Genomic DNA, 70,756 nt, shown 5'->3' on the forward strand with positions numbered 1-70,756 from the left:
CTGGCTTTTTCTGTTTGTTTGGTACTGAGGAATTGAAGCCAGGGCTTCATGCATGCTAGGTAAGCACACTACCACTAAGCTACAGGCTTTTCTTATTTCTTATTTCCTCCATCCTGGGAGGAGGAGGGTCCTAATTGTAACCTCATGCTGCTGGGCTGAGGACAACAGGCAGAGGCCATGTGTGGTGTGGCTCAAACCCCTTTCTCCTTGCAGCTACGCTGTTTGCCTTCTGTACAAAAGAGAAGCGCTCATGGACAGGATTTGCTGAGTCAGCAGAGGATGGACTCATCACTAGGTTCTGTCAGATATATAACATTAACTGTTCCTGGGGGTCACAGTGCACAGCTGTCAGATGGGGCCTTGCACCATGGAAAATAAACCTGCCTGGTGCTTGTTTTGCCAGGTAAGATTAGATAAGACTATTTGCTACCTTTTTTGTGTGTAAGTGTACTTTCATTTAAGTTTGTAGTGTTTCAGAGCCAAAGAGCCCTAAGTGCAATTGTCACGTGAGGTTGCTTTAGCCCAGAGAGACATTGTGTGATTATTTTTTATTTTTGTGCCAATACTGGGGCTTGAACTCAGAACCTGGATGCTGTCCCTTATACTTTTTGTTCAAGGTTGGCCCTCTACCACTTCTGGCTTCTTGGTGGTTAATTGGCAACAAGAGTCCCACAGACTTTCCTGCCTGGGCTGGCTTTGAACCATGACCCTCAAATCTCAGCCTCCTGAGTAGGTAGGATTACAGGAATGAGCCACTCATGCATGGTTGGCCATAGTAAATCTGGCAAGAGGTGGAGCTAGTGCTCAGAGCTTTGCCTGCCCCATTTCCCATTTGCTTAATTCGACATAAACCTTGACACATTGCCTGTCTCCTCAGTGTAGATTTTTTTTTCATTTTTAAAATAAAAACTGTATCATACATGTGATATGACCTCATTTAAATCAACTGTCCAGAAAGGAAAATGACTAGAGACAAAGCAAATTCATGGTTCTCAGGGAAGAATTCATGGTTGTGAGGGAACAAGGAGCAAACAGCTTTTGTTTGAAGTGATGAAACATGTCCCAAAATTAGAATGTGATATTTGCTCAACTCTGTGAATATACTAAAAACCACTTAAGTGCACACTTTAAAGAGCGAGTTTATCCTTGCATTTTAATAAATCTCTTATCAGAAAAACTCAATAACATTCAAAGAGGTGACAGATTGTGATTTATCTTTATGCTCAGTTCTAACAAAAGCACTACTCCTTTCAATTTTCTGTGCTCTCTTCCAGACTTTATACATGTATTTAAAGGAGGTTTAGGCAGAGCTGTAGTCATAGTGATTTTTTTTATCCATCCTGTGTTCCTATTCTAAACATTGGTATTCTTAGGATAACAGAATAAAAATCTCCCATTCATCAGGTTGTTGATTCTTTGATATGGAGAAAGCAGATAGGAAATTGGACGGGAAGCTATTGCAGTTGATAAGCCTGAACTAAGGCTGGTGGGAGAGTATGAATGAGAGCTGGTACTAGAAGGACACTTGTCAGCTTTAAGCAGGAAAAGGGAGCCAAGGCCTCCATGAGCACAGAGATCCTAGTGTTGCCATCCAAAGATACCTTTCCTTCTCCTCAGTCATTAAAGCTAGAGGCAATGCTGGACCAATTAGAATAGAGGACACCAGCTGGGGCTGCTCACCTTCATGGTCACTAGCTCCTGATGTTCTTGAGCCCAAAGGGATTAGTGCCTGCCAAGAATGTAATCCCCAAAGTTGAGGTGTTAGAAATTTGACTCCTACCCCCATTGTAGGTGTTATGAGATAGGGCTTTAAAAGCTGAACATTCTAATAGTGGATTAATTTCAATAGTGGATTTGTTATTAAATAAGTGGGAGCCAGACAGGGTAGTATACACCTGTAATCCCAGCACTCAGGAGTTGGAAGCTGAGGATCACCAGCCTAGGCTCTGGCAGCCCCTGTGCCCCTGGGCAGGGCTCCCAGTGCTCCTCATTTATTATGAGCAGCAAGTGATGAGATAGCTCCACAAGACCTTGCTTGTTCACTTGGTTCTTCCCTTAAGGCTGAGCACTTGGGTGCTTTCCAGCTTTGCCTCCTAACAAGTAACAGAGCTTTGGGAATTCATATGCAAATATTTTTCTCCTCAACTCACTTCCTCTAAGGCATGATGCCATAGCAAGAGGTGCTGGCTTCCACACTGTGTGCACACAGGTTTTGGGAGAGCCATTCCCAATGCTGAGGTGGGGACAACCGGGGAAGCATGTTGGCCAGCTCTGAGTGATGTCAGAATGTGATGTTTAGATTATCACTTTATTTAAACAAGATGCCCCATCCTCAAGATTGGCATTGCCTCTGCATTTCGAGTTTGCATGGCAGGTCTGTGAGCCAGAACACAGGCCTTACCTCTCTTACCTCAGGACCACCACCCTGTATGTGTACCCATAGGTCTGGTTTGGGTCTAGGAGGGATACTATAGAGAAGAAGGAAAATATCAAGCCTTAGATTTTCCCTCAGAGAATATACAAAGCCCTTATGGTGGCTTGAACAGAAGCAACAGCCACCCTTGGTAATTGCAAGATGAGGAGATTATTGATCATTTACTCACCATGCCTGCCTGGACCTTTTAGGGGCTGTAAGCTAGAGTATCCGCCTCCTTCTTCCTGCTATATGTAAACATTCCTAGAGCTCCCTAGTAGAACTTGCAGTCTGGGTATGAACTGGTTTCTGGACAGAAAAAAGCTGTTGCTGCAGATCCAGACAGCCCTTCATGCACACAGAGGCCCTCCCTAGACCTGCTGGCTTAGGGTTTTACTAGCCCTAATTAAGCACACAGCATTTACTGAATGTAATAATATTCACATAACTTCTTAGGTTCTCTGCAGCCTATTAAAGTTATTAAAAATAATTTGTCTTCCTTAGCCAAGAATCATCCAGCCCTCAGTTTTAAGGGTATGCAGTAAAAACTGTAGCACGTCTTGGGGAAAGCAATATGTTTTTTGAGCTCTTACAGTGGTCACACCCTTTGACAAGCTAAGGATACTTCTAGAACTGTGAGATGTAGCCAGACTAGTCAAAACTTCTCCTGTCCCTCTCACAATGAATCTCTGGGGCCAACTGAAGCTAGAAATGCAACCATTGCCAACCACTCTTTCACTTGAGCTATCAACCATGTGGGTGAGGTAAGTCTCCGTGTTCTAGTTGAGGAAGGGAGCTACAGTCCCGTGGTCTTAGTGGGGACATATCACAGGTATCTCCCTGTTTTCCATGTATCTGTGCCACCATTTGGAGGGTACCAGAAGGGGAAAAACTGGCTTCATCTGGTACTATTTTCTGTTTCTCCTTTCCATTCCTTTCCTTTGTCTTTCTTTCTATCTATCCTTTCTTTTTGTTTGTTCTTTTTCTTTTTTATGTCAGTCCTGGGGCTTGAACTCTGGGCTTGGGTACTGACCCTGAGTTTTGTGACCCAAGGCTAGTGTTCTACCTCTTGAGCCACAGCTCTGCTTCCAGCTTTTTGGTGGTAAATTGGAGCTTAGAGTCTCACGGGCTTTCTTGTCCAGGTTGACTTCAAACTGTAATCCTCAGAACTCAGCCTCCTGAGTAGCTAAGATTATAAGCATAAGTCATCGGTACCCAGATATTTTCTATGCTTTTGTTTCAACTAAAATCATTCACTTCTTTCCAAGTGTCTAGTTTCTTACTCTCCCCAAATTGATAGACCTTATGCACTAAATAGTAAGACTAGCAAACAAGGCATTTATTACATCTAACCCTTTCCCTTGTTTTTATTGATCTGATGTCAAATTCTCATTCTGTGTAAGAAAACCAGGGATTGTACACTAAATCTGACTCTGGGAACATAAACTCTGCAGTTTAGTCAGGCCAACCTTCCTTCCTTCCACAGTCTTAAGAACTAGGTGCTCATTGTCTTTTTTCCCCTGTCCACTCATTACAAATTCCCTATTGACAAAATCCAGGTGTTGGGCTGGGAAGGTGGCTCAGTGGGAGAGCACTTGCCTTGCATGCCTGAGGCCCTGGGTTCGATTCCTCAGCACCATATAAGCAAATGAAAAAAGCCGGAAGTGGCGCTGTGACTCAAGTGGTAGAGCGCTAGCCTTGAGCTGAAGAGCTGAGGGACAGTGTCCAGGCCCAGAGTTCAGGCCCCACGACCGGACCCAAAAAACAAAAAAACATAAACAAAAAACAAAAACAAAATCCAGGTGTTCAACTGCCTTCTTAAATTCCTTGCTAGCTCAATTGATAATTTAACAAATTTTCATTTTTCCAGAGACTACAGACCCTTTTACCTCACTTCAACCATTTCTTAGCTAACTGCACTCAGCATGCCCTGTTGTTGGTCTGGCCAAGTGATCTAGAATGCACTTCACAGTGGAGCCACCCATTGGCTCCTCTTACCCTGCTATTCCTTCACAGAAGCACTTCCCCAATGAGTTTACTTCTGGCGTCAGAAAGAAAAGTAGGTTACATGGACTCTTGTGTTTGTGGATCCCACCCTCCCCTTGTCCATCTGCTTCCTCCTGGCAGGGTCTGCAGCACAGCCTAAGTCTTCATGCTAGCAGCTCAGAGGAAACACTGACTCTCTGCTTTGTTCTGTGGCATGGACAGCAGTCCTGGGCTTGTGGTCACCTCATTCCCCTAAAGGGGATCATATGAGAATTGGACAAGACTCCAGACTTCTCCCAGAATTGGTATGAAAATGGACTATGTGTGAGAACTCTCCATAAGGCTCCCTGCAGCCTGCAAACCTTTCTCCCTCTTTTTTTTTTTTTTTTTGCTTCTCCCCACCCCCTAAAGCAAGCTGTACCAATGCCCTTGGATCATAAAAGACTGCCTTGGGTTTCTGGAGTACGTAGTTTATTGTGAGATACTCCACCATAACTCTGCCAGGAAATCTACACCACCAGATTTAATCTCTCTGGATGAGGATGTGAAAGGGCTTTTTTTCATTAAGGTCTCTTAATTACCTGGGGGTCACCTCTGGGAACCTGGACAACAGGGTGCTAAGATATATCCCTCTTTTGAGTACCTAGATGGCACTCCAGACTTCCAGTATTCACTATCAGTTAGCATACTGGATATGAGCCTATGGAAAAAGCAGTGGAACCAGTGTCTTAGCTAGACAGGCCTGGTCCTGCATCTATATACTCTTCACACCCCTTGGGACTCCCTTACCCCCTCATGACTAGGGAAGAAGCTAAGGCATGGAGTGGGGTAATGTGACCTAACTGGCATTAGAAGCATGTCCTCTATTTTCCAAATGAAACACATAGGAAATGGGTCATACCAGAAGCCTCACAACTTCCTGGGGCTGTGGGTGGCCAATGTTGGCAGGGAAAGGCCAAACTGCTTAAGGGTAATATTTGGAAAGTTTCCCAGGGTCAGAGTGGAATGACACAATGGTCACCTTTGCAGCCTCTTGGTAGATGTTCAGGCAGGAGGAAGCGGGCAAGTCCTTTGGGCTTAGGTGTTTTCCAGACTCTGGGGAGGGTGGTATGCACACCTTGTCCTGGTCTCCCTCAGGGTACCTGCCCCTCTGCAGAAACCACACTGTGTGTGTACAAGCTTGTGATTGCTTCCCTTTGCTTCTTAAAGCTCACCATGACTTTGGCTACTGTGGCAGCCCCTGATGGCAGCCGGACTCCTGGGCTGTCACGTAACCAGGATGGGCTACTAGTTGCTGAGCTCAACCTCAACCTCTGCCAGCAGATGAATGACATGTGGAACTTTAAGGTGGGTGCCCAAGTCCCCTCCTGCTGCCTGCCTCTCTCTTCTTTTTACATCCTCTTGCCTATTGGGCCAGAAATTGCAGTTGCCTGGTTTGTACTCAGATGACCTGCAGAGGGTGCCCACTCCCACCTGAGACTTCCAGGAGTGCAGAGAGCCAGGCCTGTACTTCCCTCCTGCCTGCAGGGATGAGCCACTGGGCTGAAGGATGCGCCTGCATCAGCCTCAAGTTCTCCTCTCATCTGATTTAGAGTGCAGCGCCTCCACACAAATTAATCCCAATTTCATTTGTCCAGAGACTAGAGTGGATTGGCTTCTGTAATCTTTTTTTTTTTTTTTCCTTTCCAGGCATTTGCACTTGTTGAAAGATAAATGTGTGTGTCTGGTTCTGTCTGTGACCAGGCTCCACAAAGTAGGCCTGGACAATGGTAGGAAATGGATCATGTAGAGTAACTGGATCCAGGTCTGGCTCTGCCCATTCTGATTTCTGTAGTAGTTTTTCTAGTTTACATTCCCACTAATAGTGTATGAGGACTCTTTTTTTCCCCAGCATCCCCAACAGCATTTGTAGTTGTTTGTTTTCTTAGTGATGGCCAATCTAATAGAATCTAAGTGTGGCTTTGTTTTGCCTTATTGTTGATGGTACTAGTGGTGGTAGTGGTGGTGGTGGTGGTGGTGGTGGTGGTGGTGGTGGTGGTGTGTATGTGTATGTGTGTGTGTGTGTGTGTGTGTACATATGCACGTGTACCAGTATTCAAACTCGAATTCAGGGTCTGGGTGTGTGCTGTCCCTTAACTTTTTCTCTCAAGGCTAGTGCTCTACTTCTTGAACTACAGCTCTACTTCTGGCTTTTTGATGGTTAATTGGAAATAAGAATCTCATGGACTTTCCTGCCAGGGCTGACTTTACATCCCAATCCTCAGATCTCAGCCTTCTGAGTACTTAGGATTACAGAGGGTGAGCCACTGATGCCTGGTTGAATCTAAATGTTTTTTTTTTTTCTTTTTCTTTTTTGGTGCCAGGACTAGGGACTATCCCTTAGCTTTTTCTCTCAAGTGCTTTACCACTTAGGCCACAGTTCCATTTCTGGCTTTTTGGGGATAAGTCTTATGGATTTTCCTGCCCAGGTTGGCTTTGCATTCAGATTCTCAGATCTCAGCCTTCTGAGTAGTTAGGTTTACTATTGGGTGCCAGTGGCACCCAGCAGAATCTAAGTGTAGTTTTTGTTTTTTCTTTTTGGCACCAGTACTAGGGCTTTAACTCAGGGACTAGGGGCTGTCCCTTAGTTGTTTTTTCTTTTCCTCTCAAGGTTGGTGCTCTACCATTTGAACCACAGCTTAACTCTGGCTCTTTGCTGGTTAGTTGGAGATAAGGGTCTTACGGACTTTCCTGCCAGCTCTGGCTTCAAACTGTGATCCTCAGATCTGACCCTTCTGTGTAACTAAGAATGTAGACATGAGCCTAAGTAGTTTTGTGGGTTTTTGTTTGTTTGTTTTGGGTTTTTGTTGGGGTTTTTTTTTTGCCAGTCCTGGGGCTTGAACTTGGGGCCTGGGCATTGTCTCTCAGCTCTTCAGCTCAAGGTTAGCGCTCTACCACTTGAGCCACAGCGCCACTTCTGGCTTTTTCTGTTTATGTGGTGCTCAGGAATCGAACCCAGGGCCCATGCATGCAAGGCAAGCACTCTACTACTGAGCCACCTTCCCACCTGCTATATAGTTTTGATTTTCATTTTTTATATGACTAAGGAGGTTGAACATTTTTAATGTATTTATTAGCCATTTGTATTTCTTCTATGGGTAGCTAAAATTAACACAGGATTCTACCTAACTCAAAAGTCACAGCCATGACTGACAACCACTTCTTATTAACAAGTATGTAGCGAAATTGCTATATACATCAACTCAGCCAAAAAACCTGAGTTCGTAATCCCAGCCCTCTTTGCTTCTTGTTGGTAATCTGGAGTAGCCTGTTCCCTTTTCTAGCCTTAGGCTGTCTTCTGAGATTCTTCAGACTACAGGATACCCTGTTTGCCTTGTGCCTGCATCAGAGAATTCCATATCATCTCCTGGAAGGTACTGATTGCAGGTCTCAGCAGGCTGTCCTGGACTGTGAGAGTGAGCTTGGCACTCATAAACTCCGCCTGAATCAGTGCAGAGAGGTCACACTGGAGGTGCTTTTCTATTCCAATCTGGAACTGTTCTGTCAGCCAGCCAAATGAATTCCTGGCCCATGGCTGCCCCCTAGTGGCAAGAGGTGGTGGCAAGTAAGTGACAGACATTTGTAAACAGAAAAGTCCAAATGTTTTGTTTTCAGATGTGAGTTTGCTGAAGATGTCAAACCATACTTACAGCCCCACCATGATGAACAAGTACTTGGTTTCAGCCTCTTCCTGCCAACATGGGGGGAGAGGGGGTGAGCTCCTCTCCCCTCATTGGATGATGAGTTTTACCATGTCCAGAGAGTTTTTTTTTTTGTTTTTGTTTTTGTTTTTATTGGTCATGGGGCTTGAACTCTGGGCTTGGGTGCTGTCCTTGCACTCTTCAGCTCAAGGCCAGCGCTCTACCGCTTGAGCCACAGCTCCACTTCTGGTTTTCTGGTGGTTAATTGGAGATAAGAGTCTCATGGACTTTCCTGTCCCGGCTGGCTTTGAACCACGATCCTCAGATCTCAGCCTCCTGAGTAGCTAGGATTACAGGCGTGAGCCACTGGCACTCAGCTGAGTTTTGGTTTTTTGTTTTGTTTAAATATTTTATTGTAGAGCTGGGAATATGGCTTAGTGGTAGAATGCTTACCTAGCATGCATGAAATCCTTGGTTTGATTCCTCAGTACCGCATAAACAGAAAAAGCCGAAAGTTGCTCTGTGGCTCAGGTGGTAGAGTGCTAGCCTTGAGCAAAAAAAACAGGTCAGGGACAGTGTCTCTGTGTGTGTGTGTGTGTGTGTGTGTGTGTGTGTGTGTGTGTGTGTGTGTGTGTGTGTTGTGTGTGTGATTATAAAGGTGATGTATAAAGGGATTACAGTTATATAAATTAGGTAGTTGGGCACTAGTGGCTTCACACCTGTAATTCTAGCTACTCAGGAGGCTGTGATCTGAGGATTGCAGTTTGAAGCCAGTTCAAGCAGAAAAGTCCATGAGACTCTTACCTTCAAAAAGCTAATCAGAAAAATTCAGAAGTGGTGCTGTGACTCAAGGTGTAGAGCACTGGCATTGAGCACAAAGAGGCTCAAGGACAGCACTTATACCCTGAGTTCAAGCCTTCACAAAAGACAAAAAAATTAGTACATTTCTTTTTGGTCAGTGTCATCCCTTCCCTCATTCTCTCCCAGTTTTCCCGTCCTATCTTTACCACAAGTTGTATAGTTCATTTTCAACACAGTGTCCAGTGAGTGCTACTGCTTCATTTGTTTACCTTTTGTCCCCCAGGAGATTTGTGTGTGTGTGTGTGTGTGTGTGTGTGTGTCCAGTCATGGGCCTGAACTCTGGGCCTGGGCGCTGTCCCTCAGCTCTTCAGCTCAAGGCTAGTGCTCTACCACTTGAGCCACAGTGCCACTTCGGGCTTTTTCTGCTTATGTGGTACTAAGAAATGAAACCCAGGGCCCCATGCATGCAAGGCAAGCACTCTACCACTGAGCCACTTTCCCAGCCCTCCCCCAGGAGATTTTTAAATGCACAGGTAGGGGACAGGTATAATGGAGAGTCACAGAAGAAAAATAATGTGATGACAGAACTGTTTTTGAACTAGATTCAGATGATGGTTACACAAAACGGCACATAATTTAAGTACTGTCAGATTATATACTTTAAAATATTTGGTTTCAGGGCTGGGAAAGTGGCTCAGTGGTAGAGTGCTTGCCTTGCATGCATGAGGCCCTGGGTTTGATTTCTTAGTACCACATAAGCAGAAAAAGCCCGAAGTGGCGCTGTGGCTCAAGTGGTAGAGCACAAGCCTTGAGCTGAAGAGCTGAGAAACAGTACATAGGCCCAGAGTTCAGGCCCTATGACTGACAAAAAGTTTTTTTTTTGTTTTATTATGCATCACGTTGGGAAATATGGGGAAGAAAAACAAAAGGGGTGGCATTAATCAAGAAATATTGTGTTCATAAACTAACCTGCTGAATAGAAACCCTTTGAATAACTACTTTCCTTTGAATAACTACTTTCCTTTGAATAACTACTGTTTCCTTTGAAGTTATAAGAATTACTCCTTAATTTAAAATGGACCAGGTATTGCTTATGTGGTAGATTTGGAATCAGATACATAGAATTCCAAGACACATCAACTTGAGGGTAATTGTGGGAGTCTATGTCCTTGTGGAGAGAGGGTAAGGGCAGGTGCCAAGTCACAAGTGGTGTGAGCAGGGAAACAGTCTTTGCATATGTTGGCCTGGCTTGACTACATCCCCTAGCTATTAATCAAGACATTCATCTCAATATGTAAAAGCTTTTGGGCTTCTTGAAATAATCTCAATACATTCTTAGGCTGGCCTTGTACTCTGAAACTCAAGTAGTGAAATTCATGACTCAGCTTCCCAAGTAGCTGAGACCATAAGCATGAATCACCATGCCCTTCCCTGTATGAAGAAGACATCTTTCCTCAATGTAATTAAGGTCTACCACCAGCTGACTAAGCAAATGAGAATGTCCCATAATGCCTGAGTGAGCCTCACTCAGTCTGAAATGCCTAAAGAGCAGACCTCAGGCTTCCCCGAAGAAGGAGGAATTCTGTGTGCAGAGAGCAGTTCAGGTCATTGGCAAGCATTCTAAGCTGCCAAGCTGACAGCCTGCCCTGAACCTCTCTGGCCAGTCCCCACAATCACTGACTTCATTTCCTTTCAAAGAAGCTTAATGTATATTCTACGGGTTCTGCTTTTGCTTGAGTCTGATGGACACAGGTTGTGGCTACAAGTGCTGTAGATGAACAGAATCATAAAAATGAATTTTTGGCACTGGTTCTGGATTTTCTGTAATTCATCTCTCAGGGAATGGAAAGTAAAAGCATTAGTGACACTTTTCAGTGGAAGTTCCATTCCATGGTATGGTGGCTACCACCATAGAAGTTTACAAGCCTGTGCCTGAAAGTTCTAGCCCATCCTGTGCACCTTGCCCTTAACCCTATAGCCATGTAGAAAGGTCCTTGTTCTAAAGCTCCTGATATCCTTTAACCTCTATCCATTCAATAGTTGTTTGGCTTCAGTAGCTGATCTATGACTTGCACATCAGCTTTCTTTCCTTATGTACAATCTGGACCATGGACTCTTACCTGCTTTGTCCCACGATGTTGTTGAGGGGAAGATTACATGAACTGGGGAGCTCCCTGGCAGTGCATACAGTGTCTGTGTGGGCTTGGTCCCTTACACCAACCATGTGGCAAACATTCAACCTACGGAGCCACAAATAACAATTGAGCAGCATATCTAGGCTAGTGGATGGTGTTCAATAATTTTACCCAGTCAGAGAAGGCAGCCTCATGCATTCACAGACCAGTAGCTGAAGTGCTGGACAGCCCCATGTTAGTGCTGGGATGTTCCTGGACAGCCTGTTGGTTGAGAAAACCTGAGGGAGCTGTCTGACCACAACTGTGTTAACCTTAACCTCTCCGTGTACTGCTGCAGGTCTGGAGCCTTCATTGGACCTTACTTCTTCATGCATTCCAGCCCTATAGATATGATGCTCTTTTCTGTGGGAGTCCTTTCAGCACCCCAAACCTTCATGATTTCCAGAAGAAGCACCGTCAGCCTCATATAGTGGCTTAGATGACAAGTTGGTGCCTTTATGAAGTGAGTGCTAATGTACCAGATATTATTTGATCATCCATAGCTTTATTTGCCTAGAAACAGAACAGCCAGGGGCTGGGAAGGTGGCTCAGTGGTAGAGTGCTTGCCTAGCATGCATGAGGCCCTGGGTTCGATTCCTTAGTACCATATAAACAGAAAAAGCGGCAAGTGGAGCTGTGGCTCAAGTGGTAGAGTGTTAGCCTTGAGCAAAAGAAGCTCAGTGGCCAGACCCTGAATTCAAGTCCCAGGATTGGCAAAAAAAAAAAAAAAAAAAAAAAAGCACAGCCACACCTTTGTTTTCCTAGAAACAGAATAGTGAGACCCTTTCTCAGGTCGGGTCATTTCAGTATTGCTGAATTTGTAGATACTCAGTAAACATCAGTGAATTTGCTTCTAGGCCTCCGCTGATGCCCTAAGGCAGACTCAGTTGAACTGACTTACATTATGCAGTGTCTGTGGCCTACAGGCCTCATTTTTGTCACTATAAGAGGTCGAATGGCAGCTGGCCATGGTTATTCCCCACCTATAATCCCAACTACTTAAGAGGGAGAGATCAGAAGGATTGCAGTTTAAAGCCAGCCCACAGATAAAAGTTAGACCTCATCTCAACAAACAAGCTGGGTATAGTAGTGCTTATCTGTAATCCCATCTACATGGAAGGGATAGATGGGTGGTGGGAGGAGAGAGGGTAGGAGGGTCATGGTTCAGGTCTTGCTTAGGTAAAGAGTATAAGACTAAGCCGAGCGCCAGTGGCTCACACCTGTAATCCCAGCTACTCAGGAGGCTGAGATCTGAGGATCGAGGTTCAAAGCCAGCCCAGGCATGAAAAGGCCGTGAGACTCTTATCTCCAATAAACCACAAAAAAAACCAAAAGTGGGGCTGAGAAGTTGGCTCAGTGGTAGAGAGCTTGCCTTGCATGCATGAGGCCCTGGGTTCAATTCCTCAGCACCACATAAACAAAAAAAAAGAAAAAAGCCAGAAGTGGCGCTGTGGCTCAAGTGGTAGAGCGCTAGCCTTGAGCTGAAGAGCTGAGGGACAGCGCCCAGGCCCAGAGTTCAGGCCCCACGACCGAACCCCCCAAAAAAATAAATAAATAAAAAAATAAAACCAAAAGTGGTGCTGTAGCTCAAGTGGTAGAGTGCTAGCCTTGAGCTGAAGAGCTGAGGGACAGTGCCCAGACTCAGAGTTCAAGCCCCACGACCAACCAAAAAAAAAAAAAAGAGTAAAAGACTGTATCGTTTGTTTTGTTTTGCTTTTTTTGTTTTGTCCGTGGGGCTTAAACTCTGGGCCTGGGCACTATCCCTCAGCTCTTCAGCTCAAGGTGTGCTTTACCACTTGAGCCACAGCGCCACTTCTGGTTTTCTAGTGGTTTTTATTGGAGATAAGAGTCTCATGGACTTTTCTGCCTGGGGTTGGCTTTGAACCACGATCCTCAGATCTCAGCCTCCTGAGTAGCTAGGATTACAGGCGTGAGCCACCGGCACTTGGCCAAGACTATATCTTTAAAAAATAACTAAAGGGGCTGAGTATGTGGCCTAGTGGTAGAGTGCTTGCCTACCATGCAACATAAACAGAAAAAGCTGGAAGAGGTGCTGTCGTTGAAGTGGTAGAGTGCTAGCCTTGAACAAATGAAGCTCAAGAACAGTGCCCAGGCCCTGAGTTCAAGCCCTAGGACTGGCAAAACACACACACACACACACACACACACACACACACACACACACACACACACACACACACACAAAGCAAAAAAGGACTGGAGGCATGATGCAAACACAAAACCCTGGGTTCAAACCCCAGCACTAGACGAAAAACAAAGAGGGCAGGTGGCAGAGGCTCAAAGTCTCAAGGTTCTTTAGAGTTCTTCCACCCAACCCTGATAAACAATCTTGTTGCTAAATCAAGCATTATTTTATTTTGACATTGCAATTTAACCCAATGAGCTGCACATCTTTCACAATAACTTTATTTCTGGCACCTGGGATGGAATTAAGAGGCCAAATTACAGTATACAGAAAATAAAAAAGATAAAGCATTCTCCAGAATATACCATATACTAAACCATAAAACAAGTCTTAATAGGGGCTGGGAAGGTGGCTCAGTGGTAGAGCGCTTGCCTTGCATGCCTGAGGCCCTGGGTTCGATTCCTCAGCACCACATAATCAGAAAAAAAAAAAGCCGGAAGTGGCGCTGTGGCTCAAGTGGTAGAGTGCTAGCCTTGAGCTGATGAGCTGAGGGACAGCACCCATGACCAGAGTTCAAGCCCCAGGACAGGACCCAAAAACAAAACAAAAAACAATTAAAAAAAGACAAGTCTTAATAAATAAAATAACAATAAGATTAAAAATAAAGGAAACCGGGAAAATTGAACATTTTTGATCACCAAGGATTAATAGTTTGTGTGTGTGTGTGTGTGTGTGTGTGTGAGAGAGAGAGAGAGAGAGAGAGAGAGAGAGAGAGAGAAAGGGAGTGGGGGAAGGGAGGGAGGGAGAGCATGTGTGCTCCCTAGTCCTGGGACTTGAATTCAGGACCTGAGTGCAATCCCTGAGCTTTTTTTGCTTAAAGCTAGCACTCTACTACTTAAATCACAGCTCCATTTCCATCTTTCTTGATGATTAATTAGAGATAAGAGTCTTTCAAGAAGACTTCCCATGTTCCTGGATAGGCAGAATTAATATAGTGAAAATGGTCATACTGCCAAAATTGATATACACATTTAATGCAATTCCCATTAAAATCCCAATGACGTACTTTACTCAAATAGAGAAAACAGTCCAAAAATTCATATGGAACAACAAAAGACCTAGAATAGACAAAGCAATTCTAGGCAAAAGAAAGAATGCAGGAGGGATCACAATACCGGATTTCAAGCTCCACTATAGAGCCATAATAACAAAGACAGCTTGGTACTGGCACAAAAAGAGACTCGAAGACCGATGGAACAGATTAGAGGACCCAAAAATAAAACTGCATTCGTACAGTCAGGTGATATTTGACAAAGGAGCCAAAGAACAGTGGAAGACTCATAGCCTCTTCAACTATTGGTGCTGGGAAACTGGGCGGCTACATTCAGAAAACTAAAAGTGGACCCTAGCCTGTCACCAGGCACCAACATCAACTCAAAATGGATTAAAGACTTTCACATCAAACCTGACACTCTGAAAATACTGCAGGACAGAGGAGGAGCGACACCTGAACTTACAGGCACAGGCAGGAACTTCCTGAACAGAGTCACAAGGTCACAACAAATTGGAGAGAGACTCGATAAACAGGACTATCTTAAAATAAAAAGTTTCTGCACATATCAAGAAATAGCAACCAAACTAGAAAGAAAGCCAACTAATTGGGAAAAATAGTTACCATCAAAATATCAGACAAAGGTCTAATATCCATAATATACAGGGAACTCAAGAGACTAACCCCTCACAAATCTAACAAGCCAATCATGAAATGAGCAAGGGAGCTATAAAGAGAGACTTCTCAGAAGAAGAGATAAAAATGGCAAAGAAACACATGAGGACATATTCATCATCCCTGGCTGTAAAAGAAATGCAAATAAAAACACTGAGATACCACCTTACCTCAGTCAGAATGGCTCACATCCTAAAGTCAGCCAAGGACAAATGCTGGAGGGGATGCTGAGAAAAAGGAACCCTACTGCGTTGCTGGTGGGATTGTATACTAATACAAACACTTTGGAAAGCAGTCTGGAGGTACCTCAGAAAGCTAAATATAGACCTCCCCTATGACCCAGCCACACCACTCCTAGGCATCTACCCTGAACAACAGGAACCAGTATACAAGGACACATGCACCTCCATGTTTATTGCAGCAGTGTTCACAATAGCCAAGATATGGAAACAACCCAGATGCCCCACTACTGATGAGTGTGGTACCTATATACGATGGAATATTATGCAGCCATTAGAAAGGACAAAATAATGGCATTTGCAGGGAAATGGATGGAACTAGAGCGAATTATTTTGAGTGAGGTAAGCCAAGAACAAAGACAAATGGCACATGGTCTCCCTGATATGTGGATGCTAAAGCCAAAACGCAAAGTAAACAGGACTCGAGAAACAAAGGACAGCCCCTCATTTTGTCTATCATTGCTAAATGATTCCATATTCTTGAACATAGGTATGGTATACATATATGCACACAATGGAGGGAAGCCAGGAAGAGGACGCAGAATAAGGGGGAAATGGAACAACACACAACAAAGGGGCCCATCAGCTGCACTGGACATAGAAGAAACCCAAAGACAGCGATGGGAAGGGAGGAATGAGCAGGAAAGAGGGAACAGCCTACACTACGCAAAAGGAAAGAAATGTAAACATCACTTGATGTGGAAGAAATAATTGTACTGTCAAAGCTCATAGAATTCACAAACTTTATAGACCATGATAAATACAATTTACCTTGTCTTTGTGACTTTAACTAAGTATCCCTATTCCACAATACTGTGAAATATGTGAAATTTATGTAATACCTAATCTCAATTAAAAAAAGAAAAGAAAAGTGAGAGAAGGGATTGGTTAGGAGCGATGTGTGACAATGTTGTCAGACACCTTGTATTCATATACTGTCTTGTAGAATGGGAACTTCTTTGTACAACTACTTAAAGATAATCATAATAAAAATGTAAAAAAAAAAAAGTCTTTCAAGGCTTTTTTGTCCATGCTGACTTTAAACCAGGATCCTCAGAACTCAGCCTCCCGAGTAGTTAGGATTATAGTCATGAGCTACTAGTGTACAGTAAAGAGGTTAGTTTCTTTTTATAAAGGATCATATTAGGGTTTTGACTGTGGTTAATCCACAGTTTACTATATTTTTGAAATCTTTTATGTCTTAGCCATTTAGGAAAAAACTTTTTTATCATATCAAATCCTAACACACATACTGGTATGTTTATAAAAACTGTGTTACATATTATATTTTTATTATAATTTTGAATAAAAATTGTTTTATGAAACCCTTGTTTTTTGTTATGTCTTTTACAACAATTTTATTATTAGTTTTTTTTTACTTTTTTTTTGGGGGGTCCGGTTGTGGGGCCTGAACTCTGGGCCTGGGCGCTGTCCCTCAGCTCTCCAGCTCAAGGCTAGCGCTCTACCACTTGAGCCACAGTACTACTTCCGGCTTTTTTCTTTTTTTGCTTATGCGGTGCTGAGGAATCGAACCCAGGGCCTCAGGCATGCAAGGCAAGCACTCTACCACTGAGCCATCTTCCCAGCCCTGGTTTTAATTTCCACCAGTTTTTTTTATTATTTTAATTAGCGTTATGTTGCAATTGTTAGTAAAATGTTACCTTTGTTTTTGGAGATACCAAGTAAAGTGTTTGAATTGCTCCCCCTGCTGTTCCAAATCCGCCTCGACCCGCTGGGCTCTTGGGCACCGTCTCGTAGCCCTCCAGCCCCGCCGCACCGGAAAGCGGCGTGGCTTCCCCCGCGACGCAGCTCGGAGGGAGTTGATCATCTACACCCGAGGTCCGCAGAGCCGAGCAGCCCCTGCGGGCCGATGCTGGCCTCCTCCGGCTGGGCGCGCCCGGGCCGCGGCGCTGGTGGGGCTCGGTCCTGGGCAGCGCCAGGAGGTCGAGGGTCGCTCCGAGTCGCTGGTGGGAGAAGCGGCCGCTTTGCCAGGCAGGCTCCAGTGGCGGGTTGGTCCGACGTGGAGTCACCTCGCTCAGGGAGGGCGTCTCTCTGGGTCTCCCGCTGCCCTGGGTTTTAGTCTGGCCCTTTATTTTTGGCTAGGTCTGATTACCAGGGCTATCTTGGTAACAGTTTCGCTTCTGGCCAGGTGTGGTTATTGATGAGGGCCGAGCTGGCTTGTCTCTAGCTGAGTTTGGTTATTGATGAGGGCTGGGTTGTCTTGGTGATGGATCTGCAGGCTCCCTGTGTGTGTTTTTTAGCTACCCATTTTATAGTTTTAGCTTTTAACTCTTACAGCTTAGTATTTTATGTTATTTTACAGCACACATATATTTAATGTTTTGTTCAATAGTTTAATATTCACAGTCATGTCAATATTCAATAACACACTGTGTCAGTGCATACTATGTCAGTATTCTATAAGACACTATGTCAATATTTATTATATTCACCACAAGCAGATAGTGGCCCACTGCTTGCTGGACAGCTTCCAATGTTTTCTATTGTTCTGAGCCCCCTCATACAACACTGATTTGTATAATAAAAGGCATATGTTATTTCCAACATCCAGAGTCTAAAACATACACAGTCTCATTTTCTTTTTCTTTTCTTTTTATCAGTCGTGGGGTTTGAACTCTGGGCCTAGGCGCTGTCCCTCAGCTCTTCAGCTCAAGGCAAGCGCTCTACCACTTGAGCCACAGTGTCACTTCCAGTTTTCTGGTGGTTTATTGGAGATAGTCTCACACACTTTACTGCTGGGGCTGACTTTTAACCATGATCCTCAGATCTCAGCCTCCTGAGTAGCTAGGATTACAGGCGTAAGCCACCCACACCCCACCATGGCCTCATTTTCTAGTGGTGGTAAAAGGGCAGAAGAATCAAGAGGCGAGGCAGTTTTTCCCTGATTGCTGGAAGGATTAGGCGTGATGATTATGCCCACTCATTTCCAAGAAACAGAATTTTGTCAGAGATTATCAGTCATCTCTGCTGGTAGTGGTATCATAATGCTACAGACAGGATATCTGAGGCTGAAGCTTTTATCTTGTTGCCCAACAAGACACCATCTGGGTCATGGAAGTTTTAGATATCAAAATTTAGAAGGATTCACTTAAAACCTGACTTACCCATTTCAGACATATAGGCAGGGTCGTTTATAGTCACAATGGTGTTTGGCTTGGATTTGGTTGGGTAATACTGGGTGGCAATTTAGGGCTTCATGCTTGTTGGAGAGGCATTCAATCACTTGACTCATGCCTCCAGCCTTTTTTGCTCTGGTTAGTTTTGAGACAGAATCTCATTTTTACCCCCAGACTGGAACAACTGGGGTGTGTGTGTGTGTGTGTGTGTGTGTGTGTGTGTGTGTGTGTGTGTGTGTGTGTGTGTGTGTGTGTGTGTGTGTGTGTGTGTGTGTGTGTGTGTGTGTGTGTGTGTGTGTGTGTGTGTGTGTGTGTGTGTGTGTTGTTTTTGTTTTGCCCATCCTGGGGCTTGAACTTGGGAAGGGCCTGGACTCTGTCCCTAATCCTATCTGTGCTCAAGGCTAGAGCTCTACCACTTGAGCCACAGTGCCAACTTCTGGTCTTTTCTGTTTATGTGGCACTGAGGAATCAAACCCAGGGCTTCCTGCATGCTAGGCAAGCTCTCTACCACTAAGCCACATTCCCAAGACCTACAACATGCTTTTTCCTTCTTCTGTTGACAGGTTCTTGCAAATCCTTTTACCCAGGCTAGCCTGGAACCTCTACCCTCCTAATCTCTGCCTCCTGAGTAGCTAGCATTAATCACCGATGTCTAGTCTAAAAATGTTTATTTTGAGACAGGGTTTTGCTATGTAGCCTGGCTGGCCTTGAACTTGTAATCCTCCTGCCTCAGCCTCTCAAGTGTTGGGATTACAAGTCTGCAATTTCTTTTTGTTGTTGTTTCTGTGACAAATACCTGAAAGAATTTATTTTGGCACTTAGTCTCAGAGAGTTTAGTCCCTGGACAGGTGAATGCATCACATTGGGACCAAGGGCAGGATATTATGGCAGCGGGAGTGAATGGCAAAGGATGCCACTTCATGAGAGCCAAAGACATGCTATGGATTTCCAAGGCATCCTCCCCCAATAACCTACTTCCTCTAAAATACCCCTACCTTCCAATAATGCCATCCCTGACCTAATTAGGTCAGAGCCTTCAGGATCAAATCACCACTCAATAGCACCACCAGCTGAGAACAAAACCTTCAATATCTGGTGAGCCTTCTAGGGCAGATGTTTTATATCCAACACCCACACCTGGGTGCCATTCTTTTTGTTTGTTTTGTTTTTTGTCGGTTGTGGGGCTTGAACTCTGGGCCTGGGCGCTGTCCCTCAGCTCTTCAGCTCAAGGCAAGTGCTTTACCGCTTGAACCACAGTGCCACTTCTGGTTTTCTAGTGGTTTATTGGAGATAAAAGTCTCACGGAGTTTCTTGCCCGGGCTGTCTTTGAACCGTGATCCTCAGATCTCAGCCTCCTGAGTAGCTAGGATTATAGGCATCAGCCACTGGTGATGAGTACATTTATATCAAGCATTGTTGCCTCCTCCTTTGTTTCCCCTTCCTATCCCTTCCCATTCCCCGGTCCCTCCCCCTGTGCTAACCTTTTTATGTGAGGATAGGCCTCCAGAAGCCAGCAGCTCCCCAGTATCTGGCTCCAGAATTCAGAGTCCATTTCCTGGTTCTTCTAGCATAGGTCCACCCCATGGTAAACAAGTTTGAGTCTAGCTTGTTGAGTAATGACCTTGGGCAGTTACTGTCCCTCTCTGATCCCCAGTCTCTCCTTTGGACTAGACCTGTACTCACTTGAGGGAGTGTGTGTGTGTATGTGTGTATGTATGGCAGTTCTGGGGCTTCAACTCAGGGTCTGGACACTTGAAACACAGCTCTACTTCCAGCTTTTTTTTGTATGTGGTTAAGTAGAGATAAGAGTCTCATGGACTTTCCTGCCAGGGCTGGCTTTGAACCACTATCCTTAGATCTCAACCTCCTGAGTAGCTAGAATTACGGGTATGAGCCTGGCCTTACTTAAGTTTTTAACATATTTTATGGAAAAACAGTGTTGCATAACAGCACATTTTATGGTCACATAATAATGGATAGCTTCCCCCTGCTATAGGATTATATGGAGCCTTTTCTGCTTACCCAAAATCTCCTAGAGGAAACTGTAGCACAGGGTGCCCCATTGCATATAAATTCTTACCACTGGATATATGGACTTATTTCTTTTTCTTTATTTTTTCCTTAGACAATACTTTCTGATGAATATCCTGTAGATCCCAGCAGTTTTAAAAAAATTTATATGTATATATATATATTTAAATTTTTATCAGTTTAAGTCCAAAAACCCATTAGAAGGAAGTTATTGTGCTGTTATTCCTTGAATAAACATTTCCTTTCTGTTACGGATAGCTGAATTCTGGCCTCTGTATCCCTTCCGCTGCCAGTGGCCACATGCTTGGGGCCTGGTTGTTTCATTTTACTCAGGACAAGGACATACTGGTATTTAGAGCTGAGGCCACTGACCTTTTCTGATGGTAGAGACAAACCCCTGGTTACTGATTCACTTCTAGAATACTGCAGAAGTGTTGGAATGACACTTTGAGCTTAGGGTTACAAAGATTGTGACTCCCATCCTGGGCACCATTGGGCTCATCATCATGACTCAGGTTACTAACTGCCATGACATAAGGACACTTAAGAAACCAGTGGTCAGAATACCCATCAGTGAGCTTGGAGGCAGTTGTTCTATCCCATTCTAGCATTGAGAGCACTGTAGCCCTAACCTACAGCTTGACTGAAACAGTATGAGAAATTCAAAGCCAGGGCTGGGAAGGTGGCTCAGTGGTAGAGCGCTTGCCTTGCATATAAGAGGCCCTGGGTTCGATTCTTCAGCACCACATAAGCAAAAAGAAAAAAGCCGGAAGTGGCGCTGTGGCTCAAGTGGTAGAGTGCTAGCCTTGAGCTGAAGAGCTGAGGGACAGCGCCCAGGCCCAGAGTTCAGGCCCTACAACCGGAACTCCCCCTACCCCCACCCCCCGGCCAAAAAAAGAAAGAAAGAAAGAAAGAAATTCAAAGCCAGAGGTAGCAGCTTAGCTGCATTCTGATTCATTATCCACAGAAGCTGTGAGATGTTGTTGTTTCAAACTGGTTAAGTTTAATATCATCGTTCATGTAGTAATTTACAACTAGTAAAATTCCGCAAAGCCTAATACTATCAATGTATGACTGATCCTATTGGTAAAATTGGTTATATATATAATGGTGGAAATAATCCATTTTGTGACATGTTCTTTGGAACTGAGGGCTCAGTGTGCTCTGGTGGCCCATAGAGATTATAAGGCAACAGAGAATGATGGCCTCATGAGGTGATATGCAGACAGGAGGTTCATACCGGGGAAGGTGGTACTATTGTCTACCAAACACTAGGTAGGACTAAATAGATTAGCATGGTAGAATGGCATGTGTGGCCTCTGACTCCTGAGTACAGGTATTGGTGTAGTCTCTGGGGCCCAAATCTCTGCCCTAGCTTGGCCTCTTAGCTCTTAATGGGGCTTCTAATTTTAGTATACATGCTGCCAAAGCAAGTACAAGTGAAGTTGTTCAGTTGTTGTTGGTGGCACTGAGGTTTGAACTCAAGGCCTTACACTTACCAGGCAGGTGCTCTACCTCTTATGCTACACCTCCAGCACCTGATGGGATTTCTTGCTGACGTGCTTAGTCTATGACCTCACTATCCCTACCCTTTACTGCATCCTGGCCTAACCACCCCATCCTATTTTGTCCTTTCTGCTTTAACACCTGCCTCATTATTTGTCTCCTATAACTGCATTTACTCATTTCTCAAATGCCCATGGCCCACGGTGAACTCATCCAGGATAGGGCCCCTCTTTCTAGGGTGGGAAGAGGGCTCCAGCAGAAGTGAAGGGAAGGTCAAACTCACTACCAACTCTATAAGGGGAGGCAAACAGAGTACCTGTATGCTGCCCAGCACATTCTATCTGGGCACCCCAGATACAGAGAAAATAAGCATGGCCCCTGGACAAGGATGACACACAAGTTCATGAGGCTTTCCATAGGTTTAGAAAGAATGGTATTCAATCATTTGCAAAGAAATGGAAGGACCTAGGAAAAAATCATGTTAAGCAAGTCAAGCTCCGAGAGACAAAGGATGTATGTTTTTTTCATATGAAGAAGCTAGAATTAATCTATAAATAAATATACACTTTGGGGTGTTTCCAAGGGCACACAAGTATATTTACTGAAATATGGTAGATTCAGGGGAAAACTCAAAGGGTGTCATTTGTTAGAAAATCTAACTCACAGTCCAACAAAATTAACATCAGGCCGGGTGCCGGTGGCTCACACCTGTAATCCTAGCTACTCAGGAGGCTGAGATCTGAAGATTGTGGCTCATAGCCAGGCCAGCCAGGAAAGTCTATGATACTCTTATCTCCAGTTAACTACCAGAAAACCAGAAGTGGTGCTGTGGTTCAAGTGATAGAGTGCTAGCCTTGAGCTAAAGAGCTCAGAGACAGTGCCCAGGCCCAGAGTTTCAAGCCCCATGACTGATAAAAAAAAAAAAAAAAAAAGAAAGAAAAAAAAAGTTAGCACAAGGAATCAGGTACTCAGAATGGGGGTGGAGGTGGGGGAAGGTAGATGAATAAAGAGAGGAAGTGAGGGGAGGTGCAACCATAAAATGCAACGTATGTAGGGAACTCTGGGGCAGAGCAGTAAGTCAGGAAAGGGTGAAGAGGTTGGAATGATGACTGCGCATGACTGCGCAGTACTCAAAAGGGTGAGAACCGGATCCTCTGGAAAATTCAAACAGACCTTTATACAAATGTGAAAGTTACTACCCTTGTTTGTTTACATTAGTGGTTTGGACTCTAAAAGCTTGAGACCTTGGAAATAAGACAAATGTTTGTTCTATGGTTAAATGTTTACCACTCCCCTCTGCTTCCTCATGATAAGAAGTCAATTCTCACTATATGAGGTATACAAACTATACCTCATGTTAACGGTCACAACCACAAGATAGATTGATATCCTATGTTCTGCATGTACCTGTAGTGACCTCCCCTGTACTGAACTACAAAAATAAGCTTGTTTATGGGAGCTCCGGGCTCAGAAGCTGGTGAGCACTGGACCCCTTAGTTCCACACTTTCCTGTTCTGTCTTTTCTCATTTCTTCTGCTCCAGTATCCTGTAGTGATGTCCCAGGTTGTGGTTAGCAACAAATGTTTATATCCTGTTTCTTCCTCATTCTTTTTGATCCTCTTCTCCCTTTTAAAGAAATGCTTGCCTTTCTTATTTATTTTAGGTTTTTTTTTTTCCTTTTTAAAAATTTGTGCAGGGGCTGGGAAGGTGGCTCAGTGGTAGAGCGCTGGCCTTGCATGCCTGAGGCCCTGGGTTCGATTCCCCAGCACCACATAAGCAAAAAGAAAAAAGCCGAAAGTGGCACTGTGGCTCAAGTGGTAGAGTGCTAGCCTTAAGCTGAAGAGCTGAGGGACAGCGCCCAGGCCCAGAGTTCAGGCCCCACAACCGGACCCAAAAAAACAAAACAAAACAAAAATTTGTGCAATATGTTTTGAGGTAAAACAGTATTTTTTTGAGATAAATTATTTTATTACCCAGATTTTTTGAATATTTGATAAAGATTAATTCTTTTTTTTTTTTTTTTTTGCCAGTCATGGTGCCTGAACTCTGGACCTGGACACTGTCCCTCAGCTCTTCAGCTCAAGACTAGCGCTCTACCACTTGAGCCATAGCACCACTTCTAGCTTTTTCTGCTTATGTGGTGCTGAGGAATCGAACCCAGGGCCTCATGCATGCAAGGCAAGCACTCACACCACTGAGCCACCTTCCCAGCCCCTAAAGATTAATTCTTTTTTTTTTTTTTGTCGGTCGTGGGGCTTGAACTCTGGGCCTGGGCGCTGTCCTTCAGCTCTTCAGCTCAAGGCGAGTGCTCTACAACTTGAGCTACAGCGCCACTTCCGGTTTTCTGGTGGTTTATTGGAGATAGGAGTCTCACGGTCTCTCCTGCCCGGGCTGGCTTTGAACCGCGATCCTCAGATCTCAGCCTCCTGAGTAGCTAGGATTACAGGCGTGAGCCACCAGCGCCCGGCTTAAAGATTAATTCTTTAAGTTATCACACAGATGTCCCAAATGGCAGTACCTCATTGTTTACTGAACTTTTGTACTTGTATTTTTCAGAGGAAAGAATACTATTGTAAATCGTAAATAGTCAATAAATACCTATTGCATGCAAATCTGTAACTGTTGGCAATGACATCTAGGAAGAAGAGATAAATAAAGTTTATTTCCTGTATAACCTTTAAAAAAAAAAAAAAAAGAAAAAGAAAATTGAAGAACCAGGTACCAGTGGCTCACGCCTTGTAATCTTACTTAAGAGGCTAAAATCTGAAGATCATGGTTCAAAGCCAACCCTGGACAGGAAAGTCTGTTCTGTGAGACTTTTTTTTTTTTTTGTCAGTTGTGGGGCTTGAACTCTGGGCCTGGGCGCTGTCCCTCAGATCTTCAGCTCAAGGCAAGAGCTCTACCACTTGAGCCATAGCACCACTTCTGGTTTTCTGGTGGTTTATTGAAGATAAGAGTCTCACAGACTTTCCTGCTCGGGCTGGCTTTGAACCTTGATCCTCATATTTCAGCCTCCTGAGTAGCTAGGATTGCAGGCCTGAGCCACCAACACCCGGCTGTTCTGCGAGACTCTTATTTCCAATTACAACAAGTGGCACTATGGTTCAAAGTGCTAGAGTGCTAACCTTGAGCAAAAGAGCTCAGGGGCAGCTACCAGACATTAGTTCAAGCCCTACAGCTGACAAAAAAAGAAAAAGAAAAAGAAAAAAAATGAGGGAAGTGGGGTTGGGATGGGGGAAAATGATGAAAAAGATGACAAGGGTCAGGTGCTGGTGGCTTGCACCTGTAATCCTAGTTACTCAGGAGGCTGAGATCTAAGGATTGTGGTTTGAAGCCAGCCTGGGCAGGGCCACCCTGTGAGAGTCTTATCTCCCATTAACAACTCCAAAGCCAGAAGTGGTTCCATGGCTCAAGTGGTAGAGCTCTAGCCTTGAGCACAAAGAGGCTCAGGAACAGAACTCAGACCCTGAGTTCAAGGCCTACAACCAGGAAAAAAAAAAAGGGGGTGACCTGGATCAAGATTCATTGTATTGGGGCTGTGAAGGTGGCTCAGTGGTAGAGCACTTGCCTTGCATTCATGAGGCCCTGGGTTCATTTCCTCAGCACCACATAAACAGAAAAAGCTACAATGGTGCTGTGGCTCAAGTGGTAGAGTCCTAGCCTTGAGCTGAAGAGCTGAGGCACAGCACCCAGGCCCAGAGCTAAAGTGCCACAACCAAAAAAAAAAAAAAAATTCATTGTATCCATATAAAATTCGTTGTATCCATATACTACTCGGTTGAATGGCAACTCTTTTATACAACTACTTAAAGATAAAAATAAAATAAAGTCCACAATGTGGAAGTCAGAATTAGGGCATTAATTCTGTGGAAGACTTGCTCCCAACCCAAGAAGTTTGCTCTGGTTCAATGCCCCGATCCTTTAACAGTTTTTGTTTTGTTTTGTTTTGTTTTTTGTTTTTTGGGTCTGGTCGTGGGGCCTGAACTCTGGGCCTGGGCGCTGTCCCTCAGCTCTCCAGCTCAAAGCTAGTGCTCTACCACTTGAGCCACAGTGCCACTTCCGGCTTTTTTCTTTTTGCTTATGTGGTGCTGAGGAATCGAACCCAGGGCCTCATGCATGCAAGGCAAGTGCTCTACCACTGAGCCACCTTCCCAGCCCAATAGTTTTTTTTTTGTTGTTTTTGTTGGTCATGGGGTTTGAACTCAGGACCTGGGTGCTATTCCTGAGCTTTTTTGCTCAAGGCTAGCACTCTACCACTTTGAACTACCTCTCCACTTCTGGTTTTCTGGTGGTTAATTGGAGATAAGAGTCTCCTGGCCTTTCCTGCCCAGGCTGGCTTTGAACCAAAATCCTCAGATCTCAGCCTCCTGAGTATCTAGGATTACAAGTATGAGTCATCAGTATCCAGCTCTTGTAACAGTTTTGAGGCTGCTAGATCAGCCACAACTTTCAAACATTTCCTTGTTCGTGAGTAGAATTTTGATATAAAATGATTTAAGTGAAACCCTGGAACCCATTACCTGGCAGGTAAGTGCAGTTAGAGTTGGAACACAGGGTGCAGGGTACATGAAAGGGTTGGAGTCCTGCTACTGAACTTCCAACTCTGCTCCTTCCTGTGGATCTCAAGTCTCCTTTCTACTTCCTCCTGAAGCCAGCTGTTCTCCACCTTTTTGTCATTTGTGGGGGGCTGAATTCTGGGCCTGGGTGCTATCCCTCAGTGCTTTAGGTCAAGGCTGGCACCCTTCCACTTGAGCCACAGTGCCACTTCCGGCTTTTTTCTTTTTGCTTATGTGGTGCTGAGGAATCGAACCCAGGGCCTCATGTATACAAGGCAAGCGCTCTACCACTGAGCCAACTTCCCAGCCCGTTCTCCACCTTCTTTAACAAGCAGTCTGAATTCTGAAGCCCTTCTACAGCCACTGCCTCTCTAGGCTTTGGATGAACATCAAGGTCTGAGTAGAGGGATTTGTCACAACTAAAATGGGAACCTGCTAGGACCTATGAGATAGGAATCCTGCAGCTTAACACAAGTTCATGAAGGCCAGCCAAGAGATACCACTATTACGCAGTAAGAGTAATGTTTATTGAGAATGGCTCATTACAAATAAAATATATTTATGTATAAAATCTCTGCAATGCAAAAGATCCCTTTCGTCCCCTTGTGGCTGGAGGGAACAAAGCCACTTTCTGTCCCACATGGCTTCAAAGGTTGCACTGACTGGGGTGCAATGTGAGGATGGGCTAGGCAATTGAGGGTGCCATGTGCTGTGGACAAAGTCCCTGATGTCCAGGCTCTTTTTTCAATCCCATTTTCATGAATTGTGCAAGAACACAGTGTGGCTTGTGTACTGTCCTTATGATTCTCCTCTGTGTCTTGGGGATGAGCAGGGTTTTGTGTGTGTGTGTGTGTGTGTGTGTGTGTGTGTGTGTGTGTGTGTGTGTGTGTGTGTGTGTGTGTGTGTGTGTGTGTGTGTGTGTGTGTGTGTGTGTGTGTGTGTGTGTGTGTGTGTGTGTGTGTGTGTTGTTAATTTTACCAACAGGTGACCTGTAATCTATAACTTGCTCTGAAAATCCATTATCTAGACCCAAAGACACATTTCTAAATGTCCTGAATGGAAGAGGTGCTGTGACTACTTTCTGTGGAGGTCACTTCCCAATGACCACCATGCCAGCATCTACACCACACTTCATGTACATCCACATAACATGAGGGCTTCACTTGGTCCTGTCAGCTTCCTTCATGAAGTTATTCTTGTGAGAAGTTCACCTGAACCTCTCCTGAGGACACTCACACTTCACAGCAGCTGTGAGTACTAGGGGCTGGAAGTCAGAATTCCCTGGAGCCATGGGTGATCTAGCATTAAGGCAATGAAAATGAAACCAGACAAAAGCTAACATGAGTGTCTGAAGTCCAGGGTTGCTTCCTAACTGAAAGCATCTCCCTCTTGGGCCAATGCTGTCCAGTATTGAGGAGCAATATGGGTAGGTGATCTGACAGCCCTTTTAAGCGCAAACTACCTCTGCCCCTCAGAGCTACCAAGATGAGAGAGGGCCACTGGTGGGCAGGAGAAGCAGCTGCTTCCATATCATACCTGGGGTAATAGAAGATCAAGTCCCAGGAATATAGAGATGGTGTGCTATCAGGGTATGCCTGCCTCTTTGCCAGAGGCAGTCCATGAGACATGGGTGTCCCTAGCCTCTTTGAGAATGACCTATTTCCCTTGTTTCTTAGGTACAGATGTAGGTTCAAGATCCAGCTCCACCAGTCTTGAGAGGCTGTCCCCAGTGCTCAAGCCTCCTCCTCTGTAAGGTAAGGGGCTTGGCACTCGGACCACTGGCTAAGCCTCTTCTTTGAAAAAACTTGAGCTAGCCTACCTGCTGTGTGAAAGAGGTACTAGTGGTTCCAAAGTACCTGCAGTCTCACTATTATTGTTTTACTTGAAGGTGACACTCACCCCCCCCAAAAAAGCAAAATCTTAAATTTCAATAAAATAAACATTCCTGCTTCCAAAAAGAAAAAGCAATCAATTTCTGTCATTGCTACTTGCTGTGCTGTATGATCCTGGTGTTACCCTCCTCTGTTAAGACAGAAAGGAGCCAATGTTCCGTGCAAAAGGTCCTGGCGTTGAGTGGGTAGGAGCTGTATGCTGCCTCCTGACCACTGTTCTGGGAGCACAGGCTCTAGCACTCAGCCTCCAGAGACCTGGCGGTCCCCACACTCAGATGACAGCCCCTGCTCTTCAGATTCAGGCTGGTGCCAGAAGGCGTCAAGGAAATGAAAGGCTCTCTCAGGTCTGGGCAGCTGCTGATTCCTGGAGAATTTCTGTGCTGCTGGCTAACAGAGCCAGTAGTGGAGCCAGGCCCAGCAACTCCCAAAGGCCCTCCACCCTATGGAACTGTAGTACCCAAAAGGCTGGGAGCATTCCTGTCTGCGCTGCAGACTGGCTGTGAGGTGTTTTATGCTGCATTAGCCTTGATAGTGGTCACAGAAACTTGCACATGCTGAAGGCAGGAGGCAGTAATAGTGGCATCCACCATTGGGCAGGGTTGGGGAAGGGGGTGCTATGGAACACTTCTAGATCCAGGCTTTAAGGGGTCCAGTTTCTGGGGCCTGGGTTCAGCTGTGCTTTCTCCAAACACAGACGCTATCTTGACAAGCAGCAGAAGATCACACACTTCTCTCTCCAAGGATCAGTCCTGAGGCCAGAGCTTTCCCCTTGCCAGAAGACAACATGGGTATCCCTAAGGAAGGACTTCATCTGCACACAGTTGGAATTGGGTTTGGGGTCCGGGGGGAGACTCCCCTCAGATGCTCTGGGGATGTCTTCAGCAATCAGCAGGTGTTTAGGGTAAGTGGCATGGTGACGCATAGCACTGGTTGACAAACTAGCTGTACCATAGTTTCCTAGAGTTCTCCAGGGCTTTGTCAGGCAGACTGATGCTACAGTTCTGCATCCTAGCCCCAGAAGCCCCCAGCCTGGGCATCCTGAGTAGACCTGCCTGGCTAGGGGCAGGTAGGCCTGGGCATACCAGGCTCTTACTGTCAGCTGTCCAGGTAGACAAACAGGATGTCCTCATCTGTGCCATAGCTGGTTCTGGCCTCCTCAAAGTTACTGATGCTGGTGCTGCACATTCCTGCTGAGGGTGGAAAGGGAAGAGTGGGGTCAGTAGGTGGAGGGGAGCTAGGTCTGAGTATGTACCACCTGCTTAGCTGCATCTTGGCTCAAGTCTTCCTCATTTTAGCAAATGGAGAAAGTCCAGGGAGAAGAAGAAAGATGTTCCAGGCCACATGGACAGGTCAGAGAAGTCTTTCCATGGCCTGAGGACAGATAGCTAGACTTTCTAACAAGTCTGCCAGCTATCTTGAAAGGTTGGGAGGGGTGGAGATTACAGCCTGGGTAATTGAGAGAAGACTTGGGCAGGAGTGTGGAGCTAGCGATGTGAGAGGGAGGAATGGTAAGAGGCCAGCAGAGCTTCGTTTGTGGCTGGTTTGCTCGCATGGCTAGGAGGGCAGTCCAAACGACAGGAACTTAGGAATCAAAGAGCTTTAGGGAGATCCTGGGTTGAATGGGAGGAAGTTGTAGGGACCAGGCATAACGGACAGTGAGCACAGACCAAACTATTCTACCCTGATTCCAGTACTCACGGTCAGCAAAGGCTGGATTGTTGTAGAAGATGCAGCCAGTGGCCCTGTTGTAGCCACGTAGAACGATGAAGTGGCCCTGGTAGTCAGGGGTGCGACAGAAGCAGCGGTGGCCACTGGGAGCGAAGCAGCAGTACTTGACAGGGCTGGAGCACAGGTCACAGTGCAGCACCCCTGAGTTCACCAGCACGATGGCCACATGGCCCTGGGCCAGGTGTGCTTGGATGTCCTGCACACTTACTGTACTGTGGGTAGGAAGGGGGTCAGCTTGTGACATTGATGCTCAGTTCACATCTCTCAAGTGGATGGAACCAAGCTTGCACTCCTGTTCCCTGGCGTTACAATGTTTTAGAGACCTGGCTTTGTCTTCTCTGTGCTCTGAGCTCCTTGCAGAAAAGTCCTTGTTTATTACTGTGACTTGAGCTAAGCATGGGACTAGTGTGTGTATGGGTGCTGCAGATGGGTGAAAGGAAGAAATACTGAAAACACAAGGATTAGCTGGCCCTGTCAGCAAAAGCAGGCCGGAGGTCAGCTCCAGATGAACCCAACTGAGGGCCACTGGGGCAGCACAAAGAATGCTACTCCTAGCCTGGAGTCTGGATCATGAAAAATTATTTCTTCTTTACCCCCAATCCTATGTGGTTTATATTGGAAATGACCAGCCCAATTTAATCTAACTGGATTAGCCAGATGCAAAAACCAAACACTTTTCTGAAAAGCATTTCTTTCTTTCTTTTTTTTTCTAAGACTCTTTGTGACAAAAAGTATCAATCAGAAAAGGCTGACTGAGGGGCCGGGAAGTTGGCTCAGTGGTAGAGCGCTTGCCTTGCATGCCTAAGGCCCTGGGTTCGATTCCTCAGCACCACATAAGCAAAAAGAAAAAAGCTGGAAGTGGTGCTGTGGCTCAAGTGGTAGAGTGCTAGCCTTGAGCTGAAGAGCTGAGGGACAGCGCCCAGGCCCAGAGTTCAGGTCCCATGACCAGACCCAAAAAAAAAGGCTGACTGACCCCTTAACCAGGAGGCATATGATTCAACCCACCCTTCTGGTATCCCCTAGAAACTAGCAACTTCAAGTAAAAACCCAAAAGAGACAGAAGGTGCTTTGGGAGGCCTAAGCTAGGGACGCCATTTTGCTGAAAGGGCTGCAGTTATGGGGGAAAAAATAAGCAGTGGTGGACTGGAAGGGAAGGCTGTAGCTTCATGCAATCATGGGGGTGGAAATGCTGGGCTCGGATCACAGCACAGACACAATGATGGGGATGGCCCTAGGTCAGTTTCCCTCCCTGAGAAATAAGACAGCAACAGACATGTTGAGGGTCCTCCCTAAATAAATAGTAGTTACTTTCCTTCTCTCATGTATTCATATGGCCAAAGGATGAATAGAAATTTGCTTCTCTATTTTTCTAATTTACCTATCATGTGGTTAAAATTATGTTAACAAGAGACCAAGTATCTGTAAAGAAAGGGACAATTGAGAACAGTTGTCCAGCGAAGGACCACTAGGCTAGGGATTAGAAACAGCAGGCTTGCACATGGCCTCCACAGCCAGCCTGGAAAACACCACCAACGTCCAGGCAAGGAGTCCCTATAGTCTGTTTGTACCCAGCCCCCATCATATAGATGAGAATGGGGAGGCCCCAGTAAGGTCACAACTCCTGGGACCAGGTTTTCCTAGGCAGCCTACATACTTGGTCTTCCCTGCTTCCTGTCTTTATCAATCACCTTGCCAGCACATTCTGCAAGCTGTCACTTCTACATTAGGGCTTCTGTGTTCTGTCTTGTGTCATCATCCTATTAATAATCCAACAGCTGGCCAGCTTTTCTCACTCTCCTGTCCCTCCAACACGGGCTCAGGATCCATCCCAGGCCAGAGCTTGAGCTATGTAGCCTCACTGATCACCAGTGTATGGAAAGACTATCAAGGCTCAGATGGACAAAATCAGTACCCACAGCTACCTAGGTAGGAGCCCTAGTTCTTTCTAACTTGTATTCCAGCTTATCCCCATCACCATCACAAAGTCTCCCCACCTGCAGTGTCACTGATGATGAGCAATCACTTACCATTTCTCCACCAGCACCTTGCAGGCCTTGGCTTGTGAGAAGAGTTGGTTCACTCGGGTCTCTTCTGTGTCAAAGTGCTTCCTATAGAAGGACTGAAGAGAGAAAGGCAAGCCAGAGTTGTCACCTACTCCAGCTATCTTCACCCCATTTGGATGAAGTGATATTATGGGGAGAGAGCAAAAAGACACAGAAGCCCTACTACAGGGCAAGCAGCTCATAAAATATGCTGTCTGTATAGGCCATATGAGGTTTGTGACCAGGGAACAGACAGGACCATAGAAGCTGGAAAAGGATACAAGCATGGGCAGCCAAGCTTGCAGAGGACTGGTCACCTTCTGGTAGCCATCTGTAGCAGCCTAAAGCAAATGGGGGCCAGCCCCTTTCTATTCTTCAACCAGTCCAGATACACAGGCCTTTCCCCCTCTCCCCGCCCCCCCCCCAACACACAACACACAGGCCTTCTTTATCTGGCCTGGAAGGTTCAAATGAGAGTTAGGATGACTGGGCCATGAAGTCAGCAGCGACTCTGCTCTGCCAAGTTTTGGAGCATAAGCCAAGATCTGCCTGTATGGTAGTTCTGGCTAAAACTAGTTCCGGCTTTGTAAGAAGGTAGAACATATTGGTGTGTTACCACAGCTATCTATTTTAACATTATTTTTTCAAGAGAAAAAAATAAAAGAAAGACCATCTTGGTTTTCATCAGAATATGAATTACCCAGCCTAGAGCCAGCTGTCCTTGTGAAATAAGAAAATGAGCACGCAATAGCCATATGAGGTCTGATACACTGTACGGCCTTGAGCCTGCCTTGTGCTGGTGGATAGTAGGGAAAGATGAAGATTCTCTGGTTTGCATGGAGGGCAAGGCTGTTCCTCAAGATTACCTGCCTGTAGCACATCTACTATTGGTCCAGCTTTCTGTATACTTACATGACCACTTAGGTGTCCAGGCCTTGACTGCTTTCTCTTCTAACTAGTATAACTGGCCTATGATACTGGTTGGCTCCAGGTGAGAAGGTACAGTGACTGGCTGCTGACCCGATTCTTTTTTTTGTTGTTGTTGTTGGTTGTGGGGCTTGAACTCTGGGCCTGGGCATAGTCCCTCAGATCTTTTTTTTTGGGGGGGGGGCGTGTTTGTGGGGCCTGAACTCTGGGCCTGGGCGCTGTCTCTCAGCTCTTCAGCTCAAGGCTAGCACTCTACCACTTGAGCCACAGCACCACTTCCAGCTTTTTTATTTTTGCTTATGTGGTGCTAAGGAATCGAACCCAGGGCCTCATGCATGCAAGGCAAGCACTCTACCACTGAGCCACCTTCCCAGCCTCCCCTCACCTGATTCTTGTAACCTTTGTCAACACCCAGAGTCTGGGTACAGAAGCGGTGCCTCACGCCAAAATGGCGCATCAGATAGGCCAGGTCAATTGTCCAGATGCTTCTGGTCAGCCGCAGCTCTTGTAGGGCACTCTCAAACTCTTCATCGTTCAGATGGCCCAGGTACCTGTGGGTAGACCAGTCAAGGTCAGCTTGCTCTTGAGAAGCTGGATCAGGTCACTCCTGCTCCCAGAAGGCTCTGTCCTTCAGTATGAAACCCTAAAACCTTCCCACATGCTGCCTGAGCCCAACCCCAGGGCTGTCAGGGTGCACTCTGCCTGTGGCACTATCTAACCTGCAATTCTTACATTTCTGCCCACTCTGACTTCACTGATTTCATTTTCAAAGATGAGGCCCTTAGAACATGAGTGGTTTTCAAGGTTTTAGGCACCATTTTGCTAAACCCCTTTTCCATAATCCCAAACGTATAACACATGAGGAAGAAGCTGCTCTGTGGCTTCACAGAGCCAACTGAAAACTTTTTTTTTTTTTTTTTTTGTCAGTCATGGGGTCTGAAGTCTGGGCCTGAGCGCTGTCCCTCAGTTCTTCAGCTCAAGGCTAGTGCTCTACCACTTGAGCAACAGTACCATTTTTCTGCTTATGTGGTGCTGTGGAATTGAACCCAGGGCCTCATGCATGCAAAGCAAGCACTCTACCACTGAGCCATCTTCCCAGCCCCTGAAAACTCTTGTACAAGGTAATATCTATAGTTTCTTTTGGCTTGTTCAAGTTTTTTTTAAAAAAATATTCATAGAGCATTCAGCTCTATGAATGAGGCTCCTGGGAGGGTGGAGGATATCCTTTCTGCTAGGCTTGGGTCCCTACGACTTTCCTGGCCATTCCAAGTTCTAGGCATTAGCACAAGTGGAGACCCGGGCAGCTGATCTACCCTTTGTTTACATTTACAAATGCAATAAATGGAAGGTGGGTCTCCTACAAGCCTCAAAGATAGACACATAAACAAATGAATACCAAAGGAGGTTTCCTGTGTGTCTCTTGAGCCATAGTAGGTGATATGTACACTCACCGTAGCACCATCCTGGAGCAGGCCAGGCCACAGTCCCAGTGGTACAGCTGTTGGATGATGGGCACAGGTAATTGCACAAAATCCCCTGCACAGAAACACAGGAAGGTCTCAGGTCTCAGTACTGTGCTTGCATTACCACCCCTGATGAAGACACCCCTATCACCTACCACTGAGAGCTCAAGAGCCTTCTCACGGCTATTCATTCTCTTTACACCATTGATGGTTCCCAAATTACAGCCAGATCATATTGGCTCTACTGAAAATCCTCCTGTGGGCTGGATCCGATATCTTTCAGGACACCACCACCATGGTTGCTGCCCTAGTGTATTCTGCTTCCTCTCCAGCACCAGCCTACTAGCCAGGCAGAACCACTTGTCATAAGCCCTTACATTGGTGGCCTTGCATACCACTGCCTGGATGCTTCTGGCTCTCCAGAAGACAAATGTCTTCCCCTGAACCTCACTCCTTTGAAGTGTTGCCCCTCTCAGGCCTGGTCCAGGCATTTCCTTCAGAGTCCTTCTTTTAGGAGGAATTCCAAGGAGACAAGGATAAGGGCTGTTTTCCTTCCTAGTTTTAAACCAAGATCATCAATGTGTGAAGGCTCTTATAGCCCCCAGAATCATCAATGTGTGACAGCAATTGTTAGGAGGAGGTAACTGTCATACAAGCTGTATAAGTAGAATTCTCCCACAAGCTCTATCCACCACTGTCTCTGGCAACTTCTTAGTTTGTCCTTGCTAGGCTATGAAGTGAAGCAGAAAGGGCCAAATGTAGGTGTTTTAGTCAGAGCTTTGCCTCAGATTAGGTTTGGGTGGAGTAACCAATTTCCTCTCATTGGACAGAATTTGGCAAGTCCTAAAGTGGGGGACTTTGGTCTGATTTGGTCATTCAGTTGACAAATATTTTCCAAGAGCCTTGTAAATGTATGACTGTGTACTCTGGTGCAGTGATACCAGAAGCAAGGTCCTTGTCCTGATGGAAAACAAAAACAAATATGAGATAACCAACAGGCTCAGCTAGGAAAATGATGGGGATGTGCATCAGGGAGGTGACAGTCAGGGAGGTGACAGTCATGAAGACAGCGAACAGCATGTGCTGTTCGCACATGGCCTTCCTAATTTGCTCTATCATGAATCTGGGCAAAGTTCAGAGTCTAGATGAGCATGATGGGGGTGTACCTGTAATCTCATACTCAGAAGGCTTACATAGAAGGCTAACCAACTTGAGTTTGAGGCTAACCTGGACTATATAGTAAGATGTGCCAAAGGGGGAAAAATGCTCAAAGTTGGGTCACACATCCAAGGTTATGCAAGTGCCCACAGGAGGCAGAATAATAAGGCAAACAGGCCACCTGTTGAGTTACCCTGACACTTGATTCCTCTATGAAATGTACTACCAAAGATACTACCCACAGAGCGCCAAGAGAACTTGGGGCAACAATGTACAGAAAGCTTTTTACAGCTGCTGATATGAACCCTGCTTCTCAAAAGGAACCTCTAAAAGTTGCCTTTAGGCTGAGAAGGTGGCTCAGTGGTAGAGTGCTTGCCTCGCATGCATGAGGCCCTTGGTTCAATTCCTTATCACCACATAAACAGAAAAAGCCAGAAGTGGCGCTGTGGCTCGAGTGGTAGAGCACTAGCCTTGAGCTGAAGAGTTGAGGGAGAGTGACCAGGCCCAGAGTTCAAACCCCGCGACCAACCAAAAAAAAAAACATTTGCCTTCACTGAAAACTCTTGTAACACTGCCTCCTGCTACTGCCATGGATTCAGTTCTTACTCCTGCCTGTCCTCTGCCCCAGATTCTTCCCCCTCATTTGTCTTTGCATAGAGCAGCAAAAGAAATTCCAGCCATGGTTTCCCATTGCTGCTAGAATAAAGTTCTCACCTCTTACTATAGCTTGTAGATCCCTGCCCAATCTGGACCTGCTACACTCACCTCAGCCCTCTGCATTCCAGTTGCTCTGTGAACCCTATACCTTCTTTCTAGTCTAGTGCCTTTCCATGTTTGCCACCCGGTCTGGATTCTTCTTTTCCCATTGCTGTTGTCACTGAGGTCCCCAGATCCAAATCTGGTGTATTCTTTTTTTCTCCTCACTATGGCTTTGTCATGAAGAGTGTCCTCCTCCATGACATATTTTTTTTTCTTCCTCAGTGCTTAGAGAAAGTAACAATGAAAGAGAAGCTACTCTTTCTCCCACTAGATTTTTAAGCTTCCGAGGGATAATGACATGGCTTGAGGGTGCTTCCCCAGCCTCACACAAAATTTACATTGAAACATAATTCCCCACTGCAGTACTATTAAGAGATGAGACCTTTGTGGGAGTGAGTTAGGAACAGATTAGTGCCTTATAAAGGGGTCAGAAGAAACTAGCTTAGGTCTCCCCAGCCCTTCTGATCTACTATGTGAAGACGTGGCATCTCTCCTCTTCCCATCCCTTCCTGCCAGGTGAAGACATTTGGATGAAGAACTATCATGAAGAATGGGCCTTTATAAGACTCAGACCAAGCCAGGCACCAGTGGCTCACGCCTGTAACCCTAGCTACTGTGGAGGCTGAGATCTGAGGATCAGAGTTCAGAGCCAGCCCGGGCAGGAAAGTCTGTGAGACTCTTATCTCCAATAAACCACCAGAAAACCAGAAGTGGCACTGTGGCTCAAGTGGTAGAGTGCTAGTCTTGAGCTGAAGAGCTGAGGGACAACACCCAGGCTCAGAGTTCAAGTCCAACAACTGACAAAAAAAAAAAAAGACACAGAACATGGTGGCATTTTGATCCTGGACTTTCCACTTATGAAGCACTCACTGTATCCTAGGTTGAAAAACATAAAGATGACTGGAAACTCAAACCTTGATCTCCAGGGACTTATATTCTAAAATAGTTCCCCATAATGTTCTAGTGGAAAAGAGCTCTTTGCAAGATGTAGTGCTGTCAGGGTAGATGTCTTCCCTTTTCAGATCCCTCATTGTGACTGTATACAGCTTTTTGCTTTTCTCTACTCCACAGCTTTTGCTCTTGCTGAACCCTTAACTCTGGAAATTTCTGTCCCATCTCTGAACATCCAAATGTTCTATCTAGTCTCTCTCCCTCTGAAGGCCCCTCAATGTGGAGTCCTTAAGGTATTACATGTTTTCCCACTGGACAGAGAATTAATTCTATGGTGGCAGGTGGGGACAGGATTGCATTTGCCTTCCTGTCAGCTAGGAGTATTCAGACACGTTTATAGTTTTCTTTCCTTTCTGCCTTAATCCCCCCCCCGCCCCCCCCCCCCGGGGCCAGTACTGGGGCTTGAACCCAGGGCCTGGGTGCTACAGGTCCTTTAGATTTTTTGCCAAAGGTTAGCACTCTATCACTTGAATCACAGCTCCACTTGGCTTTTTGCTGGTTAATTGGAGATAAGAGTCTCAGGGACTTTCCTGCCAGTGCTGGCTTTGAACATGACTCCTTAGATCTCTGCCTCCTGAGCTAGGATTATATGTGTAAGCCACTAGGCTTACACATATAAGGCCTACCTAGGCCTTAACCTTTGGCATGATCTGGACTAGATATCACTGCAGTTTCCCCTGCCCCAGGCTTCCAAACTACCTCTAGGAAGTTAAGGATTCCCTCACTATACCGTGGCTGGGCTCTGGCACTGACTAATTGGGCCCTCTTCTGCCAGACTTTGACCTTGTCTATGTCTTCTATGGCCAGCTACAAAATATGGTACAGGACAGTTGCTAGGTCCCTGGCAAACTTAGCTGCCCTTCACCAGCCCTGGAACCCCTTTGTCCTGAGGTCCCACAGGATAAACATGACCATATAGCCCTCCCTGTCTTGACACAGCAGGTTAGCATGTAGTAAGAGGGAGATGTAACTGTGGGGATTGATAAGGTTAGGTGAGGCTTTGGCACTTATTCTGATAAATATAGACCTCAGAGACCAGCCAGATGTTGATGTTTAGAGCCAAGGGACTACTCCATCTATTAAGAAAGTCCTGGCTTTACACTACTTAAAGATAATTTTAAAAAAAGAAAAAAAACACAAAACACAAGAACAAAAAAGAATTATGTCATTGCAGGAAAATGGAGAAAACTGAAAGTCACCATGTCGAGTACGTGTACACACACACACACACACACACACACACACACACACACACACACACACACACACACACACACACACACACACACACACACACACACACACACACACACACACACACACACACACACACTGGAATTCTATGCTTCCATCAGAAAGAATGACTGCCCCTTCGTAAGGAAATGGAAAGACTTGGAAAAAAATCATGTTAAGTGAAGTAAGCCAAACCCAAAAAAACATAGGTCTCATGGTTTCCCTTATTTGCAATAGCCAGTGTATTTCTAGGATAATCTTAGCAGATGAGCAGAGTAGCTCATTAGCTATGACCATATAAGATGAACCTAAGGAAATGAACTCCAAGACATGGGCACAGATGTTTTTCTGTGTTGTTGTTGTTGTTAATGTACTATGTGATTTTTTTGTTTCTTTTGTATGTTCTTCCCCCTATGGTATATCCTCTGTTGTAACTGTGTTTGATTTTGGCACCCTGGTATTATGTATATATTTATTTGAATTAGGGAAGGGAAGGAGAACAACAGACAAAGGACAAGGGGGCAACCAATCTAACAGTGAGATACATAAAACAAAATGCTGGAGATGATCTGTACAACTTGGGGGGGAGGTGTTGGGAGGAGGGAAAGTAGGAGAAAATTGAGGGAAGGAGTAACAAGGTTGACAAGAAATGTACTCTTTACCTTACTTATGTAACTGAAACCCCCTCTGTATACCACCCTGACAATAAAAAATAATAAATTAAAATAGAAACAAACAAAAAGAAAGTCCTGGCTTAGTTCAGCTGTCATTAGGGAAGGAAGACTGTTCTTGAACACTTAACCCCTTTAAGCCTCAATGTGCTCACCTGCAAAAGTGTAAATAACAGCAATAATTACTTAACTAAGAAAAATAACAGACAGCCAGGTGCTGGTGGCTCATGCCTGTAATCCTAGCTACTCAGGAGGCTGAGATCTGAGGATCACGGTTCAAAGCCAGCCAGGGCAAGGAAAGTCCGTGAAACTCTTATCTCCAATAAAACCACTAGAAAACTGGAAGTGGTGCTGTGGCTCAAGCGGTAGAGTGCTCGCCTTGAGCTGAAGAGCACAGGGACAGCGCCCAAGCCCAGAGTTCAAGCCCCACGACTGACAAAAAACAAAACAAACAAAAAAAAAAAAAAAACGACATATAGACAATTTAGCACAGTGCCTGTCTCTTAGCTCCGTACAAATGTGAACCATTACTGGCTGAGGCTCAGGAAAGGCAAATAGCTTATAAAAGATGAGAGAGTTAGGAAATTGAAAGAGTAGAGCTGTAAATCCCAGTACAGCTTCAGGCTCAATTCCATTCTGTAATCATAAAAGAGACTACTCCCATGGTGTGATGTTACTGTCCTATTAACACCTTAGGGACAGGATCCAGGTAGCTCTTGATCTCTTTCCTGAGATGTTCATTCATCTCACAGTTAGGAACATCAAACCTGTGCCTTAAGCACAGCAAGAATTATGACTTCCTCCTTTCTCCACTTCTTGGACAAGCAAAGGGCCCTGACCCCCTTGATACAGAAGGAATCCTAAAGTGAAGCTCTGAGGCCAGCCAAACAAGCGGCCAAGTCTGGGAAGTCGTGAAAAGACTCTCCCATTGCCCAGAGCTATAGGACAGTTCTCTCGGATTCTCGGCCTCAGGATCTTCATAGATCCCAGAGGGGAAGGCTCTCCCAAAACAGGACTTTTCGCTTCTGGGGAAGGTGACGCCAGGGCCATCCAGACCTTCCCACAAGGCCGCCATAAGGCATTTCAGTCCTGGGAGAATCAGAAAACCCCAAATGAACTAAGGTAGAAAGAGGGAGCCCAGGCAGAGGTGTCCTCCTGGCTAGGTTCATGCTCGAAGCTTCATAGTCAGGGCTGAGGCCGAAGTCGGCCCAAGGTCGCGCGGCCGAACCCTGCCCTGCGTTAGGGCGGGTCCCCCTCGGTCCCCGGGGTGAGGGCTGGGTCCTCAGGGAGGCACTGACCGGGCTCGAGCGGCGACCCTGCTGCCTCCGCCTGCGTCCTCATGACCCGAGTGGCGCGGGGCGCCCATGGCCCCAACCCGGCGCAGGTTGCAGCTTCGGCTTCGGCTGCGCTGGGAACGCGGCCGGTGCGTGTCAGATTCTCGGGACGCCACCGTGGTGGATAGAAGGGGAGGCGGCGGCTGGGCCGCCCCAAGCCCCGCCCCGGCCCTTCCAGACCTGAGGCTCCGCTCCTTTACTTAAGCCCGCCCTTTCCCTGCCCCAAACTTCGGTTCCTAGAGGTCCCAGCCTCCTGATTTATGCCCGTCCCTGCCATTCACAGTCTCGACTTTAGGTGGTCCCGCCCTCTTTCCCAATCCTCGCTCTGATTCGCAGGCCCTTCCCTGACGTGTTCCCAGGAAGCCACACCCCTTTCTCTCAACTCCGCCCGGAGGGCCGGGCGCGCGTGAACGCAGACTCTTTAGTGACTCTTCCCCTTTCCATCTCCAGACTTGTTTGCTTGCCACCCCAGGTGTCTGATTCTGTCTAATGTTTTATAGAGGCTCCAGGCAACCTTTCTTTAGCGGTCTTTATTTCTTCCGAGCCGGGCTCGGCTACACTCTACATCTCAGTTTGCTTGTCTATATTTTCCCTTGCTTAAGATGCCCCTTACCTGACGATGACAGGATCCAAAGGGTAAATTGCCCTCAGTCCCGCATCCTCTCGTCCCCGAGTCGAGGGTCCAAGCCCCGGATCTCCGCCTTTGCTGTCCAGCCGGTCCTTGGTGTGGGGTGTTTGGAAGTGCAAGCATCCCCATCTCCTCGCCGGCTCACGGGTTGAGGTTTCCGGCAGCCCCGCCCGCCGTTATCTGCTGTCTCTGGACACCGGAACTGCAGTGCCCGAGCCCATGTTTCCTAGCCGGCGGGGTGAGGCAGTTGCGTAGATCAGACTGCGCTTCTAGCTGGGCGAAAGGAAAGGGGCGGGCCCTGCGCACGGCATTTTGGGAACGCTTGGCATTCTGGGAGCGCGGGGCCCGCCATTCGCTTGCCTCACGCTTTCGCCGTCGCAACATTTTGTCCCAGAACCGAAGAGTAGGAGTGTAGGCCTCAGTCGGTGAGGAGAGGCCGAGGGCGGCCAGAGGAGACCGAGGGCGGGCAAGAGGAAGCCTTGGGGCTGGGAGCGGGAGAAGCTGGTGCTCAGCGGGGCTGGGAGAGGGAGGAGGGCGGGAAGTCTCGGGCACCAAAACAACACCATCGCTTCTCTAGCTTCGGGAACAGTTATTGGTTTGCTCCCCAAATATATGGTTTTTCACACTATAACTCTCTGGGTCAGCGTTTTTCGAAGCATCCAGGTAAATCATTGTGAAATCGTTCCTCGCAGATTTTCTCTGAAAAGACCCTTTGCATCTGTAGCTTTTCCTGTCTCCTCGTGCCTCTCTGCTGCAGGCGTTAGAAGTTACTCGACTTTTAAACTGTATGTGCCATCTATCTTGTAAATGCGACTGCTTTTTCACCGGATCTTGCAGTGTTCCCTCACTGGCTTCAGTATAAAATCCGGACTCGTGGCTGAAAGCCATGGATCCTCATCGAAGGAGTCAACCTCGTATTCCCTTTGGTCTCTTAAACACACACGATGATTTCAATCTTCTCAATAAAAGGTTCTTAATGAGAAGAAGTCAAGCACTGATGGTTCTTCCTTCTCCATGATCATTTTCTGCTTATAGCATGATAACACTATGATGTTTTTCTCTTTTAGTTTTGGTTTTGTGGAGTGCCAGGCCTTTTCAGTATCTATAAGATGACTTTTTGTCTTTCTCATTATAGAACTCTTCCTGCCAAGATGTCGATTGGTGTGCCAATTAAAGTCCTGCATGAAGCTGAGGGCCATATTGTTACATGTGAGACAAACACCGGTGAGGTATATCGAGGAAAGCTTATTGAAGCAGAGGACAACATGAACTGCCAGGTACTCTGCTTTGTCTTGAGGCTATGGAGGGACTGTGGGCCTTTATCTCAGAGGTCAATAAGGGAGTGATTTGAGGGAGGTCTGTATGAAGTTCTCATTCAGAAGTCATTTGTTGGATTGCTAACTTGTGACTGTTTCTTTTATAGCCTCTGGGACTGTGTGTGTGTGTGTGTGTGTGTGTGTGTGTGTGTGTGTGTGTGTGTGTGTGTGTGTGTGTGTGTGTGTGTGTGTGTGTGTGTGTGTGTGTCTGTATATGCGTGTGTGTGTCTGTATATGCGTGTGTGTGTGTGTGTGTGTGTCTGTATATGCACAAGTATGTTGAGAGAGGGAGAGTGTGTGTGTTAGCTTGGGGCTTGAACTTGGCCTGAGTGCTGTCCCTGAGCAGTTTTGTCCAAAGCTAGTGCTCTATCACTTGAGTCACAGTTGTTTTTGGTTTTGTTTTTGGTCTGGTCGTGGGGCCTGAACTCTGGGCTTGGGCGCTGTCCCTCAGCTCTTCAGCTCAAGGCTAGTGCTCTACCACTTGAGCCACAGCACCACTTCTGGCTTTTTTCTTTTTGCTTATGTGGTGCTGAGGAATCGAACCAGGTCCTCATGCATGCAAGGCAAGCGCTCTACCACTGAGCCACCTTCCCAGCCCCTTGAGCCACAGTTTTACATCTTTTTTTTTTGTGGCTAATTAGAAATAAGAGTCTTATGGCTTTTCTTGCTCAGACTTGCTTCAAACTTTGATCCCCAGATATCAGCCTCCTGAACAGCTTGGATTATAGGCATGAGCCACAGGTGCCAGGCTCCCCTCCCCCCCTTTTAAATTAGTGTACATTAGTTGTAAAAGGGAAGGATTCTCTGTGACATTTCCACACATATATATAAACATATCCTAATTAATTTCACCTCCTCTTATCACTCTCCTTTACCCCTGTAACCTCCTTAAAACTGTTCAACCATATTTATGCTCATTTATCCCTCTACTCTAAAAGAGACTTAGTCTCTACGATTATTAATCCCGAATATCTAGTATAAGTTTAACATTACAAAGTGTGTCAACATGCACACACATAAGCAGATACATACGGTTGAATACATGCCTTAGGAGTAAGAGGGCCTTAGTAGCCAAGTACAAAGCCCAATATTGCCAAAAAAGAAAAAAAAAATGAAGTGTATCAACACTTTATGTATGTGTGCTGATAATAGGCTTATTTGTACTTTGCTTTGACAGTCACATCTGGCATTCTACCAGTGAGCTTCCTGCTTTTTCATTTGTGGTTAATTGAAGATAAGAGGCTCTTGGATTTGTCTGCCAAGATTCTCAGATCTCAGCTTTCTGAGTAGTTAGGCTATAGATATGAGCTACTAGTGCCCAATTCAACACATAATTTTTGTGTAAAAAAAGGGGGGGATGGTGTTGTTTGAGTCCTCTGAGGTATAGATTCTAAGGCAATTAGATTTGTTGGAGAAATGGAAATGAAGGGTAATAGTGAGGAACAGAAATAGATAGGAAAGCTCAGTCTGGGATGATCTGATTGGGGAAAGGAGAGGGGAAGGGGAAGAGGGTTGAGCAGCTCACACTGGCAGCTTTAGGGATGTCTCATCCAGATAGAGATGGCTTCTGTGAGGAATTGAGCGTGAGACAGAAGTGACCTAACTTCATTCAGTATTCCCGCTGAGGGCAGTCATTGGCTGATAGCTTCTGGGGGCTGGCCTCAAGGAAGTGCTGGGGAAGATCTTAGAAATAGCAACTGAAGGCTGGCAGCTCCCCACACATCCTACAGCTTACTGTCTCCTGAAGAGTATGAAGCGGCAGGCTCCTAGTACTTCCCCATGATAATACTTGTCAAGACAAGGGTTATAAAGCATCAATAAGTTATTTGTGTGAACAGCCAGTTTATGTCTTGCACCTTTTACTTTTTTTTTTTTTTGGTCAGTCATGGGGCTTGAACTCTGGGCCTGGGCACTGTCCCTCAGCTCTTCAACTCAAGGCTAATGCACATGTTAACATATTCAGTATAACACCTTTTACTGTTTTCCAGATGAGAAAACAAAGTTGGAGATACTGTGTCTTATCTAGGGTCACATATACATCAAGTGGCCTGACTATTGTCTTGTAGAGTTTGTTCATTTATTTGTGATTTCTTTGTAGTTTTGAGCATCTATTGTCTCCTGCCAGATGGACCAATTTAAGCAGTTCCCTGGCATGCAGGGTGGCAGACATCTGGTGACTTAGGTTAATCTTCAGTGTCTGAGAGATGGACCGTTGGATGATGGGGGAGTGTTCTCTTATCTTTTTAGGAGCTTGGGCAGTGGTGGTAAAGGAACCTATGGCTTCATATATGGTATATAAGTATTTACAACATGCCCAGTGTGGTTTTTTGTTTTGTTTTTTTGTCAGTCCTGGGGCTTGAACTCAGGGCCTGGGCACTGTCCCTGAACTTCCTTTGCTAAGGATACCACTTGAGCCACAGCACCACTTCGGCTTTTTCTGTTTATGTGGTACTAAGGAATCAAACCCAGGGCTTTGTGAATACTAGGCAAGTATGCATGCCTAGAGGGATTGAGGAATCTTTTTTTTTTTTTTGCTGGTCGTGGGACTTGAACTCTGGGCCTGGGCGCTGTCCCTGCGCTCTTCAGCTCAGTGCTACTGCTCTACCACTTGAAACACAGTGCCACTTTCACCTTTTTCTGCTTATGTGGTGCTGAGGAATTGAGCCCAGGGCCTCATGCATGCGAGGCAAGCACTCCACCACAGAGCCATCTTCCCAGCCCCAGTTGGGGAATCTTGATATATGGTTCTACCACTTGAGCCATAGTACCACTTCCAGTTTTCTAATGGTTAATTGGAGATAAGAGTCTCATGGACTTTCCTGCCAGGGCTGGCTTTGAACCATGATCTTCAGATCTCAGCCTCTTGAGTAGCTAGGATTATGGGCATGAGCCAACAGTGCCTGGCTTCTACTGGGCTTCTTTATCAGAGGGACCTAAGGAAGTACAGCGGACATTGTGCAGTTAAGTGTTCCTCCCATTTGTGAGCTGTCATTTCATAGCTCCAGTCCTATGGCTGACAGCATCCTTACCTATTTTAAGGCACTTTAGCTTGTTAAATAGAATGAAAAGCTTAGGGTAGTGACTCGTAATATATTTATTCAACTGCTGAATTTATATGATTAACTACTGAGCTCCCAGGGCCTAAGACTGTCCCAAGATGATACCATCAGGCCAGAGTTGTTATATACCTCAGATATACCAACTATAATGTCAAGTTGTCTGACCTGATAACTTCAGTGATCTCAGAATGCAGTCCCTGGGGGCTGGGAATGAAGCACAGTGGTAAGAGTGCTTACCTTGCATGCATGAGGCCCTGGGTTTGATTCCTTAGCACTACATAAGCAGAAAAAAGCCAGAAATGGCACTGTGGCTCAAGTGGTAGAGTGCTAGCCTTGAGCTGAAGAGCTGAGGGACAGCACCCAGGCCCCCAGACTTCAGGCCCCACAACCCACAAAAAGAAGAAAAAAAAAGGAAAGAAATGCAGTCCCTGTAATGCAGAATAGACATACTGGTATTAGATATGTCTAGAATCAGGTTGCAGATCACCACCTGCTGTGATTTAACTTTTGACCACCTTCACCCTCTGTCTTCCCTTGGCTCTTAGAGTCTATAATATAGGAAATGTGATTGGTGACTAATAGGGACCAGTTACCTGCCTGTATTGTTTCACTAGGACAACCACAACAAATTTCTGTAGACCAGGTGATATAACCAACCAAATTTTGTTTTCTGAAATTTCTGAAGTCTGGAATCTGAGATGTTGGCTGGGTTAGTTCCTTATGAGGGAAGTTTTTTGTTTTTTTTTTTTTTTTTAGCCTTTCTTTTAGTTATCAATGGCATCTTCTGTCTTTTTTTTTCCACAGTATTTTTTTTTGGGGGGGGCGGTCTTTTCTTTTTTGGCATTGCACGTGCTAGGCAAGTGCTTTGCCACTGAGCTACATCCCAGTCCCCTCTCGCCCCCCTTTTTTGGTCGTGGGGCTTGAACTCTGGGCCTGAGCACTGTCCCTGAGCTCTTCAGCTCAAGGCTAGCATTCTACCACTTGAGCCACAGCACCACTTCCAGTTTTCTGGTGTTTTATTGGAGATAAGAGTCTCACGGACTTTCCTGCCTGGGCTGGCTTTGAACCGTGATCCTCAGATCTCAGCCTCCTGAGTAGCTAGGATTATAGGCATGAGCCACCAGCACCTCGTCCAGCCCCTTAATCACTAACATGGTATATACCTAACATTGATAATGTATTTTTTTCAAACTGGCTGGATTTTATATTGTTTCATTAAAATCTGCTTAAAGATAAAAATTTTGAAAATTTTTATAAAAAATAAAAAACTATTTTTTTGCATCTTCTGTCTTAATACCACCTTTCCTCTCTAGTGTCTATACAAATCTCTTATAAGGACATTAGGCATTAGTCATTGCATTGGAGCCTAATGATCTCATTTTAACTTCTAAAGATTCTCTAAAGATCATGTTATGAGGACAAAGACCAATGTGTGAATTTTTTCAGGGATACAATTCAACTTAATAATGCCAATACAAGATATTGAGACTTAGTCTTCCAGAACCAAATATATTACTAAAACCCAACAAGCTGTATAAGGCTAACCCTGGCTACGGGTTAACACTGAGCACTGCTCTGTCACCTGCTGTCTTTTTTAACCCCAGTGAATCTTTGGAAACGAATGCATCCTCCTAATACTTTTTCTGCTTGTTCTTTGCTGCTGGAATTTAGTGTTTGACATGTGATTGTTTGATGTTTACTCTTTTCTGTTCTTTTCTCTTTTTGTTGAAATGGTCTCACTTTGTCTCAAAGATCTTCCTGCCTCTACCTCCCACAGATGTGTGCCATTATTCCTGGCTTGATGTTGGGTTTTGTTTTGTGCCGGTACTGAAGTTTGAACCCAAGGCCTGGGCACTGTTCCTTAGCTTTTTTGCTCAAGGCTGGCACTCTACCACTTGAGCCATACCTCCACTTCCAACTTTTTGCTGTTTAATTGGTGATAAGAGTCTCATAGACTTTACTGCCCAGGCAATCTTTGATTCTCATCCTCAGATCTCAACCTCGAGTAGCTAGGATCACAGGACTGAGCCATAACACTCAGCCTGATTTTTTAAGTGTTACTTATTTATTTGGTGTTAGTACTGGAGTTCTAACTCAGGGCCTTGCACCTCTTGGTTAGTTTTTTTCCTCAAGGCTGGCACTCTTACCATTGAATCACACTTCCATTCCTTTGGTGTTAGATTTCAATAACACTTTATACAATGAAAATGAGATGGATTATCACATTGCAAAATTTTGGAAAACAGATACGAGAGTCTCACAGCTATTTCTTTTCCTATGTGTTTTGAGTTTTTAGTATTCACTGTAAGTTTTTCACAAGGAGTTAGAAATGACTTAAAAATTTTATATAGTGGGATATTACTGTTTTGGGCTGTGCTAGGGATTGAACCCAAAACCTTGTGCATTCTAAACATTGAATCACATCTCTAGCTATCATCAGTTTTTTGTTATTGTTTGGTTGTGTGCTTTAGTTTTTGAGACAGTTTTGCTATGTGACTCAGGCTAATCTCATTTGCCAAGTAGCTGAGACTGGTCTTGAACTTCCAGCCTCAGCCTCAGGAAGTGCTGGAATTACAGGTATTCAGCACTCTGCCTAGCTTCTTGAGATGTGTAAATGAGTGAGTGTGTGTGTGTGTGTGTGTGTGTGTTTGAAAATGTAATGTATGCATACATGAAATCTATATTAAGGTCCTAAAGTAGTACTTGGTGGGTCAGGGATTTAAGTACTCTGCATCTGAAGTTTGTCTAGGAAAGCAGAAAGCTTGCCCTCCTACCCACCATACCCTACAACTACAAGGAAAGACTGCTGGCCAGTGCTACAGTGTTACAGCATCAGCTGTGGGTGGCAGTGCTCTCTCTGTGTTGGTGGGGTAAGTGAGTCCCCTGTGGCTATTTGTATTTGTAGCAGAAATGAGGTACCTGCAGTCTCTTACCCAGCAAGGTTGGATGATTTCGAACTATAGGCTACCAAATGAAGACGTGTCTTCTTGGCTCACTGCCTGAAGCAACCTGTTGTTAGTATATTTCAAGAGGGAAGCTAAGGGCTTTCTCTGCAAAATCAGAAGAAAATATTTCTTTGTTTTTCTGGGGGGAAGGTCCGGTTGTGGGGCCTGAACTCTGGGCCTGGGCGCTGTCCCTCAGCTCTTCAGCTCAAGGCTAGCTAGCACTCTACCACTTGAGCCACAGCGCCACTTCTGGCTTTTTTCTTTTTGCTTATGTGGTACTGAGGAATTGAACCCAGGGCCTCATGCATGCAAGGCAAACGCTCTACCACTGAGCCACCTTCCCAGCCCGAGAAGAAAATATTTCTTAAGAATGTTTCCTTAGTCTGGGAAGGTGGCTCAGTGGTAGAGTGCTTAAGCTCAAGAGCTGAGGGACAGAGCCCAGGCCCAGAGTTCAGGCCCCACAACTGACAAAAGAACAACAACAAAAAAGAATGTTTCCTTGCTGGGAATGTGGCTGAGCAGTAAAGTGCTTGCCTAGCATGCATGAAGCCCTGGGTTTGATTCTTCAGTATCACATAAACAGAAAAAGCCAGAAATGGCACTGTAGCTCAGGTGGTAGAGTGCTAGCCTTGAGCAAAAGGAGCTTAGGGGCAGTGCCCCGGCCGAGTTCAAGCCCCAGGACTGGCAAAGAGAGAGGGAAGTGCCTGGCGCTGGTGGCTCACGCCTGTAATCCTAGCTACTCAGGAGGCTGAGATCTGAGGATCGTGGTTCAAAGCCAGCCCGGGCAGGAGAGACTGTGAGACTCCTATCTCCAATAAACCACCAGAAAACCGGAAGTGGCGCTGTAGCTCAAGTGGTAGAGCACTTGTCTTGAGCTGAAGAGCTGAGGGGTAACTCCCAGGCCCAGAGTTCAAGCCCCACGACCGACCAAAAAAAAAAAAAAAAGAGAGGGAAGGAGGGAGGGAAGGGAGGAAAAAAGGAAAAGAAATTAAAAAAAAACTTTTGTTTTTTTTGGGTCCTGTCATGGGGCCTGAACTCTGGGCCTGGGCACTGTCCCTAAGCTCTTCAGCTCAAGGCTAGTGCTCTACCACTTGAGCCACAGCGCCACTTCCGGCTTTTTTCTTTTTGCTTATGTGGTGCTGAGGAATCGAACCCAGTGCCTCATGCATGCAAGGCAAGCGCTCTACCACTGAGCCACCTTCCCAGCCCCTAAAAAAAAAATACTTCTAGTCAGACTTTGATAAAGTATTAAAAAACCATCAGGGACTAGGGATATAGCTCAGTGATAGAGCACAATAAATACTAGAAAAGCTATGGGGACTAATAAGCATATAAGTTTTATTTTGTTATCTAGGCGGTTTTCTGTAGCCTTTTGGGGGAGTCCTTCATAGTTGCAGAATTTTTGGTAGTGCTAAGAATCTTCTGTTCCAACTATGGACAGTATTCAAGCACTTAGGATATCACATACTTTTTTATGATGGAAGGTTATTTTATTTAGTATATATTCTTTTCAAGACAAGTGTTACTGTGCCAATTAAAAATGGACACAAGTCATAAAACAATAGATGATTTATAGAGGAAAAAATTAAGTAGACACTTATGCAAAAATGATAGCATTATTAATAATCAGGCATGCAGATTCATAAACAATAAAAACCATCTATCTGAATATGGTAGCTCATGCCTGTAATCCTAGTTATGTAAAGTAGAGATGAAGAAGATTATAGTTTGAGGCCATGCTGGGCAAAATCTCAACAAAAAACCAGCCAGGTATGGTAATACATACCTGTAATCTAAGTGGTGTGGAAGCATGAGTAGCGCTCATCATAGTCTGAAGTTTGGCCCTGCAAAAAGCTTGAGATTCCTGAAAATAACCAAAAGCAAAAAGGGCTGGAGGCGTGGCTTAAGGCTCCTACAATACCACCAAGAAAGAAAAAAATGTCCAAAGTTGGAAATAAGATTAATGATGCTGGGCTGGGAAGGTGGCTCAGTGGTAGAGTGCTTGCTTTGCATGCATGAGGCCCTGGGTTCGATTCCTCAGCACCACATAAGCAAAAAGAAAAAAGCCAGAAGTGGCACTGTGGCTCAAGTGGTAGAGCACTAGCCTTGAGCTGAAGAGCTGAGGGACAGCGCCCAGTCCCAGAGTTCAGGCCCCACAACCGGACCCCAAAAAAAAAAATTTTTTTTTTATTATTTTTTTTAATTGTATTTTATTTTATTTGAGAACATACTGTACAGAGGGACTACAATTACATGGGCAGGATAATGCATACATTTCTTACCAAGCATTGCAGCCTCCTCCTTTGTTTACCCTTCACTTCCCTTTCCCGCCTCCCCCCTCCCCCCCAATTTTACCCCCCTCCCCCCACCCAATTACCCCCCCAAAAAAATTTTTTTAATGATGCTATTGAAGGGTTCTTTGCTGCACTGCCAGTAGAAGCATAAACTAATATATTTTTTTCTGGAAATGCATGTATTTAACGTGTTAGTATGTATGATTTTTTTTTTTTTTTTTTTTTTTTTTGCCAGTGCTGGGGCTTGTATTCAGGGCCTGGGTACTGTCCCTAAGCTGCTTTTGCTCAAGGCTGGCACTCTACCACTTAAGCCACAGCCCCACTTCCAGCTTTTTCTGTTTATGTGGTACTGAGGACCTTGAACCCAGGGCTTTATGCATGCTAGGCAAGCACTCTACCACTAACGCACACTCCCAGCCCCATTGGATAAATTTTTGTGCCGTTTTGTGTAGGAGTTCTAAATTTTGGACAAGTTTATGTGCCAGGAATATCATAGTACTATTTAAAATTGAAAGCCAAAGTATCTTTTACTAGAACTTAATAAAATTACTTGTTTTTGAAATGGTAATTGGGCACGGTAGAAAATGAGTGTCTGTTAAGTTTATGGTAAATATAAAGAAAGAAGAGAATAATGGCTGAGTGCTTGTAGGTTTGAAACCAGCCAGGGCAGACAAATCCAAGAGACTCTTATCTCCAACTAACCAGCAAAAACCCTAGAAGTGAAAGTATGGGTCAAGTGATAGAGCTCCAACCTTGAGTGAAAAAGCTCAGTGAGGTTATGAGGTCCTGGGTCTAAAAAGAAGACAGTACTGGTCAAATCAGTTTCACTGTACACAAAGTGACCCGATTCTGTATTGGGAAAACATGGTTGAGTTAAAGGTTCTGCCAAAAGCTGAGACTTTGGTGTGATTCTTCATCACTGAGATTACTGGTTAAATGACCCTACATCCAGCTCTTTGCTGCTTAATTGAAGATATGTCTCTTGGATTTGTCTGCCTGGACTGGCTTTGAACTTAGGTCCTCAGATCTCAGCTTCTTGAGTTGCAAGGATTAGAGGCATGAGCCATCTGTGTCCAATTTATTTTAAACTTTTGAGTTTTAAAAGTGAAATATGATTGAATATCTTTAAACTATACACATTATTTTCTGGATTGATTTTTTTTTTTCTTTTTTTGCCAGTCTGGGGGCTTGAACTCAGGGCCTGGGCACTGTCTCTGAGCTTCTTTTTGCTCAAGGCTAGCACTCTACCACTTGAGCCACAGCACCACTGCTGGACTTTTCTGTTTATGTGGTACTGAAGAATCGAACCCAGGGCTTCATGTAAGCACTCCTAAGCCACATTCCCAACTCCCTATTTTAGAGTAGATTGCTTTCATTGTACTTCTTTGCCCTTACCCTACAACACTTGGGTGTAAGTGGATGGTATAGGCTGGTATTCCAGTGGCAACTAAACATCATGGCAACTAAATTGGGTGTGTGTGAACTTGTCCTATAGAGTGTATACTTTTATTTTGTTTTGTTTTTCTTGCCAGTCATGGGGCTTGGGCGCTGTCCCTCAGCTCTTCAGCTCAAGGCTAGCACTCTACCTCTTGAGCCACAGCACCACTTCCAGCTTGTTCTGCTTATGTAGTGCTGAGGAATGGAGCCCAGGGCCTCATGCATGCAAGGCAAGCGCTCTACCACTGAGCCACCTTCCCAGCCCCAGAGTGTATACTTTTAGTATGTTGATAGTCCTGAACAGTTTGAAAAGCCATTTCAAACTCACTTTCCTACTGTATTGTCAACATTGCTTACTACTGATACCACATTTGAAGGGATGGGCCCCACATCAAGCAAGCCATCAGTTCTATAGTGTTCCACAGTTGGGTGTCCCCATTAGTCAGTACTGGCACTATCTGTATGGAGATAGCATCAGATATCACAATTCAAGAACTTAGTCCTCACTACTGCCCCTGTTAGGTACCAACTGCAAGCCCCAGATTGTTTTGCCTGCCCTTCTAGCCAACTGCTTATAAATTTTGGGATTCTCACCCAGGTTTTGATTAGTTGGCTCAAGCAGCTCATAACTTGGAAAAAACACTTAAATGTTTACCAGCTTATAAGGATATTGCAAAGGATACAGATGAAGAGGTAGATGTGTAGGGCAAGACATAGAGCACAGCCTCCAGAGATCTCCACATGATCTGTTAACTGTGGGCTTTCTGATTCTTATTCTCTAGGGTTTTATGAAAATTTCCATTGCGTAAGCCCAACTGAAGCATGGGCGGCCATGTAGAATGAAGGTTTGAGCTAATGCTAATAAAGAGGGAGGCACTCCCCCTGCCCTTTTTCTTTTTTCTTTTTTTCTTTTTAAGTACCTGAAGATAAACCTAGAGCTTTGTGCATCTAAGCAAGTACCCTGAGCCAGCTATCCAGGCAGGACCCCTTCTGAAATGGTGCTGTAGGTTTGCCATCTGATGAAGTAGATCTGTCCATCCATAGAAATGCTTTGAGAAAGTCAGAGGAAGATTAGAGTTTCTGTGACTTGCCTTGGAGAGAAGTTCTGGTTTCTGTTACCTTCCCTGAGAAGGGAGATATGAGCCAGGAACCGTGGATACATGATGTCACACCTGCTTTGCCTGCCTCTTATGTGAAAGTGTCAGTTTTTCCATTTCTAAACTTCCTCCAGTTAAGGTTCCCCCTCTTTTATTTTTTTTGGGGGGGGGTCCGGTCGTGGGGCCTGAACTCTGGGCCTGGGCGCTGTCCCTCAGCTCTTCAGCTCAAGGCTAGCGCTCTACCACTTGAGCCACAGTGCCACTTCCGGCTTTTTTATTTTTGCTTATGTGGTGCTGAGGAATTGAACCCAGGGCCTCAGGCATGCAAGGCAAGCGCTCTACCACTGAGCCACCTTCCCAGCCCCCCCCTCTTTGTGTACCCTGCTACATAACATATATTCTACCCTACTCCAGCATTGCTTCACTCTCCTGGAGCAAGCTTTTCCAGTCTTGGCCCAGGATGTCATTTCAGTTAAATATCTAGCTAATGCCATCTGTAGGTCTCATTGGCTGTTTAGGAAAGTTGAGTAAACTCTTTGCTTCTGCCTTTCATTGAAACTTAGTCTACTCAAAAGTTGCTGCCTTCATCTTAATGATGCAAACACAGCATGGGTTTATTAGTATGAAGAACCTTCCAGCCAGCTGGGAAAGCCTGAGAGCAATGGCAGTCAGGGTCTTAGTGTTGGAATAGAAGTCAGATAACACTAAGGGTTTTTTTGTTGTTGTTTTGTTTTGTTTTTTGGTCATGGAGCTTGAACTCGGGGTCTGGGCCCTGTCCCTGAGCTCTTCAGCTCAAGGCTAGCTGGCAGTCTACCTCTTGAGCCACAGCACCACTTTCAGTTTTCTGGTAGGTGAGATAAGGGTCTCACGGACTTTCCTGCCTGGGCTGGCTTTGAACTGCAATTCTCAGATCTCAGCTCCTGAGTAGTTAGGATTATAGGCGTGAGCCACCAGTGCCCATCTAACACTAGGATCTTTTGCTCAGCTAGGACATAGACCATTTGTGAAAGTGCCTAGATTGTCACCGCTGCTCCAGAGATTATCAAAACAAGATGTGGAAGCCAGGCACTGGTGGCTGTAATCCTACTCAGGAGGCTGAGATCCGAGGATTGGGGTTCAAAGCCAGACCTGGCAGGAAAGTCCATGAAATTTCTCTCCAGTTAACCACCAGAACACCGCAAGTGGTGCTGTGGCTCAAGTGGTAGAATGCTAGCCTTGAGGTCCAGAGTTAAAGCCCCACAACCAACAACATCAAAAAAAAAAAAAAAAAAAAAAAGATGTGGAGAGCGTGACAGGGAAAGAGTGAGATGTACTGTGTGTCTGGAGATGCACATGTGCACGCACGGGTATGCCATTACTGGGCTTGAACTTGGGGCCTGGGCACCATCCCTAAGCTTTTTTGCTCAAGGCCAGCACTCTACCACTTGAGCCACACCTCCACTTCTGGCTTTGTACTGGTTAAGTGTAGATTTTCCTGCAATGGCCGGCTTCTGAACTGAGATCCTCAAATCTTAACCCCCTGAATAGTTAGAATTGCAGGTATGCCTTATGAGCCACTGGTATCCAGTCTAGACATTTTAACTGTCAGTTATGTGTGACATTTCCTAAACTGCTGTTATTTGATAGGTAATTGTTACAATATTTAGACTTTGCCTTGCTTGATTTTCTCTTTAGCAATTCTAGGAAATATATAGTTTGTTGCAGTGGTTAAGAGTATAGATTTAAGCCAGGTGCCGGTGGCTCACACCTGTAATCCAAGCTACTCAGGAGGCTGAGATCTGAGGATTGTGGTTCAAAGCCAGCCTGGGCAGGAAAGTCCATGAAACTCTTATCTCCAATAAACCACCAGAAAACCGGAAGTAGCACTGTAGCTCAAGTAGTAGAGCACTCGCCTTGAGCTGAAGAGCTCAGGGACAGCACTCAGGCCCAGAGTTCAAGCCCCACAACCAACAACAACAACAAAAAAAGAGTATAGCTTTAGGGTCAGACCTGGGTTCAGACTCCAGCCAAGCAACAGAGGTGGCACTGTGACTTTGAGCAGTAGAAAAAGTGAAGAAGTTAATATCTAATCAGTATTCAGGAAATATTGGCCTTGTACTTTTCTCATAGGGGAGAGAACTGGGACTCAAAATTCTGGAGATATATTCTGGCTTGTACCTGGCAGAAGCTGCTCTTGTTACAGGCCTTTAGGCCATTTCTGTGTCTTCTGAGAAGCCACAAATGTATCTGGTAGGCTGGGAAGGTGGCTCGGTGGTAGAGCGCTCGCCTTGCATGCTCGAGGCCCTGCGTTCGATTCCTCAGCACCACATAAGCAAAAAGAAAAAAGCCGGAAGTGGCGCTGTGGCTCAAGTGGTAGAGCGCTAGCCTTGAGCTGAAGAGCTGAGGGACAGCGCCCAGGCCCAGAGTTCAGACCCCATGACCGGACAAAAAAAAAAAAAAAATGTATCTGGTATTATGGAGTCTGGATGGGATTAGGTTTCTCTATAGGATAGACCAACCATAACTGTGTTTATTTGTGGCACCAGAGGTTGTATATTCTTCAAGGAGGGAAGCTATATGGCAAGGACTTTGGAAGTGTGTGAAAATTTAAAGAAGTAGGGGTATTGTTGAGTCCCCAGGTTGACAGGGAACACAAAAGCCCTGTTGCCTTGAAGATAAAACAGGAGCAGTAAATGGAAGCTCTGGAAACCATTCTAGCTATAGAGATAAGAGCAGGGACAGCCCCAGAGCACTGCTGGTCTTTTCTCACTCTTGAGTTTTTAAGCAGAAACCAACTGGTCAGTTAGTGCTTGAAGGACAAGTGAGTGTACGATGGCAACAAGCAGAAGAGAACTCAAGGAAGACAGAACATCTCTGCCATGTGGACATTACCCATCTGGATAAATTATAGTCCTCTCATCCAGATGACTCATAAAGCTACTTCTGGTACACATGGCACCTATTGAATTTAGTACTGGCAGATTTGTGTTACCTTTCCGTACCCTGTAAGCCTCCAGGCTGGTTTTACCTAGAGGCCCTTTCCTCCATCTATTCATGTTATCTATTTAAAGAGCTGTCCTAGTTCTGGCAGTTTTTCTTCTGTCCACAACTTTGAGTGATCCCCTTGGTCTTATGTTCCTGCTGAGTTTTTGTTTTCCATGTGGAAGCTCTTGTATTGCAGGTCTGGAGAACAGGCACTACTGCCTCTACTTCTTAGTCCCTTATTATTTGCCCTTTCTAAAACACATACTTTGTGAGAGTCAGAACTGTATCTGGTATAGGCTCATGACTTCCAAGGTGGTTTTTGTGGTCTTAAGTACCAGGTGGTTGGTTGCATGGGAGGATGTGAGTTGAAACCCAATTAGGGCTCAACAAAATCAACAGCTCTTCACACATTGACTCAGGAAGCAATACTGGCTTAGCCAGTTCTAATCTGGAATCCTCAGCTTTCCACCTGTTTGACCTTGGACAAGTGTCTAGAATTTCTGTTTTGTTTTTAATAAGTAAAAATGGGAGAGTTTACACCTGCCCTGGACATGTTGTGAAAACCATTTATGTGAGGTTCTTTATGAAGTTCCTGGGGCCACACATGAAGCACAAACTCTCAGTATGTTTTACCAGCTCTATCTCTTTTATGTCACAATGTCCGTTTTTGCATTTCTAGACTTTCTAGTCAAAGCTTCCCCTTTTCATGTATCTGAGTACCATTGACCTTACTGATGAGCCTGGTGATTTCCTTCCAGATGTCCAACATCACAGTCACGTACAGAGATGGTCGAGTGGCACAGCTGGAGCAGGTGTACATCCGTGGCAGCAAGATCCGCTTTCTGATATTGCCTGATATGCTAAAAAATGCACCAATGTTAAAGAGCATGAAAAATAAAAACCAAGGCTCAGGGGCTGGCCGTGGAAAAGCTGCTATTCTGAAGGCTCAAGGTAGGTGCCCCTCTTGCTCTGCTTGCTCTGGTTTTAAAATAGGGGCTTACCTTGCATCTTTGAGGAAAGAGCCCTGATATTGCCTGGGACAGGAATGAACCAGATTTCAGCTGTCTCCCCACTCCCAGCCTTGCTAGACCATGAGGAGTGAGGGGAGCCTTACCCTTGTAGTTGTTTTGTCTCACCTGATCCAAATACAAGGCTTAATGCAAAATCCAAAGTAGCTCCTTAGGGAAAAAGTGAAGTCCTTGTGTTAATTGAAAGAAAATGAGTCCTATAATGGATTTCTAGAAGGTAATTCCCTTTGCAAAAATTCTGTAAGGAACCTGGGAAGGCTTGCTCTTATCTAGTGTGCTTTGCAGACTCCCTAGTGGGGTAGCATTCCTACAGAGAATGGGTAATGTGTTGATACCCAGCATAGTTCCAGATAAACAAGCAGGTATGAGCCAGCCTTTAAATACTGTTGGGGCTGGGCTTCTAGTTTCAAAGCTTCTTAAGTTTGAAAAGAAATCCTTCCTTTAGCACATACTATAAGTGGTACCAATCTGTCCCCAGTGACTCAGAGCCTGTAAAGTTCTGTCATTAATCAGATGAGGAAGCAAGTGTGGTCCTTAGTAACTGCCTTAGTGAAGTCTGGCAGTATGACTGAAGATGAAGTCCTTGGCTTCAAATTCAAATACCACCAAAAAATGAAGACACTTTCTTCATACTTGGGGAAATGATTAGTAGATGGGGAAGTCCCCGGACTCCATCAATAGCTTTAGGTGAATATTTTCATGTGAGGTAGCTTTTTAGTTTAAAGTCTAATCCTTCAAAATGCCCTGGTTGGAGGGCAGGTGGGTGGAGAGACCTGATGAGAAAACCTTGCTCTTCATCTCCTTGGCGATATGCTTCCCTCATTGTCATAGAGTGGCTGGCTATTCCATTTTCCCAGCCAAAGGGACACCAATGTAACATACTGCTACATTAGCAAGAACTTGGTGGTAATTGCTCAGATCTACTGACTCTAGTCTTATCAGCAGGTGTGTAGGTTTCTATGCAGCTTTCTTCCCCCTTTAATATAGCTCCAGGCTGTCTGGGAGAGCAGAGAGTAAAAAGACTCCTGTTAATATACATCCAAATATTTCATCTGTTCTGCAAATCTTCTTGTACCCTCCTGATCCCTTGGGTCACAGAGAACAACAGTGTTCTTTTGTTCTTTGTATGAGATGGTTATTTTATCTTTGCTATTAAATATATCTTTTATACAGAGACACTCAAAAGAATTCTTTAAATTTGCTACCAGAATTAACAGATGTTAACATTTAACACTTAATATACTTTAGAATAATAAAAATGAGCCAGGTATCTATGGCATATGCCTGTAATCCTAACTACTCAAGAGGCTGAGATCTAAGCATCATAATTCAAATCCAGCCTGGGCAGGAAATTTTTTTTTGCAGGGAGAGGGGTCGGTGGTCATGGGGCTTGAACTTTGGGTCTGAGTACTGTCCTTGAGCTCTTCAGTTCAAGTCTAGCGCTCTACCACTTGAGCCACAGCGCCACTTCTGGCTTTTTTTCTTTTTGCTTATGTGGTGCTGAGGAATCGAACCCAGGGCCTCAGGCATGTGAGGCAAGCGCTGAGCCAACTTCCCAGCCCATGGCTTAGGAAATCTTATATCCAATTAACTACCAGAAAACAGAAAGTGATGCTGTGGCTCAAAGTGGTAGAGTATTAGCTTTCAGTGAAAAGCTCAAGACCCTGAGTTTATTTAAAAAAAAAAAAAAAAAAGAATATTAAAGTGAGTTAAACACATCTATAATGGTTTAGTAGCTCACCCTAGACCAACTCTGAGAATTCATCTCTCTGTGGTTCTCAGACTACCTTTGCTGTGGGTGCTGGCTGCTAGTGTTAGCCCTTCTTTGGGTCTCCACACTGCCTGTGAAGTATAAAGGACTAAAGTGGTGTTGGATCAGGTGTGGCCTTTGACATCCATTCCAGAGCTAATGTCCAGGGCTCCATTGACCTGTCTTTGTTGTCTCTTCCAGTGGCTGCAAGAGGAAGAGGACGTGGAATGGGACGTGGAAACATCTTCCAGAAACGAAGATAATTTTCTCTGTAAAACAGAACTTAGCCTTTTCTTTTTCTGTAGATTATCTGAGTTTATCCGGGTGGGTACCTATATGTATGTTTTCTTTTGACATCATTTTTTTAGATCAGAAGAACTGTTAAACTAAATAAATCTGATTATGTTGTTTGGGTTTTTTGACTGTATGTTCATTTATGAATTTGCTTTGGTAGTGGGTTAAGTTTTGACACCCTAGAAGATCTGGGAGAATGCCAGCATTTTGAAATAGCAGTTACTGATGAATTCAAGCTTCTATTCCAGGCCTTATGAGTTACCAGAGCATCTCCTTGTTGTCGCTGATATAGAAAAAAAAAAAAAAAATAGCTGAAAAGGATAAGTGGGTATACAAAGTAAATAACTGTGACCAGAAAATACAGATATTGAAAGAGCTGCTTGAAGTTTCTTAGTGTTGCCATGAGTTTGGTTCAGGAGCTATAGTATAAACCTTCAAGAGGAAAAGGGATCCATTATTGGCTCCCTAAACAGGATTGTTAGCTTGTTATAAAAAACCACTACTCTTGGTTTATTACTGGTTCCTTAAATATATTTACTTAAATAATAGAAAAAGGAAATCCAAACACTTGAGTTAAGCTCTTCCAACACATTTACATGACATGCTAGTGGCCCCTGCAGGCAGACCTACTCCATAGAGGGTTCTGGGATTGCTGACTGTTTCAAATGAACTTAAGTCACTGAGAATAGAATTAAAGATTAATTTGTTTTAGATTTGACTGGTAGTTAATTTACAAAGTTTCTGGTGGAGGAAAAGAAACTTAGAGGACTAGAATGTAGCTTAGTGATAGACCACTTACCTAGTATATATAAGGCCATGGGTTCAGACTCCAGCACCACAAAGGAAGAATTAACATTGAATTAACATACACCTTGGGTTTCTTCTGGCTTTTTCTGCTTATGTGGTGCTGAGGAATCGAACCCAGGGCCTCATGCATGCAAGTCAAGCACTCTACCACTGAGCCACCTTCCCAGCCCCCACCTTGGGTTTGTTTGGCATGTATAAATGGAATTTTTTAGGCAGTGACTGTGTTGCTCCCTAATAATGCTTACATTACTTTTCCTCATTCCTGCTAGTAACCTTGGCTTACAGATTGTGACTTATGACTTATTAATGAAGCCTATGTACTGAGTAAAGCAGTACCAGCTAGGGATCCTGTTAGAAAAAAAGATTGTAGCCAGGCATTGGTGACTCACGTCTGTAATGCTGACTACTCAGGAGGCTTGAGATCTGAGGACTGAGGTTCAAAGCCATTCCAGGCATAAGATTCTTAGAGTTAATCACCAAAAATCCAGAGGTGGAGCTGTTACCCAAGTAGTAGAATGTTACCCTCAAGCCAGAAAGCACAGTGACAGCATCTAGGCCCTGAGTTCAACCCCAGAATTGACACAAAGAAAAAGACTAGCCTGGTGCCTGTGGCTCAAGCCTGTAAGCTACTCAGGAAGCTAAGATCTGAGGATCATGGTTTAAAGCCAGCCCAGGCAGGAAAGTGTGAGACCCTTATTTCCAACTAACCACCTGAAAACTGGAAGTGGCATTGTGGATCAGGGGTAGAGTGTTTGCCTTGAACTGAAGAGCTCAGGGATATCCTGCAGGCCCAGAGTTCAAGCCCCACAACAGACAAAAAAAAAAAAAAAGATGGTAAGGCAAGGGTATGGCTTAATATATATGTATGTACTTGGAGTAGAGCCCAGGAATCTGCCATTTAAACAATATATTTGTGCCCTAACTGATTTTTGATTCAGTAGTTCTGAGGTCATGATTTGACCTTAGATTAAAGTCTATTTAAATTATTTTTAATTTTTATTTTTTGTCGGTTTTGGGGCTTGAACTCTGGGCTTAGGCGCTGTCCTTCAGCTCTTCAACTCAAGGCTAGCACTCTACCGTTTGAGCCACAGCGCCACTTCCAGTTTTCTAGTGGTTTATAGGAGATAAGAGTCTCACAGACTTTCCTGCCCTGGCTGGTTTTGAACTGTGATCCTCAGATCTCAGCCTCCTGAATAGCTAGGATTACAGGCAAGAGCCACCAGCGCCTGGCTAAGTATATTTAAATTTTACATACTTCTTTTCTTAGATGGGAATCCCACTGTTGGATAAGCTAGTGTCAAACTCCTGGACTCAGCAATCATCCCTCAGCCTCCTGAGTAGCTAGGACTACAGGTGCATACTACTACCAGACCATAACCTGCATTTTAGGGAGAATGGGGGAGTCAGTTACCATACACATTGGAAACAAATAGTGCTGCAAGGTTTATTATTAAAAAACAAAAACAGCTGCTCTACCCTGCTTGCCCTAATCCCTTTTGGTTCAATTTAAATGCTCTTACTGGCCATAGTGGTACATACTTGTAATCCCAGCAAAGCAGAGATGGAAGTTCAAGGCTAGTCTGGACTACATAGACTGTCTCAAGGAAAAAAAGAATTCATTATGTTCATGTGGCCAGTCCTTGCAGTTTCAGTTTTAGGCATTGACATTCTTATTCCTCCCCTACATCCTTCCTGATTACAATTCTTAGTCTTTGATATTGTTAGATTATGACTAGTTAAATTGTCACTACTGATCTGTAGGTTAGATTATTGTGCAACTTTTCCCTTCAGTTAATTATCCCCTCACATTTTTATTGGCTTTGTTTTTTATATGCCACTAGTTGGACTCTAGTCTTAGCTAATGACTTGACATCATGTGTTTGTTCTTGTCCTGCCCTAGTCTAAATTGTGTTGTCTCCTCCATCAAACACGTGCCCCACGTGCTGAGATCATCCAGGTTTCCCACACCATCTGTTAAGCTCCTCTTTCCTCTTACAGCCTCTTTCTCTTTCCATTTAATACCTAGTTCTGGGAAAGTATTGTTTTTAGGTCCGGTCTTGTGGCCTGAACTCTGGGCCTGGGTGCTGTCCCTCAGCTCTTCAGCACAAGGATAGCATTCTACCACATGAGCACAGCGCCACTTCTGGTTTTTTTTTTCTTTTTGGTTATGTGGTGCTGAGGAATTGAATCCAGGGCCTCATGCATGCAAGGCAAGCGTTCTCCCACTGAGCCACTTCCCAGCCCTCTAGGAAAGTATTGTATATGGGGTATTTGAGAAGTAGTTTGCTTGTTTGAAATACTATATATCTAAAATCATTCTTTCACACTTGATTAGGAATGAAAATCTAGGTTGGAATTAGTTTGTCTTCAAAGTTTTGAAGGCATGGCATCTTAACTCTGTACCATTTTTATAAGAGCTAAAGCCATTCTTAGTTGTGATTCTTTGTATATGGGCTTTTGTTTTCCCCCTTCTATTACAATGTTCTGAGATTGTACCATAAGAAGGTCTGTTTCCATAAAGCATTGAGCTAAGCCCTTGAGCTCTCTGAAGATGAACTTGTCCTTCCCTACTGGGAAGTTTTTTTTTTTTTTCCTGTTTATAGCATACTTTATTTTTTTGTACATTTTTTATTATAAAAATGCTGTACAGAGGGGTTAGTTACATGATCATGGTAATGAGTACATTTCCTATTGAGCATTGTTGCCTCCTCTCTTGTTTTCCCCCTACCATCCCTTTCCTCCCACCTCCACAACTACACCCCCCCCAAAAAAAGTTCATTTTCAACATAGTGTTTTGTGTATTTCATTGTTACAATGGGTAAACCTGTATCCTTACTTAAGCATTTTGTTTTTTCCCTTTGCCTCCCCAAATTAGAGAAATGTATATACAAGATGCAGGGCACGAACGTCAAATACATTGAAAATAGGGGTTATACCATGGGGGAGAAACATACAAAGCAACAGAAAAATCACATGGTACATTATAAATACATTAGAAACAATAGCAAGAAAGAAAAAAGATATTTGTGTCCCTACCATAGGATTCATTTTGCTTAACATCCTTATGTACATAACTTTTGGTCTTTTCTGCTTGTCCTACACATGTACTAGTTATTTCAAATAAGGGAAACCATGGGACCTATGTTTCTTTGGGCCTGGCTTACTTCACAATATAATTATTTCCAAGACTTTCCAAACAAATGGGGCAATATCATTCTTTCTGATGGAGGCATATATATCACATTTTCTCATTCATCTACTGAGATGCATCTGGGTTGGTTCCATATCTTAGCTATGTAAATAATTCTGCGATAAACATAGTTGTGCCGATAGCCTCCATATGGCCTTGTTTGTGATAGTTTGGGTAAATGCTCAAAAGTGGGATTGCTGGGTCATAGGGGAGCTCTATGTGGAGTCCTTTGAGGAACCTCCTTACTGCTTTCCAAAGTGGTTGAACAAGTTTACACTCCCACCAACAATGCAGTAGGGTTTCCTTCTGTCCACATCCCCTCCAGCATCTGTTATTAGATTTCTTGATTATAGCTATTCTAACTGGGGTGAGGTGGAATTTCAATGTTGTTTTTATTTGCATTTCTTTTATGGCTAGAGAGGTTGAGCATTTCTTCATGAGTCTATTGGCCATTCTTATTTCCTCTCCAGAGAAGTTTCTCTTTTTTTTTTTGGTCAGTCGTGGGGCTTGAACTCTGGGCTTGGGTGCTGTCCCTGCGCTCTTCAGCTCTTCAGCTCAAGGCGAGCACTCTACCGCTTGAGCCACAGCGCTACTTCTGGTTTTCTAGTGATTTATTGGAGATAAGAGTCTCACAGACTTTCCTGCCCGGGCTGGCTTTGAACCCCGATCCTCAGATATCAGCCTCCTGAATAGCTAGGATTACAGGCTTGAGCCACCAGCGCCCGGCTCAGAGAAGTTTCTCTTTAAGTCTTTAGCCCACTTATTTATTGGGTAATTGTTTCTTTGAGGATTTGTTGTTAGGGGATTTAATTTTTTTAAGTTCCAAGTATATTTTAGATATGAGACCCTTGTCCATTGTATGGCTAGTAAAGATCTTCCAGTCTGTGGGCTTTCTATTAATCTTGCTAGCTATGTCCTTTGCCATGCAGAAGCTCTGCAGCTTCATGAAATGGGAAGTTTTCTTGAATTATTTGTTAATAGTCTCCTTCCTTTGGTTGTGATTTTACTTCCTAGATTTTTTTTTTTTTTTTGTCAGTTGTGGGACCTGAACTCTGGGCCTGGGTGCTGTCATTCAGCTTAAGGCTCAAGGCTAGTGCTACCACTTGAGACACAACGGCTTCTGCATATGTGGTGCTGAGAAATCGAGCCCAGGGCCTCATGCATGCAAGACAAACACTCTACCACTGAGCCACCTTCCCAGCCCAAGCCTTTGAATTTCTTTCTTTCCTTCCTTCCTTCCTTCCTTCCTTCCTTTTTTTTTTTTTTTTATTGTGAACATACTGTACAGAGGGGTTACAATTACATGGGCAAGATGAGTACATTTCTTATCAAGCATTGCAGCCTCCTCCTTTGTTTACCCTTCACATCCCTTCCCAGCCTCCTCCCGCCTTCTTTCTTTCTTTCTTTCTTTCTTTCTTTCTTTCTTTCTTTCTTTCTTTCTTTCTTTCTTTCTTTCTTTCTTTCTTTCTTTCTTTCTTTCTTTCTTTCTTTCTTTCTTTCTTCCTTCCTTCCTTCCTTCCTTCTTTTTTTTTGTGGGTCCCTAGGCCTTTGACCTCTAGACCTGGGTTCTGTCCCAAAGCTCCTTTTGCTCAAGGCTAGCACTCTACCACTTGAGATACAGTACCACTTTCAGTTTTTTCTTTTTTTTTTTTTTTGGTCCGATCATGGGGCCTGAACTCTGGGCCTGGGCGCTGGCCCTCAGCTCTTCAGTTCAAGGCTAGCGCTCTACCACTTGAGCCACAGCGCCACTTCTGGCTTTTTTTCTTATGTGGTGCAGAGGAATTGAACCCAGGGCCTCTGGCATGCAAGGCAAGCGCTCTACCACTGAGCCACCTTCCCAGCCCTTCAGTTTTTTCTATGATTAATTGGAGATAAGATTCTCACAGACTTTCCTGCCTGGGCTGACTTTAAACTGTGATCCTTAGATCTCAGCCTTCTGAGATTACAGGAAGAAGCCCTGTACCTGGCTTAAAATTCCTGTTATTCAGACTTAAATCTGTATATATTGTATCATCTCCAAATTCCTGTTTTCCTCTCCTGCCATTTTCTTTTTATCTCCTTTATAGAAGATTATTTGATACTCTGATTTTTCTGTTTTCTTGTTTTTTTGTTGGTTGTGGGGCTTGAACTCTGGGCCTGGGCACTGTCCTCAGCTCTTCAGTTCAAGGCTACTGCTCTACCACTTCAGCCACAGCGCCACTTCCTCTGTTTTCTTTTTCTTTTTTTTTTTATGTCGGTCGTGAGGCTTGAACTCTGGATCTGGGCACTGTCCCTCAGCTCTTCAGCTCAAGGCTAGTGCTCTACCACTTGAGCCACAGCGCCACTTTTTCTGCTTATGTGGTGCTTCATGCATGCAAGGTAAGCACTCTACCACTGATTCACCTTCCCAGCCCGATACTCTGGTTATTTTGTAATTATAACTTGTTACTTGGTTGTGACATCTTATCTCTGAGAACATTAATATGCTTGAAGCTCTCATTACCCTACCCTATGCTTTTCTTCATTTTTGTTTTTCATATAGTCTTATTACAGACTGTTGTTTGTTTATATTTAAGAGTAAGAGCCAGGCACTGGTGGCTCATGCCTATAACCCTAGCTACTCAGGAGGCTGAGATCTCAGGATTGCAATTCAAAGCCATCTCCTGGCAGGAAAGTCCATGAGACTCTGGAAAAAACTTTCAATATTGTTTCAGGATGATTTGTTTGAGCCAAGAGTTAAGTGTGGGAAGAGAGCTGGGGAATTTTAGCATTCTTTTATATTCTAATATATATATATATATATATATTAAAATATATAAGAATATGGATATATATATATATATATATATATATATATATTAGAATATGGATCCCTCATGGATCTCTGGGAAGATCGTATGGCCAAAATACCTAGAGAATAAGCTTCCCACTTTTTGCTAATGTTTGGAGATGCAGTCCATATGTGGATCTGAATGTTTAAGTATGTTCCTTTTAAAGAAAAATGTATATTTTCTTTGAAACTATGTTACTATGAAGAGATTAGAAACTGAAGGATGTTTAACCATAGATGACAGCCAAGATTGAACATGTCTGGTTCTGTAGCACCAATGCCTTTAGTTATTTGTGTGTGTATATATGTGTATATATATGTGTGTATATATGTGTGTGTGTGTATACACCACTCTAGGGCTTGTACTCAGATCCTGGACACTGTTCCTGAACTTTTTTGTTCAAGGCCAGTGCTCTACCATTTGAACCACAGCTCCACTTCCAGCTCTTTTTTTTTTTTTTTTTTTTGTCATGGGGCTTGCACTCTGGGTCTGGGTGCTATCCTTGAGCTCTTCAACTTAAGGTGACTGTCTACCACTTAAGTCACAGTCCAGTTTGCTGTTGGTTAATTGGCGATAAGAGTCTCACTGACTTTCCTGCCCAGGCTGGCTTTGAACTACGATCCTCAGATCTCAGCCTCCCAAGAATCTAGGATTACAAGTTGAGTCACTGGTGCCCAGCCACTTTCAGCTTTTTGGTGATTAGTGAGATAACAGTCTCTTGTACTTTCCTGCCTGGGCTGTCTGTCTTGATTAGAATTGTAATCCTCAGATCTCAGGCTCCTGAATAGCTAGGATTACAAGTGTGAACCACCAGCATCCAGGTACCACTTCCATTTCTCTCCAAGACCCTGGTTTCTTGTCTCTGAAGGAAGGGTTTATATTTACTTGATTTCATAGTACAAATTACATCATAATACAAAATTATGTCTAATTTTTCTTGCTGGGTATTGCATAACCTTAAAAAGTAATAATCATGCACGATTATTTTTCTACTAGCCAAAAAAGGAGGTGATTGCCTGGATTTTATGATAGTGCCTGAAAAACGAAACAAAACAGACAAATGCATGATCTTGTTTCTAAGGAGAATAATCCCTATGAAATAGGAAATAAAGAGAATTGTGAAATTGCTCCAGCTCCCAGGCAGTAGCAATAGGGAGGGAACACTGAAGTGGATCCTGCCAGCCTTTCTGGATTGAAAAGTAAAAGCTAAGAATTCAGAGAATAGGGGCTGGGAAGGTGGCTCAGTAGTAGAGTGCTTTCCTTGCATGTATGAGGCCCTCAGTTCAATTCCTCAGCACCACATAAGCAGAAAAAGCCGGAAGTGGGGCTGAGGCTCAGGTGGTAGAGTGCTGGTCTATAGCTGAAGAGCTGGGGGACAGCTCCCAGGCCCAGAGTTCAGTTTTTTGTCAGTCCACAACTGACAAAAGAAAAAAAAAGAATTCAGGGGCTGGCTCAGTGGTAGAGCGCTTGCCGTGCATGCATGAGGCCCTGGGTTCGATTCCTCAGCACCACATAAGCAAAAAGAAAAGGAAAAAAAAAATTCAGAGAATAGCAGAGAAGAAAACTAGAAAACTCAGAGAAAGGCAGAGACTTCCTCTTTAATCAACAGAATACAGATCAGTATATGATCACAAGAAAAGGGCCATATGAATTCCAAGACAATGACGTAATGGGGCTGGGAATAGTGCCTTTTATACCAGCAGATAAAAATTCAAAGCATAGGGCTGGGAAGGTGGCTCAGTGGTAGAGCACTTGCCTTGCATGCTCAAGGCCCTGGGTTCGATTCCTCAGCACCACATAAGAAAAAAGCTGGAAGTGGCGCTGTGGCGCAAGTGGTAGAGTGCTAGCCTTGAGCTGAAGAGCTGAGGGACAGTGCCCAGGCCCAGAGTTCAAGCCCCACAACCGGACCCAAAAAAAAAAAAAAATTCAAAGCATAATATTTTAAAATATATAAGGATTGTTTTTTTTGTTTTGCCAGTCCTGGGGCTTAAATTCAGGGCCTGTCCACTGTCCCTGAGCTGCTTTTGCTCAAAGCTAGCACTCTACTACTTGAGCCACAGCACCACTTCCAACTTTTTCTATGTATGTGGTACTAAGATCAAACCCAAGGCTTAATCTGATATCATATACAGTGACATACATTGAGGCAATTACTTGCAAAGAATGTTATAGTTTCCAATAGAAGAGAGCATACCATACAACAGGGATTTATTGGAGAGGAATCAGCGTGTGTCAGGAGGCAGAATGATCAAGGGGAAAGCATGACCCAGAGCTTTGATTGCAATATCTGCTTGAAGGAATGAGAAAGACAGGGTAAAGACTTTTGAACGATTTCAGAGGACTGGATTATAGGGGTCATCTTCATTTTTCAAATTCTTGGCCCTGGGATTATTTAGGGCAGGAGAAATAATGAACCTAGTGTGAGTTAGATGAAAGGAAATGGATCGAAGTATAGGTCTTTGGTTGGTTTAAAAATGAAAGGCATAACCTGGCACCAGTGGCTCACACTTGTAATCCTAGCTACTCAGGAGACTAAGATCTGAGGATCACTCTTCAAAGCCAGATTGGGTAGGAAAGTCAGTCATCTCCAATAAACCACCAGAAAATCGGAAGTGGTGCTATGGCTCAAGTGGTAGAGCACTAGCCTTGAGCTGAAGAGCTCAGGGATGCACCTAGGTGCAGAGTTCAAGCCCCATGACTGACCCCCCCCCAAAAAAAAAGCAAGCAAGCAAATAAATAAATAAATAGCATGCTATCTGACAAATCATTTATATTCTCAACAAGTTTACTAATCCTAGCACCAGTCGTCGGATTAGCAAGGTCCCTAGATGCCAAAGCATCATGAAATAGGTAAAGGAAGTAAACAGGATTAATTCCAAGAGTCAGGAAGGTCTTGTCTCAAAACTGAGGAATAGTTAGGCAGAACATTATCTGGACTGTGGCCACCTGCAGCGACCAGAACAAGATAATAACAGGCTCCAGACTGTGGAACTGAGGTTTGGGGCACCTGGGGGCTGAAGTCTTCTGCTAGCTTCAGATCTTTTGGGACCATTTTGCAAGGTATTCATTGAGTAGGGTACAGGTGCATACACAGAAAGTGAAGTCAGTCTCCTTGAAGTCACAAACACCAATAATGGGATATAATGTTAATCCTTTAAGTCACAAGCACCAATCATGTGATTCAATTTTACTCAAGTAAGAAATAACTTCTTTATCTTTTTTTTTTTTGGCGGGGTGGGGGGGGGTGTCAGTCATGGGGCTTGAATTCTGGGTCTGGGCTCTGTCCCTCAGTTCTTCAGCTCAAGGTGAGCGCTCTACCACTTGAGCTACAGTGCCACTTCTGGTGTTTTGGTTAAATGGAGATAAGAGTCTCACAGACTTAACTGCCCTGGCAGGCTTTGAGCCATGATTCTCAGATCTCAGCCTCCTGAGTAGCTAGGATTACAGGCATGAGCCACCAGCACCCAGCTTTATCTTAAGAAGCAGGTATAAGCAGCAAATGACTTAATGGTTAGCATAGATTTTTGTCTATCTGCATATTCCCAGAAAGTTTGGTATGGAAATAGCCCAAACCTGAGTAGAAGTGTGAATTCCCTTCAAGCCAGAAAACTCTCAGCATTCTGAGAGTTCATGTGAGGAGGAGGCATTTCATCCTCTCAATCCTTTTGGGTCTCACAGCTCAGCTTTTGGGGGACTCTTACACTAGATCTACATAATAAGTCATAAAAACAACTCTTGAGCCTGGTGCCAGTAGCTCACGCCTGTAATCCTAACTACTCAGAAGGCTGAGATCTGAGGATCATGGTTCAAAGCCAGCCCAGGCAGGAAAGTCCATGAAACTCTTATCTCTGATAAACCACCAGAAAACCGGAAGTGACACTGTGGTTCAAATGGTAGAACACTAGCCTTGAGCTGAAGAGTTCAGGGACAGTGCCGAGGCCCAGAGTTCAAGCCCCAAGACTGACAAAAAAAAAAAAAAGTCTTGAATAGATCAAAGTTTTCTTCTATGCTAGTTACTAAAGGTGTGGTTTAGTGGTAGATTCCCAGCCTAGTAAGCTTAAAACCTTGAGTTCAAATCCTGTACCACCACCACCATCACACACACACACACACACACACACACACACACACACACACACACACACATTTCCAAGCCAATGAAGTATATCCCACAATAAGACTCAGATTTAATATAGCTAGTACCAGTGGTTTGTACTCCCAACTATTCAGAAGGCTGAGTTCCAGAGATTTAAAATTCAAAATTTAGCCAGTGATAAAAAGCCTAAAAATTTGCATCTCTTGAAGGAACTCTCTATTCCAGGCTGAAGGCATAGCCCAAGTTGTAGAGCGCCAGCCTAGTAAACAAGCCAGCAACTGAGAGGTTTAGAATGAGTTCAAACTCAGTATCAGAGAAACACACACATACACACACACACACACACACACACACACGGACACACGCGCACGTAAAAATATCCAGCATTGGCTAGGGATGTGGCTTAGCGGTAGAGTGCTTGCCTAGCATGCATGAAGCTCTCAGTTTGAGTTCCGAGTACCACATAAACGGAAAAAGCTGGAAGTGGT

General features: G+C 44.6%; 2 protein-coding genes and 1 pseudogene across 3 annotated transcripts; 2 read left to right on the forward strand and 1 right to left on the reverse strand.

Moving 5' to 3' along the window:
- The first annotated feature begins 22,190 nt into the window (after positions 1-22,190).
- On the forward strand, positions 22,191-22,262 carry LOC138808530 (U6 spliceosomal RNA; annotated as a pseudogene).
- A 4,638-nt stretch (positions 22,263-26,900) lies between these two features.
- Gucd1 (guanylyl cyclase domain containing 1) lies at positions 26,901-40,707 on the reverse strand. 2 transcript variants are annotated; one of them, XM_069994418.1, is made up of 6 exons: positions 40,518-40,707; positions 34,436-34,520; positions 33,370-33,535; positions 32,043-32,134; positions 29,986-30,227; positions 26,901-29,474 (listed from the first exon to the last, which is right to left on the reverse strand). In XM_069994418.1, exons 1-6 carry the CDS (start codon positions 40,558-40,560, stop codon positions 29,383-29,385), a joined length of 720 nt encoding a protein of 239 aa, XP_069850519.1. In that variant the 5' UTR covers positions 40,561-40,707; the 3' UTR covers positions 26,901-29,382. The 2 variants fall into 2 exon arrangements, with proteins under 2 accessions (XP_069850519.1, XP_069850518.1); XM_069994417.1 differs by having other exon boundaries at positions 26,901-29,477.
- Positions 40,708-41,497: 790 nt separating this feature from the next.
- On the forward strand, positions 41,498-59,487 carry Snrpd3 (small nuclear ribonucleoprotein D3 polypeptide). The gene is made up of 4 exons (XM_069994425.1): positions 41,498-41,606; positions 42,317-42,458; positions 57,052-57,244; positions 59,273-59,487. The coding sequence occupies exons 2-4, from the start codon at positions 42,333-42,335 to the stop codon at positions 59,332-59,334; spliced, it is 381 nt and encodes a 126-aa protein (XP_069850526.1). The 5' UTR covers positions 41,498-41,606; positions 42,317-42,332; the 3' UTR covers positions 59,335-59,487.
- Positions 59,488-70,756: the final 11,269 nt, after the last annotated feature.

The sequence above is a fragment of the Dipodomys merriami genome, unplaced genomic scaffold (assembly GCF_024711535.1).
Source record: "Dipodomys merriami isolate MVZ:Mamm:240054 unplaced genomic scaffold, mDipMer1.0.p SCAF_45, whole genome shotgun sequence".
NCBI lineage: Eukaryota > Metazoa > Chordata > Mammalia > Rodentia > Heteromyidae > Dipodomys > Dipodomys merriami.

Coding starts and splice junctions, on each gene's coding strand:
- Snrpd3 (XM_069994425.1), top strand. CDS start 42,333: ATGTCGATTGGTGTGCCAATTAAAGTCCTGCATGAAGCTGAGGGCCAT. Junction 42,459..57,051: donor AGGACAACATGAACTGCCAG/GTACTCTGCTTT, acceptor ATTTCCTTCCAG/ATGTCCAACATCACAGTCAC. Junction 57,245..59,272: donor TGCTATTCTGAAGGCTCAAG/GTAGGTGCCCCT, acceptor TGTCTCTTCCAG/TGGCTGCAAGAGGAAGAGGA.
- Gucd1 (XM_069994417.1), bottom strand. CDS start 40,560: ATGAGGACGCAGGCGGAGGCAGCAGGGTCGCCGCTCGAGCCCG. Junction 34,521..40,517: donor AGGGTCGCCGCTCGAGCCCG/GTCAGTGCCTCC, acceptor GTTTCTGTGCAG/GGGATTTTGTGCAATTACCT. Junction 33,536..34,435: donor TGCTCCAGGATGGTGCTACG/GTGAGTGTACAT, acceptor GTCTACCCACAG/GTACCTGGGCCATCTGAACG.